The sequence below is a fragment of the Malaya genurostris genome, chromosome 2 (assembly GCF_030247185.1).
Source record: "Malaya genurostris strain Urasoe2022 chromosome 2, Malgen_1.1, whole genome shotgun sequence".
Lineage (NCBI taxonomy): Eukaryota > Metazoa > Arthropoda > Insecta > Diptera > Culicidae > Malaya > Malaya genurostris.
In genome coordinates, this window is record NC_080571.1 from 267861235 (window position 1) to 267933323 (window position 72089).

At 37.2% G+C, this 72089-nt stretch overlaps 1 protein-coding gene across 1 annotated transcript; it reads right to left on the minus strand.

Annotated features, from left to right (window-relative positions):
- Positions 1-408: 408 nt before the first annotated feature.
- LOC131429908 (uncharacterized) lies at positions 409-45492 on the minus strand. Its single transcript, XM_058594358.1, has 6 exons — positions 44970-45492; positions 3088-3457; positions 2892-3019; positions 1761-2776; positions 1181-1513; positions 409-1121 (listed from the first exon to the last, which is right to left on the minus strand). Exons 1-6 carry the CDS (start codon positions 45379-45381, stop codon positions 798-800), a joined length of 2583 nt encoding a protein of 860 aa, XP_058450341.1. The 5' UTR covers positions 45382-45492; the 3' UTR covers positions 409-797.
- Positions 45493-72089: the final 26597 nt, after the last annotated feature.

Below are 72089 nucleotides of genomic sequence, written 5' to 3' on the forward strand. Positions count from 1 at the left end.
AAAGTTCTATGAAATCAGACCCTGTCAGCTTGGAGCGAAATCAATCTTCAGTTCAACAACGCCATCGCACGGCATCACTTTCAACATATCATGTCAATTGTAAGGGTGCGCAGTGTTGCTATTTTGGCGCGCACGAAGATGACATTTTTCTCCCCTACTTCTATGTACGAGATTCAATGCGGACTCACCTGAGAGCGCCATGCTCGCAAAAAAAATGTTGTCAATGATTTTTTCGGGAAACGTAAGAGCTGGATATCTTGTTATGATGCCTTTGATGGAATATAAGCTATCATTGAGACCAACGTTAACCGGTAAGGTAAGGTAGGGTTGGTAAGGATAAATGAAAAAACCGGGCAAACGTTTATTATTTTTCCCCAAATAAGTTCAACAAATGTTTTTTTATATAGCTACTGTATTATTGAAGGCCTCAAATCACAGTAATCTGGTATAATCTATTTATTTTTAGTACTTTTGACTCTCACTGGTTTATATAATACAATCATTGGAATACTAAATAATGTTTATATGTCTAACCATAGTACTAAAACATTTGTCATAATAATAAAATTCTTCGTTGAGCATATCGTATGGCCAATTGAGTATATGGCATTCGTTTTCCTTCAGAAACAACTGATTATATGACACGATAAAAACAATTCACTACTGACGCTAGTTCTCTAAACAAAATTAGCCTCTAGCTACGAATACACTAAGCATCTGATGATTGTTCGATAATTTTCTACTCATTGATCGTAGAATCCCTGTTTTGCGCGTCTTTCTATTAAAACCTGCCAATACTAGAAGTATTTCAACTTATTCGCATTTACATCCGGGAAGAACGTACCGGTAGTTTTGACAAGTGAAATAGACTCCTTGGCCGAAGATGTCGACGTTGACGGATGATGATTTACTACCGTTGCCGACGGGTACATACGGGGGTTTGTCTCAGGCTCCGACAGGAAAGACTTTCGGAGTGGTACCGGAGTCTGCTGCATTGTGATTCCCGGTGGAAAAGCCAGCAAGGGTTTTTCTGGTGCTTTGCCGACACATTCGTGTTCCTTGATGTCTGCAAAGGTTTCGAACAGTTTGTTGCACACAACGCACTTGAGATGGTTTCGGGGCTGAAAAAAAAATGATAATTATAACTAGCAGAAGTCTTAGAAAACAAGCTTGATACTACCTTGTCCTTAACAGAAAGATCCAGTTCATGCGTTACGGTGGCAGTGGGTTCCGTTTTTACTTCTCGCATGTGCTTTTCCAAAAGTTGAGAAAAACCACCGAAATCAGGTATTCCGAATAAAGACGAATGACCTGGTTCCCAAGCGGTCATGGGTAGGAAAAGTTTCGAGGGACTTGCACCGTCCCGCTTCTTGAGGTTGCCTTCTTCTTCAAGTCGCTGGTGCGGTTCTTGTTTGAAATCCTGTAGCGGTTCTTTGAGCTGTTGGTCAGATGGCTTGGAGTCACTTTTTTCCAGCTTGAAACTGGTGAATATGGCTTGTGGTGAATCCTGGACCTGTGGTGAGCAGGTGGAGGAAGATGCTCGTAAAATTCTCTGGCTTGTGATTGGTGGTGATTCAAGTGGCGCTGATCGATGGTGGGAAACTACATGCAGGCACATTGATTTTTGTTTTGTTAGTTTAAAGAAAGGATAGGCCTCCTTTTCTGAAGAGGGAACAATGGGTTAGATCTCATAGATATGTACAGTCCGTAGCCAAAGATGGTACATAGAAAATAGTAGACTAAACGACATCAGTACTTACATTGTTGTACACTTCCATCACGTGGTTCTTCCGAGGGCGACCCCGTTTTCTGTTGAAAAGTGTTTTACTTGAGGTGAACTGTAGAAAGTTCGAACTCTCCAGCATGCTTTTCTGTCGGTCAGACTGCGAAGTAGTTGTGTCCGTAGAGGACTCTCCCAATCCAGAGTCTTCTGTTTTCAACAAACGATAATCTATCGACGGGTTGGATAGTAGCTTCGACTTGCTTAGGCTTGAATGAGTGTCTTTTGTTGAGAAGAAAGGTGATTCCCCACTTAACGATGTTGGAGGGACCGGAAATTCCTCATCGAGTTTCCGTTTCAGTGGGAAGTGTTCACCTGGGGTTTCAAACAATCTCGAAACACCTGCAATTGGATTTCCATGGGATCTGTCTCTGGCCAACCCTGGATCTGTCTCTTCCATATTCATTGTGGTACGATCATTCAAGTGCAACATTGTTTCATTAAGTCTGTAGAGTTGTCTCAAGTATTCTTCTCCGAGTCCACTTTCAGATATTCTTTTCAAACCGTCGACGTTTTCCGGTGCCAGTATCTGTTCATAGCTCATGTTTTGCAACATCTGCATTCTCATGTGAAGCATTATTTGCAGTGGAAGTGCCCTAAACGTGAGCTCCGACATGATCGCCAGCAAGTCTAGAACAGGATTTCGTGTCACCGCTTCGGCAGACTGCGGGCTGGACGATTGTTCTTCTTCGTCCTTCACCGGAGAAGTAGGATCCTCTGTTCGATAGGTGCTGTTGAACTTACTCAGTAAACTGCGTGCCATCTGAAACCTCCGATAGTCCACCTCGGTGTCCATTCTTTCGTGTTTCCGTTTGTGGCTCAACAATTGACCGCTAGAGTGCAGCACATAGTGACAGTTCTCATGCATGCAGTGAATATGGTTGCAGACTCGCGAGAAACGACAATTTTTATAGGTGCAATCTTCGGATTTAAGGAACTTTTTGTAACCATCCCGCAGCAGCATTTCATCTTTCAGGTGATAAGTTTTGTGTTTTTCTGTAATTGAAGAAAGATCCTATTAATTAAAGAAAAATGTTTAACGACTCGTTACGGAACCGAACAGTAGCTGCAGTACTGCAAGCTATATTGTTCCCGTTAATTCTATGCTTACCCATATCCGCTTTGTTCTTGAAAGTGTATTTGCAGTTTTCCCGCCTGCAGTGAAAGTGTGTCGTTTTCTGACCCTTGAAAACACAATGGTCCGTCTTGCATTCCTCCGTAGCCCGAAACCGTTGAAATCTGTGATGTTGAACAGAAAAAACAGAATGTAAAATTTTCTTCTGCTGTACTTGACCAGCTAAACTCACCCATTCTTCACAATTGCCTCGTGCTTCCGGTGGTAGTTGGCATGCATCTGCACATCGCTGGTACTGATGTATACCTTATCACAGTTTTCGTGCACACAGTGGTAGTGCGTGTGCTTGTGGTTATGCTGACAGCTCCCATACTGGATGCTGCAGTCATCCGATGAGGAAAACCGATAGAATCCATACTTGAGGGACTCCTTCCGTTTCTTGTGCCACTTCAGATGCCGGATGATTTCGTACTTTTTGTACAGGACCTTCCCCCGGCAGAACGTGTCGTAGCAGTGGAAGTGTTCGTGCAGGTTCTCGTACTGGCATTTTTCGCTGTTGCAATCGTACCCGGAAGCGTACCGCTGGATCAGGCCGTAGTTCTCTGTTGGAAGAAATAACGTAGAGGGAAAAGTGAACAAAAGATTTAAAATTTTGTTTCCATTAGGCTTCAATAGAAGGTAATATTTGATACAGCTGTACGTTTTAAATATGATTAGACCGCTTGAACAAAAATGGATTGAAATATTTCATCCACATGAACAATACGCCAAAATGTATGCAACCTTCATAACCTGTTCCCGACTGTAAGTAGATTTCAAACAAACGCGAGTAATTTCTCTTGCCCAAATCAAAGCTGCCAGCTGCCAAATCAAAGCTGTGTGATTCAATTTTTGACATTGTTCACAAATGAAAGTTTTTCTTCAACCTGATGACTTGTTGTTGAATCACACTTCCTGTGAATCTTTCAACGGGTGAGCACGTTGTATCGTTTTATTGTGGGGAAAATTCGAGTATTTCGCGAGAGCGAAAAAAATTTTTATCCGTATTTTGGCGACTCGATGTTGCCACACAGCGAGAATTTAGCTTGTAGTCCAGTGAGAAGACAGTCGTTTGGAATTAACTGGAAATATAGCCTAAGTTGCTGTGCCATTAATCGGCGTCATCTCATGTGAGTTGACGCCAACCAGAAGGAAGAAGAAGTTGCTGAATCGCTTTGCTAAAACATTTATACATTAATATATATTTTGCTTCGTAACACAGTCCGCCATTTCCGTATTCGTTTTCAGCACTGTTTCTCCTTCAAAGTAGGGTAGAAAAGAAGGCTTTGATTACACCAATATACGACATAATTCAATGTCGTTTTCGTTTGTGAAACCTGGAACTAACTCTCGGTAGTTTCTTCAAATAAACAATTTTCTCAAAACTAAGTGAAGTTCACACGTAGTAACGAGCTTTTCCTTCAAGCATGATATATGAATCAGGTATGGGACATTAAAATTAAGTTCGAAACTAGCTTCATAGGAATGGATTGACAGCCGTTAGGATGCAACAAGGCTAGGTTCAGCATCAAACGAAAACTGTTTGAATCCAACTAGTGCACAGTGGTTTGAATCGATAAAAACCTATTTTAATCCACCTAGTGGTGTAATGATGCCAATTATACTATCATATATAATACTGTGGTATTCTTCAAAATAATTTTCTTCGATTCTTAAAGGAATAACCGAAATCGGTTTGTTTGACCGTCTGTTTGACCGTTTGTTTGACTGATAAAAACTATCAATTGGAAAAGAATTGAGGTCGATTTAGAAAACTTTTTACGGTTTTTCGCTCTTTTCAGTGATGGTATAAAATTTTTAAGACACTTTACCCTATATTTCCGGATCCGGATGAAATTCAGGAATTACGTATGGGACCACAGGACCTTTTATTTGAACCTTAGTTTGTGAAAATCGTTCGCGCCATCTATGAGAAAAGTTAGAACACATATTTTGATTTTTATGCACATTTTACCCCATAACTCCGGAACCGGAAGTCGGATCCAAATAATATTCAGGAATTTTGTATGGGACCACAAGACCTTTCATTTGAATCTAAGTTTTTGAAAATCGGTTCAGCCATCTTCGAGAAAAGTTAGTGCTCTTATTTTCACAAGTTTTTGCACATTTTACCCCATAATTCCGGAACCGGAAGTCGGATTCAAATAATATTCAGGAATTTTGTATGGGACCACGAGACCTTTCATTTGAATCTAAGTTTGTCAAAAACGGTTCAGCCATCTCCGAGAAAAGTTAGTGCAAAAAAACGTTACATACACACATACGCACATACACACACAGACATTTTGCGTACTCGACGAACTGAGTCGAATGGTATATGACACTCGGCCCTCCGGCTAAACCTGAACTTAATTCACTAGCTGCTAAATCGTTGATCCGATACACATCATTACTTCGGAGAACTCATTCACAAAAATATACGACATAATTTGATCACGATAAAAAATGTTCAAAGCCTACTATGATAAAAGTTCATTTCAACAACTTTTTCCCCTTAAGAGCAAATTCAGCAGCTGCACGATTCATATGGGTGGTCTATAATATAACTGAAACTGAAACGAACGTATCTCCAGCGTTCTATTTTTTCTATATTTGAAACACGGGTGAAACACTGCTGGGGCTGCTGATTTTTCTTGTTATAATATGCAGATTTAAATTTTAAAACTGTCATAAATTATGCATCTAGAATTTGAACACTACTGAATATGCCCTTAGAGTAAGAAAACGATGTCTTCTACAAAGTTTTAGAACTTCTAACGAGGAAAAAACTAGGCCCAAGAAACTATAGGCCTAGCACAAAAAGTTTCAACTGTATGAATCATTTTCGCTTGAAACCCCTTAAAACCGATGTTTTGTACATAACTTTTTTCGCAATTGTTTTCCATTCCTACTACGATCAAAGCAATTACTAAAGGTTTAAAATTACATATTTTTGTTGAAGACTGTGTACGATTTGGACTTTTTCTTACAAAGTTATTTAACATTTTAACTTTTACATACATTAACTTCAACTACTTAAATGAGGCAGGATCGCATACCAAGATGCACGTGCATATAATTTTTGGAACGCCTTAATCAAGTAATATAAAGTTACGAAGTTCCTGGCGTGGCCCTTTTAAATTGTATGAATAAGATAACGAAATGAAGAGTATTATTTCATCCATTTTCTTAGGAAAAATGTGTACTGAAACGGTTATTTTACCTTATGATAAAAAAAAACCGAAATTTTCATTTTAAAATTCCCGCGCTTGTCCAATCGGTAAACTTTTATTCTCTCAACGTTGGCAACACTTTTATACACATTCTGTCAAATTTTGACGCATATCGTACGATTAGTTTTTGTTTGGCGTCTATACAAAAAAGTTGATAAATTTTCGTGTGGCGATTTTTATAATGGATGAAAATTTAGAACAACGGCTCGCCTTCGAAGCGCCATTCGGTCGATTGTTGTGCGGTTTCGACGTCATATTCATAGATCCACACCTCATCACCAGTTATGATGCATTCGATGAATGTGGGGTCACTATCTGCGTTGGAAATCATCTCTTTGGCCACATCAACACGACGCTGTTTTTGAATGAAATTCAGCTTTTTTGGCACCAGCTGAGAAGCGACGCGTTTCAAACCCAAAACATCAGTTAAAATGTGTTCGGCTGATCCATAAGCGATGCCCAACAACACAGCAATCTCTCTTATCGGTACAGAACGATTTTGCAACACGACTTGCTTCGCCGATTCAATGTTTTCTTCAGTAACAGATGTTGTTGGGCGGCCAGGGATCTCATCATGATCCAAGCTTGTACGACCACATTTGAAGCGTTTATACCACTCGTATGCCTGTTTTTCCTAGACACGATTCACCAAAGGCCTTTTCTAACATTTTCAAAGTTTCGGAACACTTAAATCCATTTGCAACACGAAATTTTATGCACGCACTCTGTTCTAAATTTTCATCCATTATAAAAATCGCCACACGAAAATTTTTCAACTTCTTTGTATAGACGCCAAACAAAAACTAATCGTACGATATGCGTCAAAATTTGACAGAATGTGTATAAAAGTGTCTCCAACGTTGAGAGAATAAAAGTTTACCGATTGGACAAGCGCGGGAATTTTAAAATAAAAATTCCGGTTCTTTTTTGATCATAAGGTAAGTGAACCGTCTTAAAGAAAGAAATTATAGGTTCCTTTCTTTAAGATGGTTCAGTTTTCATTTCACTAACCGCTCAAAATAAAAATTTTGGGTTATTTTGAAATTCATTAAAAGGAGTTTTGTAAGAAATGTAAAAAAATTGAATTTTCATGCGATTTTCATACAGTTTGGAAGTGAATTTTTATGTGAATTCCACCGCCACTTTTACGTTTTAATGAGCCCGGGACAAGATTGAACCCGAGTTGGCGGTTCAATGCAGTTCAATTGCCGGTCTTACAAGCCAGTTGTCATATGTTCGGGCCCCGATCTGGAAGGATTCTTTGTGTCAGTAGAATCCATAGTACTAGCCATGCCATGATGCTGTACGCTAAGAATCGGCTGCGACGTCTGTTGAAACAGAAAGACCAAATTCCACAAAAGGAATGTAATGCTAAGATTTGCTTTACAAGAACTAATTTGTGTGCCCCTAATAAACTGAATGACCTTTTTTTTTGTTCGGTGGGTTCTGTCAAGGGCCCCCTAAGACCGTGGACCCTGGGGCACGTTCCCCCACTGCCCCGCTGTAAAAGCGGCCATGGTGAATTCTCAAAGTTATGCAGTTTTTATGCGAATTTTCAAAATTCTGCGCTTTTCTATGCAAATTTTATAAGCTAGACGAACACTTTAATGCGAATTTTTTAAATGTCCTGCGATTTTTTATGCGGTATGTATTCCACTCATAAGAACATAATAATAGAAAATGTTTTCGGTAATAATGGAGCACCTCAAAAATGCTGTAACTTTTGAACTGAAAGAGCAATCAACTTCAGTGAATCTTTTTCAAAGAGCGTTGACTACATCTGTCAATTTTCATAGTTATTCATACAGTAGTTCAAATCATTTTGTTCTCTGGCGTATAATAATGGATCCAACCAAACATGTACTCAAAGTGCACTTGCGTTCGTCTTTTTACTCATAGCTTTCTCATCTGCAGAGTCTTGCCCAATTATGGTAAGCTCGCGCACTTTCTCTAACCGGTCATCCAGTCATCCGGTCTTTTTATTATTGTCGTTTATTTTGTTCCGGATTTAGCCTCCATTTCACTTAATTTTTACGCTGTTTGCTTTGTACCGAGCATTTTTTGTTTGTTTCTGATTTCGGGAGAGGCAAGGGTTTTTAATTTTTTTATTTAATTGTGACACTGTGCGCTTCGTATCAAACATTCTCTTTGTTTCTGTTTTTGCCAGAGCCCCTTGGGCCACCCTCTGGATAGTGCCTGTTGGAAGTATTAATAAGATCGTGCTGTTTCCAAAAGCAAAGTCCTGGCATTACATTCCTTTCGTGGAATTTGGCCTTTCTGTTTCAACAGACTTCGCAGTCGATTCTTAGTGTACAGAATCATTGCATGGCTAGTACTATGGATCCTACTGACACTAAGAATCCTTCCAGGTCGCGGCTCGAACATACGACAACTGGCTTGTAAGACCAGCGTCCTATGCATTGAACCGCCAACCCGGGACGCTGTTTCCAAAAGATGGCTTAATTTGATCTTAATGCCATATAAATATAAAATATGGATATATATGCATTGAAAGGTTACTTTCATACAGTTTCAGGACGTAAATAACAATACATATTTTTACTTTGAACTTTTTGCATTTGGTAGCTAATTGAGTGTTTTTGCTAGGGCTTCTTATTTTTATATGAATAAACCAAGTTACCGAAAGTCATCGTACGCGCCGTAAGTGGTTTGCATGGAATAAAAGTGACAATTTTGATTTGGATTTTGATAAGAATAAGCCGGAACGTCACCAAAGTAGAATCGTTCGATCAAGACCTGTCACAAATGCAAGAAAACATGCGAAACCAATCGAAGTTACTCAGCTAATCATTTGCCAGCGTTTAAAAGCAATGAGAATGATCCGAAAGGTAGGTAATTAGGTGTCGTATGAACTGAAGTCAAGGAACGTCAAACGCCGTTCCTTCACGTGCTAACAACTGCTCCAAAGTCACAACAGAACACGTTTTTTGCATGGAATTGTTACTGGCAATGAAACGTGGGTCCATTCCTCCGGCAATGAATCATCATTGACAAGCCTTCCAGAATATTCATGGCCTGAAGGTTATGCTCTGTATATGGTGAAACCAGCTGGGTATGGTGCAGCACCACTTTTACGTATTAATGGACCCAGGGGTAAGATTTTTTTGGGTGTCCTTGACGAACTGAATCGCCCTTATTCTGAATAACGTCGTATCGTTTTTTCCCTCGTATTTAATTTGTATTCTCCAAAACGCTAGCAAAATCAAAGGTAGCTATGATTCGATCGAACCACATCTGATCGAAAAATCAATATGTCGTTATTCAGAATAAGGGCGAATATCTTTTTTTGCTCGGTTAGTCCCCCTAAGACCGTGGGCCCGGGTAACTTGCCCCCACTACCCCTATGTAAAAGCAGCCACGGTGTGGTGTATTATTAATTGGACCACGGGAATGGTCTACCGACAATACTCCGACTCGACAAAGTAATTTTGCACTATGAAAATATGAAATGGGAGCGCACATTTCTCAGGTACGCCACTGCTAGCAATAAGGACCTGAGTATAAATCCAAAATAATTCTTGTTGAGGTTAATTTCCACTTCACAACTAAGACTACCATTAACGCCATTTTAGTATGCACAATCGTAATGAAAGCTTGAATGGGATTCGAATCAACTATTCGTAAAATCTACATAATAGTTATAAACAAATAAAACAGCAATTAATAAGTAAATAATTATGAACAATTTCATCTCTACCAGCCAAAAATGCGTACACTATCATTACTGGTTTGTGTTTTTGTGGTTGTCGATTTCTTCTGCTCTAAACGATGACCTTCAGGTCAATTTTTCAAGCGAGAACAACAACTAAACATAATGAATTAAAAACGATGATAAATATGTTTCCCTCCGAAACGCGTACAAATCTAGTTTCCCTCGTTCACCCACTCCGAGCAACGGTGTAGAAACAGAAACCAACAAATAGGTACCTCAGGCGGATTATTTTCATTCAAATGCTCTGGAATGAAACAAAAAAGACAAACTCGCGAAAAAAAAGTGTAAACACGTATAAATTAAAATCCACCTCTCCGAAGATTGAAACGATTTCTGTCCGCTCCACCACCTTCTCCACCGATGGCTGCCTGCTATGGACAACGGGGCGCTCCCGTGTGACCCAATCCCGCTTGACCGAGCCTCCACCAGCAGGCGGCGGTGTGTGCATACATGCTTTGAATAAGAGGCCACTTCAAAATCCCGCACGATTCGTATCCAACTTCACCAACCAATCATCTAGCCTAGATCGCTCAGCGCACAGCGGAGCACTTTTGGGGGGCAATGCGTGCAGATTAATATTATTTTTTTCTCGAATTCCTGTAAATGATGATTTTGTACATTTTTCTGAACTGGAAAAGACGAGCCACGAAATTAAATAACTTTACAATCGGAATGCCTACTTCGACTGGACACGATGACGAGTAGATTTCGGATTGATCACAGTTCGTTGGGTTCTAGCAGGCGGTAGCCGAACGATGGACAATAAAATATGGGGAAACGATGACAGAAGATAGAACAGGAGACAACTCGAATCTTAAGTTTTAAACATAAAGCATCAAATCCGAACGCTGAAATGGTTTTTCATGTGAAACAATTTCAAATATGCGTTCAGTGAAACGCATGCGATGATTGCTCCTTGTCGCTTCTATTTGCGAACTACCACAAACCTTTCTTGGTAAGTTTGTAATGCAAACTGGTCAAGAGAAGGGAAAGAAGAATCCATAAATGAACGCCGGCCGGGCGGCAAACAGTCGCATTACAATCAAAAAGCAACAAAATCCGCATAAAGGTGAATTGATCGCTCGCTTCAGATTCCATCCACATCTCAGAGTCGGGCACCTAGCACTTATTGTTACCGTTTCTCTATGCTTTTTACACGGTTTGAGGGTACCACACGTACAGCAGAAGTGTGCCCGGTCGTACGCGAAGGAGATTAGAAAGAGCGAATACCCATTATCAAGATAGTCTTCCTTTGGACGCCACCCCTCCCATCAGAAGCGGGGGAAACAGCAAAGGGGGCAAACAAAATAATGATGAAATGAAATGTCGAAAAAGTTGAAGATTTCCGATGATGTTGATTTGAATTCAAGGAGAAACTAGAAATATTTTCCTATCTTCTCGCTCTTGCGCACCATTTGGATTTAACACATATTATCTAGAGCTTTCAATTGGTCGAAGAAATATTTTCAACATCAATCAATTTATTGTTTTTTTTTTGAAAAAGTTGAACGCGGTGCTCTCTCTCTCTAATAGATCTGTTGGAACTTGCGGAGTTGCAAGCCGGCAATTTCGAGAAGAAAAAGGTGTGAGGAATTGAACTTGGCTGTGGTAACACTTCGGGGGCTGAGTTGTGGTGCCCTCTCGAAAAGCTCACATCAGGATTAAACGACTTGAGATGGCCAGAGAATGGATCTTTCGATTAGTACTCGCATTCAATATTTTGTATATTGCCTTCGGTTTGAGAATGATGTGAATATTTTTGAGTGACATTATGATCAAATAGTACGATAGAAGCAATTGTTTCAGTTTCGTTGATATTTCATTGACTAGAAGAGTTAAATCACAAGTGCAGTTCCAGGATTTAAGAGCAGAAAATGTAATAAATTAAAGATCGACTTGCTCCGATTTGGATGAAACTTAGTACACGTCTACAACAGGCCCGTGTACAGAGGAGGGTGGATTTAAGGGTTTAACCCCTCCTCCCTCATGAAGGGTTTTTCAATATTAAGTTCAATGAACACTTTTGCCCGTAACAACGACGACAAATGAACGGTATTTTTCAACATTGCGTCGTCTCAAAACGTACATCAGGTCGACAATGTCTGAATCAGCTTACGATACGTTAACCAAATACAACAATTTTATAATTCAAGAAATTATCCTAGTCTTTAGTATAGTCAAGAAATGCCCTCGGCATCTTAGAGCTAAATATACTATTAAATAAAAAAAATCGGAAAAAACAATGTCTGAAGACCGGCTAAATAGTCTAGCCTCGCTCAATAATCAACGCGTAATTATGGTCGATACGCAAAGAGTTTTGGAAAAGTTTTTTTCGGTTTCACACAGAGATAATTTATTGACGAATTTTAACTTAATGTATTATCCGACTTCCGGTTAGGAATTACAGTGTGATATGCACCAAAAAATGGAAAAAAAATTTATTCACTTGTCTACGAGATAGGTGATTTTCACAAGCTTAGATACAAACAACAGGTCTTATGGTTCCATAGTTTGCTATTGAATTTTAATCTTAAATTTACTATTGAATGTGCAAATCTATGAGAAAATGCGCGTTCGATTTTCTCGGAAATTCTCAACCGATTTTCACAAACTAAGATGCAAATAAAATATCTCCAAATTCTTTAATAAGGCATCTAAAAGTTGATCCAGTTGCCTTCCGGTTCCGGTACTACAGCACGATAAGTGAAAAAATTTCTGTTTCAAGATAATTTTTCTACAAGTAATGTCAAAACGAGGTGCAACTTTTTATAAAACTTAGTGGTAAATTCATCTAGTTAGCAGACCTTGTTAGTTAGTCGATATATAAATTTATTTTGGGACTACTAATCAAAGGTTTCCGCTTTCGAAAGCACCGATAATAATTAAGAAAAGCTCTAAAAACATATTCTCAATTCATGATTCGAATTAGGGCTCTCATTGTCTTAAATACTGTCCCAGAAACAATGGACACACTTTGATTTCGCTGTAAATAATTCACAAGTGTTAGATATTCAAATTTTGTTCGATATACTGATAATATTAGACTACAACAACAGAATATTATTCTCAACATTTGCTACATAGCCATTGTAGACTAGCTGGCGCTCCTTCTTGCGAACGTTCCTCATTAAATTCCGTACAGACTTCTTGGCAACAAGTTTTGACACTTTTTTCCTATCTTTTACGAACTGTTGAATGGTTTCGGCTGCCGAGACATGTTTCCTAGGATGTGCCTTCGTTAATGCCAAAAATTCCTCGATTGGTCGAAGTTGTGGGCAATTCGGTGGATTCATGTCTTTTGGGACGAAAGTGACATTTTTGGTAGTATACCATTCTACCGTTGATTTCGAGTAGTGGGAAGAAGCAAGATCTGACCAGAAGACAACATGATCCTTGTGGCTTCGAATCATGGGTAGAAGTCGTTTTTGTAAACGTTTTTGTATCACTGAACTTCCTGATTGCATTTCGCACGGCTTTTTCACTTACCCCTTCCATTTTTGCTATCTTTCTCAGTGACAGTCCGCGTTCTGTGCACCATTTGTACACAATTTTTCGACGTTGTTCTGCTGAAAGTCGTCGAATTTCGAAACAAACTAATGAAAACGAATAAACAACTGCACAAATGGTTAGAGAAGAGTGTAAAAAACAGGACGCAGCCATTAAAATTGACAGATTATGAATCATTGCGAAATGGCAGCGGTTTGCGTCCATACTTTCTGGGACAGTCTTTAATATATACTGTGCAATTTCATCCAGATACAACTTCCGATTCCGAAACTGTATGGCGATGAGTGTCTAGACTTTCAAACGCATGGCGATGAGTGTCTAGACTTCAAACGCTACGCATCGGTACGTGCTGGTACGGAAGGCGAAAACGCCACCGATAGTCGAACGAAGCACACAACGTTCTTTGTTGAATATCTATATTTTTCAGGAGAATAATTGTTGAATCTTTATCGGGTGATCGAAATTAAAGTGCAACGAAATGAAATGAGCGAATTCGAATCTGAAAATGACAGCTACTTTTTCTTTAGAGGTAGCATATTGTAATGTAGTTGACAATCATTTCTTGTTACTATCTTTCATTATGACCAAAGCTTTCATCCTTCCATCATAGCAGAAGAAATTTTATAAAACATTAAGAAATGCGCAAAAATAATTGCAAGAAAAGTTAATATAGGTAAATCGTCATTAGCAGATGGAACCATTTGTAGTTTTTACCATCCTTGATATTCTCTTTTATTCTATTTATACCCACCTGTTACTATTATCACAAAATCATGATAACGATTTTATTCTATGAAAGTATACTATGAAAGTAAGTATAGAAAGTTTATGCAATCAATTGAAAAATATACTAGCGAAAATTGGCTCCGAGGATTAATTGTCATATAAACAGATAAAAATATTTTGTAAATTTACATCTATTTTCATACACATATTCGGAGCCGGCAATTAAACATAAAATTATTTCACAATTCTGTACGTTTCAATACAATTTAATCACAAAACTAAGCGTTAATTGAAAAATACAGTTCTATTCATTTAAAATTCAATGCAATTCAATTCATTTTTTGCATCGGTGATGGGTTTCAATGAAATATTCGATTCAACCCATGTCTAATCCAAGTCAATACTGATTTACATGTCGTGAAAATTTTATTATTTCTTTCTGTGTACCATTCGACACATTTAATCGAGCTGAGCAATGTCTGTGTCAAAAAATGTCACTCATTTTCCTCGGGGATGGCTCGGGGATTTTGAAAAAAACTTAGGCTCAAAAAAAATTTTCTCATAGTCCCATAGATCGCTATTGCATTTCATCATGCTCAAATATTTCTGAAATTTCTTGGAGAATATCGATGTTTTTCAGATTTTGTAGCAAATATAAGATTATTTACCTGCTGCTAATATAATCGATCGATGAAAAAAAGGTTAACTTTAAGTTTCGTCTTTGACTCATCAGTGCAGTTTATGTTGAATTTTTATGACACTTAGCAGTCCCCCATAAAGCGCTAATCAGACGTACAGTTTATTTTATTTATAGAATACTTTTCGTTTTGCACCTAAGCCAAACGAAAACGTGTTTTCGTCTATAAGTCCAAAATTTCTGAGAAAGATATTTTGAGAAAACTCGAAACATAAATCTTCATTTCTTGTAGCAGATATCAAATTCAGCAACATAAAACACGATTTTTTATACTGTTACATACATTTGTTTCCAAGTACCCAAATAACTGTATACAGCATGCTATTTTGCCTCGGACCGATTTTAGCACGGTTCGTTTTTGGCAACATAATCGTTCGAATATGCCATATGTAAACCAGATGATGGCAGAATTTTCGAGTTGAAAGCAATTCCATAATTATATTGATTTAAACTACTTACAGCAATAAATGCTAGAAGAACATAACAGCCATATACCATTCGAATCAGTTCGTCGAGATTAGTAAATGATGTGTGACAAATAATTTCACTCAATTTTTTTCGGAGATGACTCAACCGTTTTCTAAAAACTCAGATTCATATGAAAAATCGTATACTCCCAAACAAGGTTCCTGAATTATGTTTGGTTCCGACCTCTGGTTTCGGAACTACAGGATGATATTCTGGTTTAAAAGTTACAGGGTGATTAGTATAAATATGTCTATTTCACATAAATTAATCAGGTTTATAGGGTTAGCAGATTTGGATAGTCGATAACCAAATAAACTTCATTTTCGATTTTCGATTCTGATTTAATTCGCACTACGATTTCTAAAAGATGTCTACACTGATTTTCAAACATTTTGAAACAAATGTAAACTATATAGTTACTCAGGTGAATTTGTCTGACTTCGACTACACCGAATTTCGAATTCCGGTTCTAGTATGGAATCGTTTCTCAATGCTCAATCGTTTTCTCAAAAATGCCAACTCGAATTTCAGAAACAAAAGTTCAAATTTAAATAAATTCAATTTTATCCATTTCCGACTTCCGATTCTGGAATTGTAGGATGATGAATTTTTAAAATTCAAGGCGTAATAGAAGATGACAATCCCGAAAAGCTTTAAAGCTGGACTCAAAATATTGCAATTTATTCGTCATATGGCCATAAGAATCGGTTTGGGTTATGCTGGTTCCTGAATACCGGCTCTGGAAGTACCTTAAATTACCGTAAACTCTAAAGTCTAACTTATTTCGACATCTCATGGAACATTCAATCGATTGTCACACTTTTAGATTCAAATTCGATCCGATTTTCAGTTTCGACATTACAGAGTAATGAGTGATTAAAATATCAAATTGCTGCTTAAAACGACGCTCATTAAAATAATGTCATGAAAACTGAAACACCGAAGAATATTCATGCAAAAAACACATGCGAATTGATAAAAAAAAGGGTATCATTCCACTGCTAGGTGGATTAAGCACGTTTTTTCAACAGACTTTGGTTTGCCCTTTTTCTGATAATGTTGGGTAGACTCTTTGTAATGGAGATACAAATTTTGAAATCGGTCAAAAACTATCCGAGATAAAGCTAGTCAAAATTAGTATCTTTCTATGGTACCCCTGGTAGTCCGCGTAACTTTTCACCCCCTTGGTATTCGGAGTGTTATTACGGAATCAGACTTAAGCCATGTAGAAAACTATATAACTGAATTGCAACATCATCCAAAACTCGTGAACTACTTTTCTCAGTTCATATAGTTATTGCTATTGCATTGAAAACTCTGTTAATGAATTTTAATCATGAACTAAAGCCATTTCGGCCTCTATTAAAAGCAGCACAAGACAATTCGTTTATCCTAAAATAAACCAAATAGTGAATCTGAATGCCTTTGAATCTAGTATATAAAGGCTAATTTGTCAATAAATTAAACCGTATTCCAGGACTGTTTTGTTCCTGAAGTGATTAAGAGTACCAATAAGCTTGTACTGAAAAAATAGTAGACTAAGTTATAATCTTACGCGCTCGTAATTATGTTCCTACAAATATCGACTGACCAACATCCGATTTTCGTGACTAACTTAAACTTGATTACTCACATTTCCAATCACCAGGCCAAAAAACGTCCAGCTCATGAGCAAGCAATAATCTCATCGCCATCATCAGAAGCTCAGTAAAATATATATAATTTACATACTGGACTGCCAGATTTCAAGGCGCAATTTTAGTTCGCCTTCATAAATGGTTTTTATTCGGCCCGGTGAACTCGATAATAATAGAAATATTAGCTTTTTTTCTACAAATCATTCCACCCCGGCTATGCACCCAACAGTCAGAGGAGAAATAAAAAATTGCCGCTCATGTCCATACGAGAGCAGATCGAAGACAGATGATAGAAACAGGGAGAAACACAAACCGCTCCGAAATCCAATCAAATAATATCGACACACATCGGACGTCATCGGAACGTAGAACGAACGGCCAGTTTGTAGGTAGAAATAGGTGCTCTCGAATTATAAGCGCACAGCTTCCAGCAGTCCGTTCATCCATCGGCCGAAGGGGGAGGGGGGACAAGAAGTGAAATAATATCAAAAACTCGACTTAGCCACATTTTTAACATTTATTCACCTTCTTCGCGCGGTTTCTTGTTCAATAATTCAACTTTTTCAAACCTTTTTTGTTGAACGATATACTTGTTTTGTCGAGAAAAAAAAATCCGCCGTCATCTAAGCTCGAGTAGGCAAAAAACCAGTATTTGATGAATATGTGATGGAAATCAATGTTATGTTAATGGCACGTCAAAAATTCCCAAATTCTCCTAAGCATACATCGGTTTTAGTCCGCAAAGCTGGATATTTTTCTTCCTTTTCGTGAGCGCGGTTACAGTTTTTTTTTTGCGCGAGGAATCCATTTATCGGCACACAAAATAAGTCAGATTTTGAGACGAATCAAACCAAGGATTACGACTTGAATCGAACCGGGTGGTGAGCGGTGTTCCCTTGACCTTGTGGTGATAGGCAAAGTCATTTGGGATTTTGAATAATCAATGTTGCGGATTTGCCAAAACTGGATCGGACAAAATGGTTAGTTCATCCAGTATGTGACATTTCAAGAGCAACACCGTACCGAACGCCATAGCCCAGATTTCGGATTGACATCTGAAACCCGTGGTAACGATTGGTAAGCTCCGTTGTGGTCAGTCAAGATATCCAGTGTAATGGTAACTCATTTGTCATATCCAATTGTTTACAAAGAACCTCAAACACTGAGATCAGATGGCACCCACCGGCTGAGACCTCCTGTGATTTATGATCTGATTTCCGACTAATTGAGAAGCGAGAAGCGCTTGACTGGTTCATATTTCAAAACTGAGAGTCAAGCTCTGCAAATTAGCAATGTTGGCAGTAAGGCAGTAAGATACCAGGAAGCTGGGAGGATCGGGTAGCACGTGCCACCTGTATTGTCAAATTGCAATTGCAGCGGAAACTGGTTTGCATTTCTGTTTTTTCTTTCAATGTTTCATTTATCTGAAGATTGTTTTTTCGTCGTTGAATAATGATCATTTGGACAATAATTTAATTGAATAAAAACAGTTTTTCTGTACTAATAGTAATGTAAATAAGCATTTTCGTCGAAACACGTTTAACCAAAAGCCATATTTCCTAAAACAATTCCCCCTTTTTTGCCTTTCTCTATAGGAAGGTAGTAGAATTGCTGGAAAATCAACTTTCGAACGAAATCTCGGAGACCCATAGTGTTCTATACAGCTCGACGAGATCGGAAGATGTCTGAGTGTGTATGTATGTGCACTTTTTAACGATTTTTTTAATGCGCAATTTTCTCAGAGATGACTAAACCGATTTTTACAAACTTAGACTCGTTTGAAAGCTACTGTTAGGCCACTGATCAAATTTGAAGATCAAATGGCTGTGACTTTTGGCTCCGGAGATATGATGATATAAGTGACGTAGTCGACAAAACACGTTGTTTTTTACCGCTCTAATATATATAAGGGTGCCAATATTCTGGGATCACCTCTTATTTCGTAAAGCGGTAGTGCTCAAAAGTTTAAGCACCTCGAAAAGAGTCCCCATGCAAAATTTGGGTGAAACGTTGAGATTTAGTGTCACCTAAAAAAATTTATCTATATCGACTTTCTGGGACTTTTTTTGAGAGTCCAAATAGGTCGATTTTTTCAAAGAAAATTTTTTTCGTGATGGCACTAAATCTTGACGTTTCGTGCAATTCTAAGCTTTTTGGCATCAGAAAAAATTTTTAATTTCGAAAACTTCATGTATCAAAACCAAACCCCCAAATGACTACTATCTGTTGACGGCCGGCATTGGCGTTAATTGGTTTCGTTACTTTCAGCACGTCAGAATAGACATTGCACTTTTAGTGTAAAACAAGTGCGTTGCAAAGAGCAATGACTTTACGTCTGCTTAGCGGATTATGTTGATCCGCGAGGTGGCAGTGGTAGATCATCATAATCTGCTAATGCACTGATGAGCTAAATGCGAAACGTAAATAATTCGAATTAGTCATGTACACTTTAGCACAAACCGGAACCCAAGAGACCCCCAAATGAATGCTTTTGCGAACTACTCGAATCAATCTCGATAAATTGGTATCAGAAATTATAGTAATAAAAAAGCAAAAAAAGTTTTTTATAGCTCTGTTTCGATGAAAGAGAAAGGCATTATCACACCACTAGGTGGATTAAGAATAGGTTTTTATATTAGTGTTGAAACTATTTTGCACAACATTGAATTTTTATTTTCCGGCACTTCATCCTCGTCGACCCCGTAGAAATCACTTCTTTCTAGATTAGTTCGCTTTGCCCGGTTCACTCGAATTCTGCGGCTTAGTTAAATCCTAACGAGTGACAGCAAACTAGTAATAAAACGATACAAATTTAAGATTAACGGATAATATCGGCGTAATGGTTCACGCCGAAATTATCCATTCAGTGAAATTGTTTTCGAAAAAATTACCCAATAGCAATACAATATATTGAAATATTCGACGTTGTTAGGAGCATGTCAAATACTTTGCAATAATGAAACAATATCAACTCTTATGGAACCAATAACAATCAATGGGAAATTCTGTTTACTGAAAAGATCTAAACATTAAGCAATCGAAAAGTAATACATTCGAAGCCTATCATACTAAAAGCTGATTCTAAAACACGATACACGCAGAATGTATCATTTTTAAGTATGTAACCTAGCATCGGGTAAACCAAGTAACACAAATAAATCTTAACAGATGGATTCGCCATATTTTTTCAATTTTTCTTCAAAACATCATGTTTTGTAATACAGATTTTAAATTGGTAGCTCTGAATAACAGGTGTGCTCGCCCGGACAAAAACAACATCTATGGTAACCAAGAGATACTTGTCTTATGGCTTGTTTGTCTCAATGAAATTTAGGTACATAATTGTTTTAGTATGATGACATTTGTTTGCATTTTTTACTCTCAATTAATATATATTCAATAGTCAATTATCTTTATATTATGTACAGATACAGGAAAAAACAAAAAATATCCATTTCAACTATCGGCAGATATATGTTTGAGAGAAATAAAAGAGGAAAGTCGATTGGTTCAGTAGTTTTTATCATGGAAACTGGTAGTTTCGATAAAACACGCTTCAAAGGAATGACTGAGCTCGAACTCAAAGAACTGTTTTTTTGAAAATGTTCGGCAATTCTGTAATTTGTTCCTAGATAATACATCGATAGACTAAAGTAATAAAATTGATTAATAACCTGAGGGTGCCAATGATTTGTTCGGAAAATGTGAGAGCCGGATATCTCGTTAACCCCTTAACGCTCAAGGGAAATATGTTTCAATTCTATAAAAATCGTTATATATTCTTCAATTACAATTAAATCAATGTTTTTTTTACTGAATGTTGAAGAAAAATTATTTCCAAGGCGACAAATGTGTACATGAAATCGTTTCGTAGAATGCCATAATTAACTATTTATTTTACTATTCTGATAATCAAAGCAATAAATTAAATTATGATATAATAAACCCAACTCTTCTTTTATTTATTTCTAAGAATCATAGGGAAAAATATTTCCCATGAAATTATTAGAAGTCTTTGCCAATAAAGAATGTTTGGTCCTTCCCGTGAATAACTCGATTCTTCTAATGCACTGTCCACGAACGATCGTGCTCAAACGTTGAGAGCTTAACCGGAAGTGTCTTAATCAATCTTGAATAGTAATCCCAAATTATTTAAATGTTTTCATGTTTACAGATGTTCATTTGAAGAAACATTATTGCCTATGTCAACTATTGTCGTTTTCGTTTGAGAAACCTGAAACTGACCCAGAGTAGTTTCATCAAACAGACACTTTTCACGAAACAGTGTTGGATTTGGACTTAACAACGGGAGTGTGAGCAAACCTGGTATAAGAATCAGGTTCGAAACTGACTTGAATTTCAGTTCAATGATGTTGAAGCCAGGTTTGAAACTAGGCAGTTAGGGCAGAAACAAGGGATAGGTTTGGCATCAAACGAGAATGTGCATATGACTGCCAATTGACGTTCAATAATACTATTCGTGTCCTTCAATAGATATCCGATGTTTTTCCTAAACAAATCATAGTAAGCAGGATTGACGGCCACAAAAACAATTTACAAGTTTGCCTACATGCAATTTTTATTTATTTATTTGAAATTTTGATTTTTTTGCTGCTATTTTTCGATGGATAAGTTGAAATTCGCAAAATTTAGAGGAAGACATGGAAATATAATTGCTTATTCTGACTTGATTCTAGTGCGACGACTTTGCTACTACGCTTGCAATCGAACGACAGTACACTGAACTTGGAATGTCATTGTCCAGGATGTGGCAAATGGCTTTCAATCCACAACTGAAAATCGCTTGCCAAATCATGGCCTTTTTGACGAACTTTTCGGCAAAAACGAGCTTGAATTTTCCCGACATATCGCCACTTCGCAGTCCACAGCCACGGTGTAAAACTTATGATCGGGAAGCTTCTTAACGTTTGACGTGAGTTTCGTCATTGGTCATAGTGATCAAACCTTTGCGTTTCGTCTGAACACTCTCATACTAGAGTCTGTCATTCCGCACCGGTTGAAAGTTAGCGTTATACTTTCTGGCCACATCTCGGATCGAAAGACCTCTCCCGGGTTTCAACGTGTAAGCGAAAAATTTTTTTCTTATCTTGAGTTCAATTAGATGATAGTTGTGAACGCGATCTAGTACACTGAGGTCTCTTTTACACGTTTTTTTACGCGGATTTCCGAAGCTACGCGATTTTCTTTTACCCGAATTTTCAAAGTTATCCGGTTTTCTTGTTTTGTCTTAGAAATGCATGAAAAGTCGAAATCTGGTGTTATTCCGATTTTTTATAATTCACGCTTTTAAACTTTTTTTAGATTACACCAGATCTCGACGTTCATGCTTTTCTAAGACATTTGGCATCACAAAAAAATTCGATTTCGGAAATCTCAGTCCCATCGATTTTTTCAACACATTTTTTTATAGATTACGTCAGATCTGGACGTTCCATACATTTCTAAGACATTTGGCATCAAATTAAAATTCCTTCATATTTGTCATTTTTATTAACCGCGGATTTCCGAAGTTACGGTTTCTCAAGTTCTCCTCCCAAAGATTTTTTTTATCCATTTTTGCCTTTCTTATTTAGAAAGGTTATGCAATCACTGTGAAAACCGACTTTTGAACTGAGGCCCCGAGGGCCGAGTGTCATATACCATTCGACTCAGTTTGTCTAGTACGCAAAATGCCTGTGCAAAATGTACGTGTGTGTGTATGTGCGTATGTGTGTATGTAACGTTTTTTTGCACTAACTTTTCTCGGAGATGGCTGAACCGATTTTCACAAACTTAGATTCAAATGAAAGGTCTTATGGTCCCATAAAAAATCCTGAATATTATTTTGATCCGACCTCCGGTTCCGAAGTTATGGGGTAAAATGTTCAAAAAATGAAAATATGTGTTCTAACTTTTTTCATAGAATTCACAAACTTAGGTTCAACCGATTTTCACAAACTTAGGTTCAAATGAAAGGTCCCATACATAATTCCTGAATGTCATTCGGATCTGACTTCCGGATCCAGAAATATAGGTAAAGTGTGTTCAAAATTTTATACCATCACTGAAAAACCGGCGAAAAACCGTTAAAAGTTTTCTAAATCGACCTAGAATCTTCTCCAATTGATAGTTTTATCAGTAGACGGTCAAACAAACCGATTTCGGTTATTCTTTTAAGAATCGAAGAAAATTATTTTGAAGAATACCACAGTATTATATATGATAGTATGATTGATATGAGGAAGGCACCATCACACCACTAGGTGGATTGAAAAAGGTTTTAAGCAGTTCTTTTACGCGGATTTCCGAAGCCACGAAAATTTTCGAAGTTATCCGATTTTCTTATTTTGTCTTAGAAATGCATGTAACGTCAAGATCTGGCATTATGGTGTTATTTATTTTAAGTCAACTGTTTGACACTAAGAAAATTTTCGTTAAAAAGACCACTGCCTTATGCATTGAACCGCCAACCCGGGAAATGCTTTTCTAGAATATTTAACATAAAAAAAATGTTCAATTTCGGAAATCGTAAAATTTTTCTCAGAATCTCAGAGTCAATTCAATTTTTCAAAAAAAAATTCTGAAATTACATTTTTTTTCGTTTCGCATTCAGCTCATCAGTGCGTCAGCAGTTTATGTTAAACTGCTAACGCCACCTAACGGTTCAACATAAACCGCTGAGCAGACGTAAAGTATTTGCTACTTACAAATCACTTATTGGCACCGAAGTGCCATGTCCATCCTGACGTGCCGAAAGAACAAAACAAATTGACGACATACTGGCCGTCAACAGATTGTAGTCATTTAGGGGTTTGGTACCTCATGTGTACCGTTTTGTGCTAAAGTGCACATGACTAGTTTTCATTTTTTACGTTTCGCATTCAGCGGTTTATGTTGAACCGTTAGGTGGCGTTAGCAGTTCAACATAAACTGCTGACGCACTGATGAGCTGAATGCGAAACGTAAAAAATGAAAACTAGTCATGTGCACTTTAGCACAAAACGGTACACATGAGGTACTAAACCCCTAAATGTCTGAAATTACACCAAATCTGGACGTTTCATGCATTTAGAAGACATGTGGCATCAACATAAAATTTCTTCAATTTTTCTGTTTGTTTTCCAAACTGATTTCCGAAGTTACGCGGTCTCGAATTTTCTGAATCCCAAAGACTGTTTGTTTCAATATTTTTAAGATTACACCATATCACAATGGTTCATGCATTTCTAAGATATTTGGCATCAAACAAAAATTTTTTTTTCGGAAATCTCAAATTTTTTCCCAAAGTTGATCTTTTTGAAAATTTTTATTTGATATTACACAAGATCTGGACGTTTCATGCATTACTAAGATATTTGGCATAGACACATTTTTTTTGTTTAGTTTTGCGGTTTTCTTCCGAAGTTACGCGGTATTTTTTTAAGCGAATTTCCGAAATTACGCCATTTTTTTGAGGATTTTTACGCGATACGTAAAAAGAGACCTCAGCGTAATTTGATCAAACTTGCACCAGTTAATCTCTGTAAAAGTGTTAACAAACCACTGTGAAAGATTATCGATTCCCAACATTAGAAGCGTGCTAGTGATGTCCGAGAGGTGTACCAATTTACCTTTAGTCATCCTTTATAATTTTTTGATGATCTTATACATTCCGTTGGTCAGGGTTGTGTTGGTTTATGGACGCTCGTGTGCTTCCATGCATTCTACAAAATAGTGATATTAGCGATTGTGCCATGCAAAATTTGGAACTAGTTTAAAATATGTGGTTGAATCAAAACCTGAGCAAGAAATTTTATATTCGAAGACTTGAGACTGACGAGAGAAAATTCAAAATTGTATATGGAGGAAGATTGTAATGTCGAAAGGGAATCAATTCAAAACGATCCGGAGAAGTATTCTCTAAGAGTCCGTTCCTGCTATCTTTTGTCTTGAAGTGGGATGATTCTGGTCCATAACAGATTGTTTCCTAATTGGACTCTGCGGTTGAATCGATTATCTAGAACGAATATCCGACCTTATTCTCGTTCGAAAACACCAACTCCGTGATTCCTATGCAAGATTCGTTCTTCCGTTAGGCAGGTAATTAGAAATATTTCCTTTCAATCGGATAGGAGTGACCATTTCCATTTCCGTTGCTGTTTTAATGATCAATGTGAATGTAATCAATTCCAGTGTTATCAATTTCAAAATTTATTAAATTACTTATCAAAGTATTTACTAGACAATTTTAGGAGAACATCAGCCAAGACCTTTGTTACAACATAATCCACTTAGATCTCTTGGAAAAGTGTTCAAATGTATCCATGGTACTCTCCAAGTATTTCAGCTTAAGCGATCTACAACAAACTTCTGTCGTCGTTAATTCAGCATCATCTCAATTTTTCATTAGCAGTCGACGTATTTTGCGATCTCAAGAGATTTATGAGGTTCCAAAAGTGTCTAGCGCAGTTATTTGAACTCACTAATTTTCGGGACCAAAAGGAGCTACTGGACAACAGCAATCATATGAGAAAGAAGTCTTAGTTTGCGACTGGCTTATAAGAGCAAAACACTTCGAAGTCCAACGTTTAAACGGAAATTAAAACCAAATACTTGCAAAAAAACAGAAGCAGCCAAAAAGTTCAAGGAAAAAAAGCATAGAATAAAAATAAAAAAGCACATGTTTTTCAACAAACTGGAATATATTGAAAATGTTTTCAACAAACTGATATACCTAGAATGTATGGGTTTCTGTATCAGTATATATCTATCGTTCAGCGATGTTCATTCTGTAATTCAATGAATTATGTTTGATCATATTCAATCCCGTGTGATTTTTTTTTAATATCCAGTTAAACTAAAACTCATTTTTCTTCCAAGACAATGCCAAATGCAATGATATATGCTCGTCCTTCCCCAGTGCTAATACTGATTGATAATTTCTCGGAGTTGTAAATGAAAGACGGTTTACCAATGCCAGGCTCAATAAACTAGCAACTATCTGTAAAATTTTAGCTGATCCAGATCTGTATCAGAGTAGCAACCAGAGGTGGATGCTCAAGCTCAAGAAATTGCTATGAGTTAAATTCGAAAGTTTTCACGGTGTGCGAGCAGATCAATTATTTCCGCTGGCATTTTTTCAAACCAGTTACACCGCAGCTAGTGCGAAGATGTTATTTCAATATCAAATTCAAATAGGTTCAATAACAACAATACAAGATGCAAAAAAGTGCGATTGAAAGTCTTCGGCGTACGCCACATCTACTCGTCTATTTGAAGAAAGGAAACAAAGTGCGAAGGAAAGCTTCTGGTGGCTCTATTGATGAAAAGCCTACACAGGAAAACGGGCACAAAAAGTGGATTGCCAATGTACGCAGAAGCTTTTTGCGCTAAATTTGGCGTTAGGATAGAGTGGTGCTTCGGATACCGGCGGTAACGAACCAAACGGCTGTCGTGAACCGGTTTGCTTCGAAACACTATCATTACCACAATAGATTTTCGGTGAAGTGTGCCCGATGTGATGAGGCGGAGACTCCGACCGATTGGCAGAAGGAACAGCGACCGGCCAGGGACAATCTGCTGTCGAGCTGATGAAAAAATAGCAAACTCATGTGATATTCGATCGAGGAAAAGTAGGCGCAGAAACAAATGGGAGAATGAATTACTCCTAATAGGGTTGTATTTTGGTGATATGAAATTCTTGTAGTCGATTACGATTATTTTCTAACATTTAAACAGAAAAATAGATTACCTCTATAAAATAAAATTTTCCAGAAATAAACTCTAACATCATTAAATAATAAAAGACACTGACCCTATTGCTGCTACCCAGTCCTTTTCGGTTCAAGTCCCGTTCATTTCAAATCAATTTAAACTAGTTGAATGTGTTCGATAAATCAATCAGACTGAAGAAATATAATAATTTTTTAATAAAATTTCGTATATAATTTGTTCACGTCAAGGTAAGTGCACCTTTGCTGCTTCGAGTCCGATCGGGTGACCGAGAATACGAATTCGCACGAAGCGGGTAAACTGTTTCGAACTCAGGACAGGCAAGGAATTGAATGCGCAAAAGAACAACTACATTTTTGCCCATGGCCTTAGATTACAATCGCTCTATTAGGAGCTAGTTGAAATGTTGCTTTTTGGGCTATGCTTTTTGGTCCCATTCCTTGTTGATTGCTTTGGCACCTTATTTCTGTTTGGTTTGATTGCTGAGAATTGAATCTATGGTACAGAGCAGATGTCTTCAATGTCACGGGTTTTATTGGAGTGCCATCAAAACAAATAGTTGCGGAAAACCGTTATAATCTAACACTTGGTAAATTTTACATGGAAATTAAAATAATACTTGCTGGATTTAGGTACAGAGAAAATAAACCTAGAGACCCGAGTGTAAGAGTAATGCAATAGAGCTATCAGTGACATCAAAAATGAGTTCGTAAATGCTCCTAAAACGGGGAATATTTAAAAATATTATCGCACTCGTCTTTCTCTGCAGACCTCGCCCTGTCCGACTGTTTCCGGCAAGTGGTTTGCTGAGGCTAAGGTCAGTAGGTCGCACAAAACCACGTGCCTCGCTCTGCGTATTACATTTCTCTCCACGCTCTCTCGCATATGTGCAAACTGATTCTCGATAGGCCGGGTTGCCAAGAAAGTTTTGATATTTTCGGTTACAAGTTTGACTACATCACATAAAATCCAATAAAGCTACCGCTTGTTTGGCAGCTTTTCTGAGCCGATTTTATTTCTCTCTCATTTTTCGTAACGTTACCAGGAAACTGGAGCAGAAAACATGGCGGGTGCATCGAAATCGACTTACTTTCACATAAATAACATTTACTTCATTTTTATCGCGACAACACCTATGTTTTTCTGCACCAATCACTTCGAAATTAGATTATCTAGACATTGTCAGTGTAGATTTTTAATACATATTTTTGGTGGCGAGATATTCAACGAACAAGTTGAAATACGGTGTTTTCAGCTATGCAATGTTTCCTTCAGAAAAATTCAATGAATCATTCTGAAATTTTCACAGAATCATCTAAACTAATTTTCTAAGAGATTATCAGTTGGGTTTTTTGGTATTCATCACTGTTTTTGGGAAAATCAGTTTTGAAGCGTGAAAATAGCCCTCTAAAATACCCTAAAACACACTGGCCTCAGACCTTAAAACCAATTCTCGAGCTCGGTAAAGTAAAATGCCGAGGTAGATCAACAACACACAATTTTGCTGATTGTTCAGTAATCAATATTATGTTTTCTGAGATTCGTTTAAAATATTTACTAATTGTTTAGCAAAGTGCATCTGTCATTGTCGAAATTTGGCATACCTTTTAGCTGAACTCATCAGTGAATAACGATTATGCCAGAATCAACAAATACTTTTGCCGAAATTTCGAAATATGTGTTAGCTTTTGCCGAAAATCGGCAAGACATCTGTCATTTACTCTTTACATTTTCGCTTGAAAAGAAGCAGTTATTTTCGGACGCAATATTAAGCAGAAGATTTCCGATGATCACTCGAAAAAATGGAGTATATTTTGTAAATAGTCCAGAAGGAAGATGTAAAAATCTTCTATCTTTTCAGTGAGTACAATAACTATAAATTGTTATTTATAGGAATCGCCTTCTATAGCCTACTTTTACTGTCAAGAAGTTATTACGAGACGCCACGACTGATGGTAATATCAGACGAATTTGATGAAGGAGATTGCTCTCTGGTCTGGAGGAATATCTAAATCCCTATTGAATCGGATATGTTTACTGTCTTTTGCATGGCCTTCACTATGTTTTGTGTGTAATGCAAGCCAACGGATGAACTATGTTTAGTTATTTTTAATGCTGTTTCTATTTTATGCTTCTTTTGTTTATTTATACGTTTTTACGAGAATAAAACGCAACTTAGTTAAATTATTAAAACCTATAGATTGATGGTTATCCCATCCGTGCCATTAAAAAAAATGAAGAAGTTACAGCTAAAACAATTACAGATATATAAGACAGACATAAATATTGTTTCTTAATTTGAATTTTGTCTTTCAAAAATGACATTAAGTGTGAAATAAACACTTGAACCGCGATGGTATCGTGTTTAAGCACTTCTGAAATCACAATGAAACTTGAATGTTTAAGCTATTCTGATTCTCTATAGTAAATTTCAAACGGATTAATGGTTGCTTGATCATTGCTCCAATAGTGGCTTTGAACAGCATGCTGAAGCACAAATGAAAAATTTTCTGAAAAATCACAAATAATTACAATTTCTCCTGTCTTTAAATTAGATGTTGGTTTTTCAAGAAAATCATATTGCTGATTTTTAATAAAATCATGAGTCACAAGTTTTTCTAATTTTTCGCAATAAATATGCTCCAAATTCTTCTACTGGTTGGACAAATTTCTCTAGATCACATCTGTCAGTAGAAATCCATTGTTCAAATCTTATCTCAGCCAAATCACGTTCCTCGAAATTGTCTAAAACGCTTCTCTCCAGATCTTGTGTCGTTGGACAACTTTTGCATGCACGGAGGTAGCAGGATCTTTTTGATGAGTCACAATAATTCTTATCATCATACTTGAAATATTTTTCAACAGCATGAATTATTAATGAAACATTCTCATGGATTGTGCAAACACATATGTTATTTGAACCAGAACTTCCAAGCAACTTGCAGTGTTTTGGTCGATCTGGAAATTCCTTCTTATAACCCAAATAAATTTCTTTCAATGATGAATAAAGCATCGTTTTTGTTTGCATTCACACTTACCATTCATTTTGACTGTGACACAATCTCTTGATCCCGGCATTACTCTGCTGACGTCATCGCTGTTGAAATATTTAAGCACCTTGTTTTCTATCGTTTCGTTCCTGCTGCGTCCCGTTTGTTTCGTGGCTTTTTTTCGTCCGTTGATTCTCTTGCCTCCGACACAATGTATTTGTTCGCCTTGAATTGGGTGGCTATTTTCTCCTTTGACCACGAGTTTGGCAAGACTGACAACAAACGCACTTTTTCATTCCTAGTGCAATCAGACTTAGCAAACTACTCTATCATTTTAGTAATCACTTAATCCAACTCTGCTGCTTTCGTTTTGAGTAATTCTGGATCTTCTTCATCCGCCGGGAACGCGAATATTTTTTTTATATCTCTTGAAATATCCAAATATTTTTCTCGAGGATAATTAACATTAACAATGTTGTGTGCTCTGTAATACTCCGCCGCGACTGATGCTTCAGAAGATGCTGAGTTGATTGAAGCTGCTGAAGGTACTTCCTCTAAATCGTATTGCGATGTGGTTCTGCCCTTCTGTTTCCCACGTATGACTTTCCTTATAATCCCGCCTACGACAGCGATCACAAATGCCTAACGTGGTATTCAATTTAAGCTTGCACTTTTGAGCTTCTAATTTTCCAATTATGGTTTCTGTTAATTGGAAAAATTTTCCAGAACACACAAAACCAGGAAAAGGTTTACAACGCTTTGGGAAAACCATATTGTAGTATTGTAACTGTTTCGAAAAAGTTTTTTTATAAACTGAGATCTGTTCTACGATGCATAGTTATTTATATGTGAAACAGGTAGAATTTAGGTAAGCAATTCGCCGGTACGTTCGTTGGTTGTAAACAGTAGATAGTCAACTGACAAACCTCTTTGATTCAACATGTGTTTATTCGTTTTGACGTAGTTACGTTAGTTCTACTGTTTAAATGATTATCTTTCAACGAGAACTTGAAATTTCGAATATATCTGTAAATTGTTTTAGCTGTAACTTCTTCATTTTTCAAAAGGCACGGATGGGATAGCCACCAATCTGCAGGTTTTAATAAAAGCTTTAAAATAAAAATTATCAAAAAAAATCGAAACCCTGATTTTTTTAAATTTAATTTTGAAATTATTGAGAAAAAAAATCAAATTCTTTTTTCAGTGTATATTTTTTTAGAGTGCTCTATTTGTTCCCTACAACTTCTTCCTGGACGCCATTTTTGCACGAACCATTTCCGAATTACAACGAGCAGAACTTGATCATTTGCATGCACCCGTAAACTGTTTTAGCTGTAACTTCTTTATTTTTCAAAAGGCACGAATGGGATAGCCATCAATCTGTAGGTTTTAATAACAGCTTTAAAACCCAGATTTTTTTTAATTTAACTTTTTCTTTTTTTTTGTAGTTATTGAGAAAAAATTCAAAATTTTTTTTCAGTGTATATTTTTTTATAATGCCCAATCGATTCCCTACAACTTCTTCCTGAACGCCATTTTCGTTCAATCAACGGTTTCCGAGTTAAAGCTTGCGTCAGATAGAATTGGAACAAGAACAATTGCCTGTATTTCAGTTATTTATTATTGAATTCAAGATCTATTTTTATACAAATGTAGCGTTTTCTTCATACTTAAAAAAAAGGATAAAATTATTCGTCACGGTTTCGAAGGAATTCTCGAATTTTTCCTGTAACACGGCTGATTAGGCGGTGCACACCTTCTTCGTCCATCGTTTTAGCTATCTTATTCCACCAGGTCGTCATCTGGTTGATGTCTTTGACAACCTTTCCCTTTGCCTTGAGTCTCCTCTTCATGATTGCCCAGTATTTCTCAATAGGGCGAAACTGGGGGCAGTTGGGTGAGTTAAGGTTTTTCGGAACAAACTGGTCCCCTTTATCTGTATACCATTCTTGAACGACTTTGCTGTAATGACAGCTTGCCAAACCTGACCATTCTGGGATTTGCTCGAAGTCAGCCTTGACATAGGTTTCATCGTCCATCAGAAGACGCCCGTCGAACTTGGTCAGCACCTGGTCAAATAGTTTCCGAGCACGAATGTTGACCACACTATTCTCTTTTATGGTCCGATTTGGCTGTTTGCTAGCTCGATACGACTTAATTCCTTCCCGAAGTCGAGTTCTCTTCTCGGTACTATGGGCAGCACCGAGTTTTCTGGCCAAATCACGGTCCGACAGATTAGGATTCCTCTTAATAGTCTTCAAAATCTTACCACGAAGTTTTCGGTCGACAGTTCCACTCCGACGATTGGCTTGAGGCTTCCGAATCGTCGTCAATGTTTCCTTATACCGTTTGATAACGCGCCATACGGTATTTCTGGGCAATTTCAGATGTTTAGCTAGCCTAGATGCAGACCACAATGGATTGCCCAAATAACTGTGCACAATTTTTTCCCTCCTTTCGGCTTCCATGTTGTTTGTTTACAAAGTAAGGTCGATTTGCGGAAAGTGTAGGACTGAAACGTTAGCTATAATTTTGCTTATATTTATAGATTAGCGTGCATCCAACAACTTCGCTTTAGCATCGATTGACCAATCAGAGCGATGCTTTTCCTTTGATATATAGCTTACTCCTTCAAAACCGTCGACTATGGCAGGGAAATCCGGTATGCCGGAGATTTTTTGCAGACAAAATAGGACACTACTAGCTATTAATCAACATTTCAATGATATACAATTAAAAATACATGGCTATGAACATTCAAATCAATACGTAGAAATATTTCCAATCAAATGGTGACATAATATTAATAATTGATACAAAATTGACTGAGCTGTAATTGTTCAAAACCTGACCACATTTCCACGTATATTTTTCTTGAGTTTCTAATTTGCACCCCCTATATAGAAAACAAAAATGAGTTCCACATTAAAAACTGTTTCGATGATTGGATCAAGTGTGTTGCATTCGATGGGGAGTACTTTGAAGGGGACAATATGGATTTTGATTAATAATATTGTATTTTGATTTTTCTGAATGAATTCCGGGACCTTTTTTACCAAGGTAGTATTTCTTTAGTTCTCCACGTCTAGAAATCACTTTATCGATAGCTGGATCAAGATAGAAGGAAGACTCATTACCGTTCACTACACCGTCGGCGCTCATAAAGACTTCAGAGAGCCCTCTTATTCCAAAATCGCTAACTCTTCCTTGAACGAATTCCGAATATCTAGTTCTGTAGCATTATTGCATAGCACGATAAGGGATACTGTGTTGGAAGAAGGGGCTACGAATGGCCGAATGTTCTTAGAGGCCGGCAAAATCGATGAGTTGTAGAGACCTATTTGAAAATCTATTGGCATCTGAATACTAGCACATAATTCCAGTGAAAAAACATTGAAACGCCCTTGCATTGAAGAACGCTCCCGTATTGTATGAGCCCGCGCAAAAGGTATCTTTGAAAACAATACAAATCGATCTTCAAACAAGTGCCCTTCGTCGGAATTTGAGCTGCCAACGTGAAAAATTCCTCAAGTGATATAACAAATTTGCTTGTATCACTATTTTTATCATCGTGATGCTTGCGATTCAGTGTTAGATAGCAGCGAAGCGAAAGCCAAAAAACCGTTAAATTAAATCAAATGGACACGATCGACAAGTATTTCATGATATTTTTTTTGTTCGACTCTCTCATCTCGAAACGAAAAAGCGGAACCCACTTGGGTTGAAATGTACTGGCCCCGAAAAAAAAGTGGGCGGTGCAGATCTTGAACGAAACTAGAAATAAATTGATCGCAAAAATCCCAAAATATCACACCGAAGGGAACAAGTTTGTCTGCCATCACGAGGAGGATGCAAAACTAGTAAAACTAGCAAACAATTGCCAATTTATAGAAATCGACGCGAATGTCTTCGCTTGTTTGACTGATAAAATAAAACAATCTCGGCACAGTCGAGAGTGCCTTTCTCTTTTCAGCACACACTTTACACGTAGTGCTCCGGCTCACTTGTGTCAATCTTTGTCCGATACTCAACGGCACCATACACTTGAAGTCAATTAATAGATCGAATAAACAACGTAAAAATAATTTTCCCATCGAACTCAAACCCCCCTATTTCGCCTGAAGCTATGGCGACTTTTGACTTGAACTGAGGCTCTGCAAGAGAACACTCGGACGGGGACTGGTTCGAACTCAGACGTACGATCGGGAAGCGAAAAATAAAACTAGTCAAATCAACAAAAAAAAGCATTATCAGAATGTAGCATTTCTTCAAATATTCATCCCGCTTTATATGGAGTCATTCCCGCGCTTTGTGCGGCATTCTGTTAGTCCCGCCACCCGGGCCATCACTTTTTCCTAATTTGGCGTTAGATGTAGATCTATCATCTCTTAACATCTCACAGTGGAAAAGATTCAGCCTCTTTAGCATTAAGCATCTATCGATGGGCTGCGCCACTTTACAGAGCTCCGGCTCGCTCTGTCTATCGTTGGAAAGCCCACGAAATAATATATTCAGCACTATTCGGTACCCGCAGTCGAAATCATGTACATATAAATTTCGATGAAACGTTGCTCTCAATCATGTTTTTTTTTTCTTTATTTCTGTGTCGTTTCATCTCGATGCTTGATTGAACCGACACGGCACTAGTCCCGATGACGGTACCCCCGTTCTGCGCCCCTTTTCCGGACTATTTGTCTGTCTCTATGAAAATCAATTAGAAATTAATTTGAAGAAGATTTAATCTCCCGAAATGGTTGGATGCTGAATTCGATAAGTTTGTTACTTTTGAAATCCACTCTTGTGTTTCTTTTGTTTAAGTACTTGATAATCGGAAGCGAACGACGAAGAAAGTAAAAATGATTATGTGCACTTAGCGCAAATGATTAGTTTTCACAGAACTAAAAGATAACCACAATCTGTAGACGGTTGCCCTCTGACATCAGGTAAGAAATATCGGTACAGCACATTTGATTCTCCATTATATCGGATTTAGGAAAATTGAAGTCAATCCATCTAAAAGTGAGCTAGAACCTCCCTAAAAATTGTTCAATTATATCAATTTTAACTATTTGTTTGTTATAATCCAGAGTCTAGCTTTTGCATATTTCACCGCAACTTTTCTCTTTTCTAACGGTATTTTGAATGTATTTGAATTTTTTTTAAGAAATGTCACCAATGTTAGATTTTCCTATAACCTTTTGTCATATTGTAGTAGAATTAACCAGAAATGTGTGTGCTTTTCTAACCTTACATAAGCCCCACTGTCTGGTAGAGGTTTATTTTTAAAAAGAGATGTTTCCATGTCAATAACTGTAGTCCAAAACTCAGGAAAGGTTTAACTCAATCGAATTCCGATGACCCAAGCAAATCGTGTTCCGAGGCCATTGTTTCATCGAATAGCCCCGCCCCAATTCAATTTTCACATCAAATGGATTCAAAAGTTATCGGAAGACGTTCGGTCATGTTCTTCAGTTTTGTCTGAACAATTAACATTTTCCGATTCGGAATATTGGTTTGCATGCAATGTCTTATTTCTCTCCAATCTTTAGTCTTCGGAACCAGTCGATTACACTCTTGGGACATAGTATCAAGTGCACATAGAATAGAACTGTTATAGTAGAAATGGCAAGATTATTTCGCTACTTCTATTCACTTCTACTACTGTTTTGTTTTATATATAGAATTCTTTAAGGATGAAAAATGCTAATCTATGAATGTTGCAAGCAATGTTACAGACGGTTTTTATGAGAGCAAGTTGAAAAGAAGACTGAATAAATTACCGTCAATCTAAAACTATATTAAAGAGTTTAAATACACATCAGCAATAAGACGTCAAGGACGTTTGAAGAATTTTCGATATTTTTACCTATTTTGCGTTTCAAATTAGATATTATGTACAAACCAATTCGTACCCTCTCATCATGTTACTAATGCAGAAGGCTATAGAGCCATTCCATTCCGTGATTTGGCCAGAAAACTCGGTGCTGCCCATAGTACCGTGAAGAGAACTCGACTTCGGGAAGGAATCGAGTCGTATCGAGCTAGCAAACAGCCAAATCGGCCCATAAATTAGAATAGTGTGGTCAAAATTCGTGCTCGGAAACTATATGACCAGGTGCTGACCAAGTTCGACGGGTGTCTTCTGATGGACGATGAAACCTATGTCAAGGCTGACTTCGGGCAAATCCCAGGTCAAACATTTTACTTGGCAACGGCTCGGGGGGATGTTTCAGCCAAATTTAAATTTGTTTTTGCCGACAAATTTGCAAGAAAATTTATGATTTGGCGGGGCATTTGCAGCTGTAAAAAAAACGAAAGTTTTCTTTACAAATAAAACAATGACATCGGAACTATACCAAAGAGTGTCTCCGAAAACGAATATTGCCGTCAATTCGATCCCAAGATCATCCCGTAATGTTTTGGCTAGATTTGGCAAGATGCCATTACAGCAAAGTCGTTCAAGAATGGTATGCAGAGAAAAGGGTCCAGTTTGTTCCGAAAAACCTTAACCCACCCAACTGCCCCCAGTTCTGCCCTATTGAGAAATACTGGGCAATCATGAAGAGGAGACTCAAAGCAAAGGAAAAGGTTATCAAAGACATCAATCAGACGACGACCTGGTGGAATAAGATAGCTAAACCGATGGACGAAGATTTTACCCGTACTTTTTCTTAAAAATATGAAGAAAACGCTACATTTGTATAAAAAAAGATCTTGAATTCAATAATAAATTACTGAAATACAGGCAACTGTCTTTGTTTCAACTCTATCTGAAGCAAGCTTTAATTGAGATTTTGGTTCTTTCAGAACGTTGTAACGATAGTCTTACAACGTTCTAAGAGAACCAAAATCTCAATTTTTGTTTCTTCTATGTCGATAACAGAGGTTTTAAGCTCATGATCATTCACCTTTCGGGTCAGATAAATCTTTTGTTACAACAGGGATAACTGGTTAATTAGTTGTTCTAACCATTTAGTATTTGTATATCTTGTACTATTATGTACTATCACCGATGTGGTTTAAGGTAATTGAATTGTTCAGATGACACGAGTCGAACTCTTAGGTCCAAAGAAAAGTCACATCATAAACTACACGTTCCCATCAGACCCGGGAATTTTACACACGGAGTTTTAAAAGTAAGATCACCCCAAGCTACGGTCTTCTGCCATCAGGCACACTTTATTCCATCCAAGTAGAAGTGATTTTGATATAAAAATTTATTTATTAACAGTTTCTTCTCCCATTCAGTCGAATCAACCAATTCGGTGTTTACACTCGTCGCTTTTGTCCCCTGTCCACGTCGAACAGGTCCCGCTGGATGGGGTGCATGAGGAGGACTCATAAATGCGTACATACGTACGTTTTTCTCGGTCGAACCACTTCTTCGCGGAACGTCTCTTTCTAGCATTTCTTTTCGACCACAACTGACTTTATTCTTGCAGCCCCCCGCCGCCGCTTGGTTTCCCACCCCTCCAGTTTCGAACCATAACCCCGACCCAACCAAGATTGCATAAACACAAGCTTCAGTCACACGCATTCCATATGCTGATATTGTCCCCGCATGCGTCGTTCGCGACAACAACGTTTTCTTTTCCCGATCGCGCCTCGTTGGGTTTGGTTTTAAGTGGAAACTTTATATTTTTTTATTCAATTTATTGGTTTTTATTAAGTCTAACTGCGATTGTGCGGTGGCTTTCGTCGCCTGCTTCGGTTGCGTTTTGTGTTGCCGAACCCCACAAACACTACCCAGGGAGGGGAACAGAATATTTTCATTGTTTTGCGCAAAACGCTGCTTATGGTAATGGTGGTGCTTCAAACCGCGGGAAACGGCACGACCGATTCGAAATGATTTGTCACCAGAACGGCTCCGGCCAATGTGATTGGATAAATGAGTAATGCTTCGAGCGTTCCGGGAATTGGATGCCTTCAATCAGTTGCGTCGAAAATGATTGAATCAAATGTTTGGTCCGAGAGCAAAGTGTGGGAAGTATCGGAAATTGAGAAAAAGTTTTTTTTAATGTATATAAATAATAGATTGTAAAACGGACAAAGAATCTGAAAATGAAAATCACAATTATCAAACTTTAGCCGAAATTTGAAAAAGTTTCCAGTGAATTTAATAAACTTTTCACCGTTTTCTGTATTGCCTTCACGCTTTTGTGTCATATTATGGTGATGTGCGAAATACACAGTGGGTTTGGTGACACTATATCGTAAGCAAAAATTACATATCACATTGACACAAAGAAAAAATATAATATAATCACCCTCTACTTATTCGAAGATGACACTAAAGTCCATTGAATGGAATGAAACATATTGACAGTGGATGTCAGGATAACGAAATTAGACCACGTTCGCTCATGCGTTCAAAAATCCATAACGAATCAATAACAGTCTGTTTTGCAAGCCAATAAAGCGTACGGTAAACCCACTGCGCTCAATCACTGAAAATATTCCTGGTTTCGATGTGTCGGTTTTCCTTGTTATGTTTTTTGTGACAATTTGCTTAACTCAAGAAGTAAAAAATTTTACACCTTATTTTTGAAACTACATTTCATCTTATTCGGCAGAACTTATTCGTAAATATCTCTTTTTGTATTGAACATAGCAACAGATTTTTTTTCTTTATATCATCGGAAATATATTCAGCAAATGATGATAAAATTTTCAGTAGTATGAGATTTATTTATTTATTTATTTATTATCATTGTTATGTCCATCGGATATAAAAATCTAAATGGACGAGGATGGGAAAAAGCCTATTTGAGTAGCCAATCAAATGGGCGCAAAAACCATCATCTTTTGAAAAAAAATAAGAATAACAATAATTACAATACGAGAATAAAAATAATCACAAATTAACATAGATATGACAAATAACTTCAAAACAAAGATTGTAAAATATATAGTCAAAGCTCAACAGATCTTTTATTTTTTCTTACAAAGCTACTAGATGATTCTCCAAACTCGAAATGATTTTTCACAGAAGTAAACGTTCGAATACATGCAGCTATCGGTTCATTATATCCAAATAGAGTTTTGTGAAAACTGTTCTGAAGCAGAGTTGAATTTCGCAGCGTTCTGCTTGGAATCCGAAAATTGACTTTGGAACGTAGCTCGGGAGCATCAATTTCTCCGTTTATCAATTTTGCAATGATCAATGCCTGTTGAATTTTTCGTCGGCGTAGCAACGTATCAATCCCTAAAAGCTGACATCTTTCCGTATATGGTGGTAGATTTTCAGGGTCTCGCCATGGTAAGTGTCGCAGCGCCAAACGAACAAAGCGTTTTTGAACTCTTTCAATTCGTAAATTCCACGAAATTTGATAAGGCAACCAAACCACTGATGCATTTTCAAGAATTGGTCGGACAAGTGAACAATACAACGCCTTCAGACAATGAGGATCCTTGAAATCCTTAGCAATTTTCGAAATGAAACCCAATTGACGTAATGCCTTAGTGATTATAAGTGATCGATGCAAATCAAACGATAGTTTTTCATCAAGCTGTACTCCTAAGTCGCTCACCTGATTAACTCTAGTCAGAACTGAGCCATCAATATTGTAGTCGAATGTTACAGGACTCATTGTTCGATGAAACGTAATCACCAGACATTTTGAAACATTAATGAGTAGTTTGTTTTTACGACACCAATCAACGAAAAGCTGAAGTTGATGTTGTAGTCGACGACAATCCTCCAGAGTTCGAACAACTAAATACAATTTCAAGTCGTCCGCATAAATTAGTTTCAAACCATCTCCAAGAGCAAATGAAACATCGTTGAAAAATAAAGTAAACAGCAAGGGTCCCAAATTACTACCTTGTGGAACTCCTGAATGGTTCGTGAATTTCGATGATGTGTTACTATCTAGTTTCACTCGTAAACTCTGCTAGAAAGGTATGAACTAAACCAAGACATAAGCTGTGCAGAGAAGCCAAGACGAGATAATTTACTCAGAAGTATTTTGTGATCAATTTTGTCAAATGCAGCCTTCAAATCCATGTAGATGACATCCATTTGTGCCTTATTTTCCATGCAAGCGATACATTTAGATGTAAACGTTAATAAATTTGTTGTAACGGATCTTCCTGGTATGAATCCATGTTGAGATAATCACGCATAACTCAAAATTAAAGTTTTTTCAAAATGTTTGGTATGAACGATCATTCAAGAGATATTCAGTGTCATCATATCCGCCATAATTTAGAATTGAACGAATCACCGCACAAAACGTATCGTGCAAAACCGACCCGAAAAAATATTTTCAATAATTGAGTGCAGTGGGCCTACGACACGCTTTATTCGCTAGTTAAACAGACACTAACTATGTATGGTTATGAACCATGAGTATTTTTAATTGACTTATAATAATGGAGATACATTTGTGCGTGTTGTCGTGTCAATTGTGTGTAAAAAACTCTTGGTTAACTTGGTGTAAAATATTTTAACATTTATCATAAATATCTGATAGACCCCCTGCACGCCCAAGTGCATTAGATCTATCTCTTTGCTCAACATCAATTCGACTAGATTGCACCTGGAAAATATTGCCTGATTTACACGGTGGCGATCATTTACCAATCATCATCTCAATTAGCAGTAACAAAGGCATTGCTACTTCAGCTAGTATTCCATATGATTTGACAAAAAATATCGGCTGGATTTAATACCAAAGTAGAATCTCTAGTATTTTGAATTCAATGGAAGAGCTCGCTCCACTTGAAGAATATGACTTCCTCGTTTGTTCGATTTTGGAGGCCGCAGAACAATCCCAAACTAAACGCTTTCCTGGGCCAACGACTAACAGAAGGCGTGGTTTCAGTTACTGGACCCAAAGCTATTGATCTGCAAAAACCATTGCAAGATACCTTAGATAACTTGTCCGTTTGGGCTGTTCATCTGGGTATCGAATTCTCTGCGGAGAAAACAGAGATGGTTATCTTTTCAAGAAAGCATGATCCCGCGCAGCTTCAGCTTCATATGATGGGAAGAATGATCGCGCAGGTTTCAACTTTTAAATACCTCGGGTGTGGTTCGGTTCCAAATGCACGTGGGGAGGACACATTAGGTATTTGATAATGAAATACCAACAAAGAGTAGATTTTCTTCGAACAATAACAGGATCTTGGTGGGGTGCTCATCCGCAAGATCTAATAAAATTGTATCAGACAACGATACTTTCAGTGATGGAATATGGATGCGTTTGTTTTTGTTCCGCTGCAAACTCTCATATTATCAAACTGGAGCGAATTCAGTACCGTTGTTTGCAAATTGCCTTAGGCTGCATGCATTCGACACATACAATGAGTCTTGAAGTTCTGGGGGAAGTTCTTCCATTAAAAGATCGATTTTGGGAGCTTTCATCACGCCTGCTAATAAGATGTGAGGTGCTGAATCCCATGGTAATTAATTATTTCGAACGACTAGTCGAGCTTCAATCTCAAACAAGATTCATGACTGTATATTTTAACCACATGTCAGAGGAAATCAACCCATCAAGATATATTCCTATTCGTGTCAACATCCTGAATGCCCCTGACTCAACTTTATTTTTCGATACATCAATGCAGCGCAAAGTGCGTGGAATCCCGAGTCATCTACGCTCGACGGAAATCCAAAAAATATTTTCAAGTAAGTTTAGGCATATTGACGCTGAGAAAATATTTTACACGGACGGATCGCGAATTGAAGAAGCGACAGGGTTTGGTACGTTCAACAATAATGTTTCGGCCTCATTCAGGTTTCAAGAACCTGCATCTGTTTATATAGCAGAGTTAGCAGCAGTTCATTATAGCTTTAGTGTAATCGTCACATTATCTCCAAACCATTATTTCTTCTTTACAGATAGTCTGAGTGTAATTGAAACCATTCGCTCAATGGCATGACTGGCAAGAATGAACCATTTTTCTTGGGCAAAATAAAACAGTGCCTGAACGTCATATTGAATAATAATTATCAAATCACAATAGTTTGGGTCCCAGCTCATTGCTCCATTCCAGACTATGAAAGAGCCGATAGTTTAGCCAAACGTGGTGCTATTGAGGGTGAAATTTATGAGAGACCGATTGCTTTCAATGAATTCTATAGCGCGTCTCGCCAAAGAACACTTGCCAGTTGGCAAGCTTCTTGGGATAAAGATGATCTGGGTCGGTGGATGCACTCAATTATTCCGAAAATATCGACAAAGGCAGGGTTCAAGGGACTGGATGTGGGTAGGGATTTCATTCGTGTGATGTCCAGACTCATGTCCAATCACTACACGTTAGACGCACATCTCCTTCGAATTGAGCTCTCCGAGACTAATCATTGTGCTTGTGGAGAAGGTTATCGAGATATTGATCATGTCGTTTGGACATGCGTGGAGAATCGCGATGTCAGATCTCAACTAATAAATTCTTTGCGTACCCAAGGTAGACTATCCAATGTCCCAGTTCGAGACATTATTGCTTGTCGTGACCTTCCATACATGAAACTTATTTATCATTTCATAAAGAAAATTTCAATTTCAATTATAAGACTTAGTTCTGATTCCAGCTGCGTCCATGAGTTCAACCAATAGCTAAATTAGAATAGAAATTATGTAATGATACAAACAAACTCGAAATAGTTTATGAAATTATCAACAAAATGTCTGAAAATAACAGCTTATTTTATAATTTATAGAAGTTAATCGTTTGGTTCAAATAATATTTCCGAGTAGATTTCATAATTAATGACGAATTACCTAAGATGATATTTAAGTAATAAGAGGAATATGTTTTAATAAATTCAAATAGTTGTGACTATTTTAGAATTAAATTAGGATAAGAATTTTATGTATGAGTGATTCTACGGCGAAGAAAAATTTATGTAAACTACCTTAAGAAATAAACGTATTCATGAAAAAAAAATATCTGGTGGAATTACAGACACTTTTTGTCCACGCTTGGCGAGTGGATATCGATAAATTATAGTATGAGAAATCTTTAAATACAAAATGGCGACTTTCGGTTTGTGAATATTTTTTCAATCGCTATATAATTTGTATGTTTCAGACGGGTTTGACAAGTCAGTTATTGAAATTGATGTCAAATTAAATCCCAACTTGAATTTAGAAATCCTAGATGGCCACAAACGAATTGTTGTGGATTTTTCAAATTTCAATAAATTATGAATAAAATTTGCATTTTTAATGTCATCGTAATCGGTCTTGTCCCCCACACAACCCTTGCTTTTTCATGTTCCGCCTTATATATGCACCGTTTTAATTCTGTAAGTGCAAAATTCACCCAATCAATCAACTAGTAATTTGTTCGTATTCATGACATCCAGTTATGTCCCTTACATTACCCACCAGCGTTTTTAGAGCTGAATTATAAAACCTGTTTTAATCCACCTAGTGGTGTAACGATGCCTTTCTCATATCAATACTGTGGTATTTTTCGAAATAATTTTCTTCGATTCTTAAAAGAATAACCGAAATCGGTTTCTTCGACCGTCTACTGATAAAAACTATCAATTGGAGAAAATTTGAGGTCGATTTGGAAAACTTTTTATGGTTTTTCGTCCTTTTCAGTGATGGTATAAAATTTTATATATACTTTACCCTATATTTCCAAATCCGGAAGTCGGATCCGGATGAAATTCAGAAATTACGTATAGGACCACAGGAGCTTTCATTTGAAGTTTGTGAAAATCGGTCGCGCCATCTATGAGAAAAGTTAGAAAACATATTTTCATTTTTTTGCACATTTTACCCTATAACTCCGGAACCGAAAGTCGGATCCATATAATATTCAGGAATTTTGTATGGGACCACAAGACCTGTCATTTGAATTTAAGTTTGTGAAAATCGGTTCAGCCATCTCCGAGAAAAGTTAGTGCACTTATTGTCACAAATTTTTGCACATTTTACCCCATAATACCGGAACCGGAAGTCGGATCCAAATCTTATTCAGGAATATAGTATGGAACCACAAGACCTTTCATTTGAATTTAAGTTTGTGAAAATCGGTTCAGCCATCTCCGAGAAAAGTTAATGCAAAAAAACGTTACATACACACATACGCACATACACACACACACATACACACACAGACATTTTGCGTACTCGACGAACTGAGTCAAATGGTATATGACACTCGGCCCTCCGGGTCTCTGTTCAAAAGTCGGTTTTCACAGTGATTGCATAACCTTTCTATATGAGAAAGGCAAAACATGATTTTGGACCTGTATTTTGAAAACTGGACCAAGACCGACTGAAATTATTTGCTGCCAAAAAGGTCATAGTTCTACTCTGTAGGCTAGAGATAATGAAAAGTATAAAATTTTCAATAATTTATCAGTTTAAGTTGGTTAGACGTGAAGTCGTCATAAGTAAGTTAAGTTTGGCAATTACGGAGTGGTAAACAGATTAAAAAGGTGATTGTTTTGGAAAAAAGGGTGTGTCTCTTTAAAAATAAATACATCATTTCTGTGAAGGTTCCTACCACATAGTAAAGTGAGACCGATTTATGTTAAAATAAAAACAAACTTTACCTTTTTTTTCTAGCGTTTTATAGAGTGTCCCCTTCATATATCAATGTGCCAACTTCAATGTAAGCAAACTGGTCGACTGCAGTTTTAAAGCGCATCGCTACTAAGAATGTTTCATAGTTGCGTACAGCCAGCTAGTAGCGACAATCGCTGATCAAATAGCCGATGACGATGAAGAGTGATGTCAATCAATTAGTTCCAATCTTGCCCCATCGGACGGTCATCATCGACGATTGACTGCTGCTCGGCTGCGGGGCAAAACTGTCACCATCCCGAGCTGACGCAGTTTTGCGCGTGTTGCAATGAATCGCGCCCGGCTTAATTCGAAATGGGAAAGTCATAATTCGACAAAACTCTGAAACGTCATCAACGAAAGAGAAAGAGACAAAAGGGAACAGAGAGCTGCCCATTGAGCAAGAACGCATGGTAAAGTGGAAAAGAATCCAGAATTTGTCGATTGAATGAGCGGGTATGGGGCGATGTTTATGCTTTATATGCGGAGTTTTTGATGGATGAGACGCGCGGTACTTTATGCTGGATATGGTTTATTGTTCGCTTCGTCCGTGGGCCCATAATCATCAAGAGGCACGATGAATGGAAACTGTTTTTTTTTCGTCCCATCATTTGAAGTTTTGTTGCATTTGACGGAAAAAATACAAGCAATTTATCGAGAGCAGCAAAAACCGTGACCATGCTTGATGATCTTAATTTTACTTGATTGAGGCATCCGCACAAATCTGGGTGTATTTTTTGTTTCTTCATCGTCTCATCTCAGCATTAATAAATCACCAGTTAAACAGTCGACCGCCTCCCAAGCTCAATCTATATTAAAATTAAAACCATCTTAAGACTTACCATGCAGTAGCTCCAACACCGTCGCCATATTCTCGTCCTTCTCGTTATCGGCCAGAAATTTACTGAACTCTCCAAACTTCACCTCATCAACGTCGCCAAGTTTCTTTTTGATGGAATTGTTATTGTTCAAGGCATCGCTATTGTTATTATTCAGACCACTGCCACTGCATCCGTAGATTCCACCCACCAACCCACTTCCACTCGGAACAGTGGTGGAATTTCCTAGATCACCCTCGCCGTCACTCCGAATGCGCATGTCCAATTCACTTTTGATGCTACTCAGCAGATCGCCAAGACTTCCGTTCTGACTCTCGACGTCACTTTCCAACTTGATCCTTTTGAGCGATGCCATCGGTTCGGCTTCCCCGATACTGGACCCGTACTCCTCGTCCATACTGTTATCCAACGACATTTTCAAGGAATTCTTTCTGCTCTGTTTTCTTGCGAAACAAAAAAAAATTCGCTTACGGTAACTGGCTGGATGCGTTTTGGTCTCTTAGCGGGATGGATGCTGCCTGTTCCCGTGTCGTGTATCACAAATTCAAAACGTATAATTTCGATGAAATATTTCTGCTCATTTTCGAGGCTGAAATGGTAAAAAATTGAATAATTCGTTATTGCCATAAGCTGACGTTTCAGGGGAGGAAAATGTGTAAATTCATGATTGAATGAAAAGCTAATGATAGTAGTAGAAGAAGCATATTAAGCTGAGTGGTTTAAGGACGGTGGGAAAGATTGTGAGAATTAATACGCTACACTTAGTCCTTCTGTATTTTCAATTATCACGAAAAATAAGTTTTATAAAATGTATTAATAACGTGTTAAGAAAACTAGAAAGCCCACAATAAATAGTGTCCTTCAGTTCTGTGTTTTATCTTAGAAAAATGGTCAACTACAGATACAACGTGTATTGATAAAATGAATTCATTTACTGTAGATCTTTAATACATCTTAAGAGTTGTGAAATAATTCTGTGCTACATCCGAGTATGTCCGGGAATGCTCTAGTATCCCTTCGATTTCTTTCATTCTTCGTTACAAACTGGAAACTTCAACAAATTAAAACAGCAGTTGGGAGAGTGATGAACTTCAATTTCCATTGTTTAGAGTTACTTTAATTGGTGTAACCAGAGAAGCCAAGCATGATCTATGATTGGTATGATCTTGCTTAAGGCGACAATCTAGCTTGGTGTAGTTCTTATGGTTCTCGAATTGTGAGATCTGATTTAAATGAAATGAAGATATTTAAACTTAAATGAAATGAGATGAAGTTACTTTTAAAATACAATTGCTATTTAATCACTTTTTCCGCCTGATAATTTCAAATCTTTCCGGACTTGACCACAACAATAAAACCATGGATTTATGTTATGCCACTCGGTAGCGTTTTTGTCTTCTGCTTTTTCATTTTTAACAGCTGTTAGAGTTCTAGCAAAAAAGAAACCATTCAACAAAACTCTTCGCACAATTTATTACTGACTCATAACAGTTCAAAATGAACTCCGGCGTAATAACACACAATAGTGGCATGGCATACTACCACATCGAATTTACAGGGCATCTTCATGGTAGAAAGGCAGACGTAATAATCATATATATGTAAACAGAAATCAGGAAAAAACGGCTGTCCCGGTCTTATAATACAAACGAATGTTGTACTTGGGTTTTCCCATTTTGAGTTCAAAAAAATGGAATACTTTCTGTTTATAGGTTATGTTTGATTTCGACGGGGGTGGTAATTGTGAGAAATCAAGAAAAACGGCTGTCTTAGTCTTATAATACAAACGATTGTTGTTTACTATCCGACGTTTCGGCCTTTAGTGTAGACCTTTTTCAAGGAAAACTGAATAATTTATTGTGTGACATTGTGATCATTGTGACCAAACAACGTAGCGTTAGACATCAACATTTTGACTATAAACGATAAAGACTGTCCCAGAAAGTATGGACGCAACCAAAAACCGCTGCCATTTCGCAATGGTTCTGAATCTGTCAATTTTTATGGCTGCAACCTGTGGTTTACACTCTTCTCTAACCACTTGTGCAGTTGTTTATTCGTTTTCATTAGTTTGATTCGGATTGCGTGGACTTTCAGCAGAACAAAGTCGAAAAATTGTGTACAAATGGTGCACAGAACGTGGACTGACAATGAGAAAGATAGCAAAAGTGAAAGAAGTAAGTGAAAAATCCGTGCGAAATGCAATCAGGAAGTTCGGTGAGCATAACACCTTTGAGGATAAACCGAAAACGGGTCGAAAAAAGGTCCTGCTAACCCTCAGTTGGATGAACGTATACTGAATGGGTTCGAGCAAAAGAAGGAGGTTTCAGTTCGAGATGTGGCCAAAAAAGTGGGCACTTCGAAGCCAAATGTTCTTCGTGCTAAAGAACGTTTGAATTTGAACTACATAATCAGGGACAACGAAACCTACGTGAAACTCGATTACAAATCCTTGCTGGGACCACAATATTATACGGTGCGAGAAGGGCAAGTGTTAAACCAGTCCGAGACATCGATTGAAGTCGAAAAATTTGGCAAGAAAGCTATGGTCTGGCAAGCAATTTGTAGCTGCAGTAAGATTTCGAAACCCTTCATCACCTTTAATGAACAGCGAAATATACATCAAGGAATGTTTACAAAAACGATTTCTACCCATGATTCGAAGCCACAAGGATCCTGTTGTCTTCTGGCCAGATCTTGCTACTTGCCACTCGAAATCAACGGTAGAATTGTATACTACCAAAATTGTCACTTTCGTCCCAAAAGACATGAATCCACCAAATTGCCCACAACTTCGACCAACTGAGGAATTTTGGGCATTAACGAAGGCACATCTTAGGAAACATGTCTCGGCAGCCGAAACCATTCAACAATTCGAAAAAGATTGGAAAAAAGTGTCAAAACTTGTCGCCAAGAAGTCTGTATGGAATTTAATGAGGAACGTTCGCAAGAAGGTGCGCCAGCTAGTCTACAATGGCTAAGTAGCAAATGTTGAAAATAATATTCTGTCGTTGTAGTCTAATATTATCAGTATATCGAATAAAATTTGAATATCTAACACTTGTGAATTATTTACAGCGAAATCAAAGTGCGTCCATACATTCTGGGACAGTCTTTAGACTTTAGTAAGTTTACAGTTTTACATAACTTGTTCAACGCTTTATGTTTTGTGTCAGTCAATGTAACACAATAAATACAATAAACAGAAAGTATTCCAAGTATTATGAAATTCTAAATTTTGAAATAAAATTTGGCTAACCCCTAATTGATCGTTGAGTTTTATCTACTTTCCTTGTTTGTGATTCCGTCTTTTTCAATATTAAACTAGACTTACAAGAGAATGTCCATTGCTATGTTGTCAAACCCTAGTAGAATGGCTACCAAAACAAACAGAGAGAGCAATGTTCTTTTTTTTATTCTACCATAAATTTGCATAGGAGAACAAATATGTTTTCTATCATCGAACTCAAACGAAGTCTTCCAAGGTAATTCTAATTGTTTATTTTAAATACACCAATGGTTTCATTGCTAGGTCTAACTGTCTGTCGATTGGCTTGCAGAAAATTGACTTCTATAATTGAAAAGAGATTATTGTTTAACTTTTCGGCATATCACAACACATAATTATAATATTTCAGTATCGAATACTGAGGAAGTACTTGAGTACAGACCATACCACATTATTTTCAGTTTGCTTCTACTGTATGATAGAAATAAGATCATAAATCGTCATATTAAATGCTAAAGCTTTCTTGAATGGGCTCTGCATATCATCGTCTTTTTGTGTTTTCGGAGTGATGTAATAAGACGTATATTTTATTTTTCATAACGCCATTCTCAAACTGTTAACCAGTCGCATTTATGTACAACATAGAAATCTTGCTTTTGTTGTTATAGTGATTATGGAAAAGGAATGCTTCACAATATAATTTATCAGAAGGAAACATTGGCAATCGCATATTCTCAAATGCTCAGTATTATGGCTTACTGACAAACACCTCATCATCAATATATTTCCAAATCCCTTAGAATTTAACTAAGATCGTTTAGCGTACCATTGCTATGTTTGACACTTTCATTTCAGAATTGACCGAGCTTTAAAAGCTCATAAACGAAAGCTTACGAGAATAACCTATCTTTGCATTCTATTAGCCTGTCACGCATTCTCAGTGAAAAAATCTAATCTCGATGTTCGTTTTTGCCTTTCTCATATAGAAAGTTTATGCAATCACTGTGAAAACCGACTTTTGAACCGAGCACCGGAGGGCCGAGTGTCATATACCATTCGACTCGAGTCGTCGAGTACGCAAAATGTCTGTGTGTGTATGTGTGTGTGTGTGTATGTGCGTATGTGTGCATGTAAAGTTTTTTTGCACTAACTTTTCTCGGAGATGGCTGAACCGATTATCACAAACTTAGATTCATATGGAAGAACTTGTTGTCCCATACAAAATTCCTGAATATACTTTGGATCCGACTTCCGGTTCCAGAATTATGGGGTAAAATGTGCAAAAAATTGTGAAAATAATTAAAAATAAGGTCTTGTGGTCCCATACAAAATTCCTGAATATTATTTGGATCCGACTTACGGTTCCTGAGTTGTGAGGTAAAATGTGCAAAGGTCTTGCAGCCCCATACTTAATTCCTGAATTTCATCCGGATCCGACTTCCGGGTCCGGAAATATAGGGTAAAGTGTGCTGAAAATTTTATACCATCACTGAAAAGGGGGAAAACCCGTAAAAAGTTTTCTAAATCGACCTCGAATATTCTCCAATTGATAGTTTTTATTAGTAGACGGTCAAACAAACCGATTTCGTTTATTGTTTTAAGAATCGAAGAAAATTATTTTGAAGAATTCCACAGTATTATACATGATAGCATAAATCAAATAAACATAGATTTCCCAGTGTAATAGTAATGTAGTTGAGAAACCCGTGACACCAAAAGCACCGTCTGATGGAGAATGGGTGCGTAAATGCTTCTAAAATGCATGCAAAAAGTTGCCTGCGCATTTAACACAACCACAGTAGCTAATGGAAAAAGTACACCCGTTTGTCACTAGAGGTGCTGTTAGTGTCACCGTACAGTGAGAAATCTATGTTTATTTGATTTATGATGATAGTATGATTGATATGAGAAAGGCATCATCACACTATTAGGTGGATTAAAACAGGTTTTTTACTGCCTCATTTGTAAGTGATAGCACCCTAAACAAACGAGATAAGGCGGAACGTTTTCGTCTCTCGTTGCAAGAAAGAGAGTATCAATGCCGACGTCACTCATTCCCCTACGACAAGACGAAACCAAAATAATGTCTGCAGGAAGAATCGGTCAATTCACATTCGTTCAACTCACATTCTTTCAACGAAGTTATGAATATCTGTTACGTTTGGCTATAAAGATTGTCCAAAATATGATAAATCGAAACAATTACACCCCAGAAACTCTATGAAAACCAAATATTCTATAGATATGAGCACAAACAGGTAAAAAGGTTGTGCATTTGTAGACGGAGCTGAGAGCTTCATTTTCGTCTTTTCTGAGTCAATGAAAATGACTTTTTTTTTTTTTTTTTTTTTTTTTTTTTAATAACTATTTATTGGAATATGAGTTAAAATTAAATTATTAAGATTTAAATTGGGTGTTCAGCCACAAGTGGTGACTTTTCAGCCCTGTTATATATATATATATATATATATATATATATATATATATATATATATATATATATATATATATATATATATATATATATATATATATATATATATATATATATATATATATATATATATATATATATATATATATATATATATATATATATATATATATATATATATATATATATATGATTTGGTTATTACCATGAAGACATCATTTGCTTCCGCAATTCTGAGATTTTTGTGTAGGGAAAATTCTAAACCTACTTGTATTGTGTAATGGGGAAAAGGAACTTATATACTAACTTACTAACTAATACAGAGAGCGAATCGATTCAATTGAAGATTGCATCGATTTTTGTCGGAATTTGCTTATAATATTATGTGACATTACATCTAATGGTTCTATATTTGTGAGTCTGTGTAACTCATTTGTACTAAACCAGGGAGGACGCTTCAGAATCATTTTCAGAATTTTATTCTGAATCCTTTGAAGCGTTTTCTTCCTGGTGGAACAACAGCTTGACCAAATTGGTACCGCATAAAGCATGGCTGGTCTGAAAATTTGTTTATAAATTAACAATTTGTTTTTTAGACAGAGCTTAGAATTTCTGTTTCTAAGAGGATATAAACATTTAATATATTTATTACACTTTGCCTGGATTCCTTCAATGTGATCCTTGAAAGTGAGTTTTTTGTCATACGTTTTAGCTTGATCAGACCATGTCAATTCCAAGCCATTCAATTTGAGAATGTGATTATTGTTTGTTTTCCTCTTGGCTTGTGAGGAAAGATAATTAATTGCGTTTTTGCTGCATTTGGTTTAATTTTCCATTTTGACAGATAATCACTGAAAATATTTAAACTTATTTGTAGGCGACTGCAGATCACTCTTAGATTTCTACCTGTGGCTAACAGACTTGTGTCGTCACAGAATAGCGATTTCTGACAACCAACGGGTAGATTTGGAAGATCAGAAGTGAAAATATTATACAAGATTGGAGCTACACTCGAACCCTGCGGAACACCGGCTCGTACGGGTAGCAATTCAGATTTACAATTCTGATAGCTAACCTGAAGAGTACGATCAGTTAAATAATTTTGAATCATTTTGATCAAATAAATAGGAAACTGGAAATCAGACATTTTTGCTATTAAACCTTTGTGCCAAACACTGTCGAATGCTTTTTCTATGTCTAGAAGAGCAACTCCAGTGGATAACCCAGAAGATTTATTTGATTTTATCATGTTCGTTACTCTGACAAGTTGATGAGTAGTTGAATGTTCATGACGAAATCCAAACTGCTCTGGTAAAAAAATTGAATTCTCATTTATATGAGTCATCATTCTTAACAAGATAAATTTTTCAAAAAGTTTACTGATAGAAGAAAGTAAGCTAATTGGGCGATAACTTGATGTTTCTGCTGGGTTTTTATCAGGTTTTAGGATAGGAATTACTTTAGCGTTTTTCCATCTTTTTGGGAAGTAAGCTAATGAAAAACACTTGTTGAAAATTTTAACCAGGAGTCTCAAGGCAACATCGGGAAGATTTTTAATAAGAATATTAAAAATTCCATCATTACCAGGAGCCTTCATGTTTTTAAGTTTTCTAATAATTGATTTAATTTCATCAAAATTCGTCTCAATAATGTCATCGTGTGATAACACTTGGGTTGAAATATGATCATATTTCAGTGAGACTTCATTTTCAATAGGACTCACAACGTTCAAATTAAAATTGTGGACACTCTCGAACTGCTGAGCAAGTTTTTGAGCTTTTTCGCCATTTGTAAGAAGTATTTGATTTCCTTCCTTGAGAGCAGGAATAGGTTTCTGAGGTTTCTTAAGAACCTTAGAAAGTTTCCAGAAAGGTTTAGAATATGGTTTAATTTGTTCAACTTCTTTAGCGAAATTTTCATTTCGCAAAAGAGTAAATCTATGTTTAATTTCTTTTTGTAAATCCTTAACTATGTTTTTCATAGCAGGATCACGAGAACGTTGATATTGTCGTCGACGAACATTCTTCAACCGAATGAGCAGTTGAAGATTGTCATCGATGATAGGAGAATTTAATTTAGTTTGAGCTTTGGGAACTGAAAGATTTCTAGCTTCGATAATATAATGATTCAAATTATCAATTGCTGTGTCGATATCCGCAGAATTTTCTAAAATAGTTTCATGATCCACATGATTTTCAATGTGAGATCTGTAATCCAACCAATTTGCTCTATGATAGTTGAAAATAGAACTAATTGGATTAATTATAGCTTCGTTGGAAAGTCTGAATGTTACAGGAAGATGATCTGAGTCAAAATCAGCATGAGTAATCGGTTCACTACAAATGTGACTTTGATCTGTTAGAACCAGATCAATTGTAGACGGGTTTTTCACGGAAGAGAAACAAGTAGGATTACTGGGATGAAGAACTGTAAAGTAACCAGCTGAGAGTTGATTATGAAGTATTTTACCATTACTGTTATTTTGCCTACAATTCCACTGGACATGCTTAGCATTTAAGTCCCCTATTACGAAAAATTTCGATCGATATCTTGTGAGTTTTTGCAAATCGCCTTTAAAGAAATTTAATTGTTCGCCGGTGCATTGGAATGGCAAATATGCTCCAGCGATGAAATAAATTCCATGAATGGTTTCAACTTCGATTCCCAAGCTTTCAATAACTTTAGTATTGAAAGAAGGTAAAATTCGATGTTTAATTTGCCGTTGGACAAAAATGGCAACTCCACCACCAATTCCAGTAAACCTGTCAAATCGATGAACCACATAATGTGGATTACTTTTCAATTTTACATTTGGTTTAAGAAAAGTTTCTGTCACAATGGCAATATGAATTTTGTGAACTTTGAGAAAATTATAAAATTCATCTTCACTCGATTTCAAAGATCGAGCATTCCAATTTAAAATATTCAAATAATTATTTAACATCACTGTTAAATTTTAAATTCATTATAATATTATTTGCAAATTTCCATCCGATTTGAAATGCTTCAAAAAGTGATGAAGTCGAATTCATTTGGATGATCATTTGAAAAAGTTGATCTTGTAGGTAGATCATTTTATTTTCAGTTATATCGCCTAAATCGACTTCATTTAAAGAAGCGAATGGCATTGAAGGAATATTTGTAGGTAGACTGCCATTAGAAGAAGATGATTTGGCCGGTCTACCTATTAATAAATTGTTTTCGTTAGAAGAAGAACTGCAAGGCGGTCCTGTGTTTTGATTATTTACATTAGAAGAAATAGGAGATAGATTTCTACCTAATATACCAGCATAACTGACATTAGAAGAAGATGATGACGAGGTCGATCTACCTGTCAATAAATTGTTTTCGTTAGAAGACGAATTGGCAGGTGCCTTAGAAGAATTTTCAGGTATGTTCTGTAAATTTAAGGTCGTTGATTTGACTTGTTGTCTAAGCGAACGAGCGTTTAAAATTTTTTCCCTGACAGGACATTTCAAATAATTGGATTTATGATTTCCATTGCAATTTGAACATGAAAATTTATCAGTGGTTTCATTCATTGGACAAGCGTCTTTCGAATGCGATTTACCACAATTCAAACACCGTATATCCATATGACAATTTTTGGTTCCATGACCGAAGCCTTGGCAACGACGACATTGCGTTAAGTTTGCAATACGATTATGCCGTTTATAATGTTCCCAATGAATTTTAATGTGGGAAATGAAACGTACTTTTTCTAAAGTTTTCAAATTGTTTACATCACTTCGATTGAAGTGTATTAGGTAAAGTTCATGGGAAATTCCAGAGCGTGGTTTAGAAGTACCATTCGCTCTTTTTTTCATAAGTATTACTTGGGAAGGGGCAAAACCAAGCAATTCTTTTAGTTCATTTTTAATTTCATCAATACTTTGATCATTTGATAATCCTTTCAAAACAGCCTTGAAGGGTCTGTCTGATTTTATATCATATGAATAAAATTTATGAAGTTTTTCGGACAAATATCGAATAAGACTTTCGTAATCTTCCAATCCATCCACCAAGACTCGACATTCTCCTCTTCGTCCGATTTGAAATGAGACTTTTACTTCCGGGAGAAAAGTAGAAAGCTCAGTACGGAATGCTTTGAAGTCGGAAATCATCACCGTCACTGGTGGCATAGATTGATGTTTCTTCCCAGAACGACAAGCGTCCATTTTGGGAATTTTTGAAGAATTTTCTTCTATGTCGCTACAATCGGATTCAGGAAGAATCTCGTAAATATTGTTAGACGGCATAGGATCAACGGAAGGGAAATCCGTCCGTTGTCTTTTATTTTTACATTCAGATTCTATAAGATCGTGAATGTTATTAGAAAAATGTTGAATAACGGATTGTGATTTATTCCGTATTGAATTATTTTTAGCCTTAGGCTTGTTGCCTTTCCGGTTGGACGCAGTCATTTTTGAAATTAATGAAATTTTAAATTAAATTAACTAGGCTAAATTAGTCTTCGATTAGACTCCTAGCTAGCCTTAAAAAAGGCTGATTAATTTCTTAGTCACTCTAATATCACTCTTTGTATCACTTAGTCACTCTAATATCACTCTTTGTATCACTTAGTTAGTGATTCAGGTAGCCTTGAAAAAGACTGAAGCCTTGAATCAATGAAACTCTAGGTAGCCAGAAAAAAATTCCAGGAGCCAAGAGCTATACGCGTGCGGTGCGAACGACTGTTCAACACCGACTGAATGAATGAAAATGACTTTAATCAGCTCTGCTACCAGCTATAGTAATTATCACAATTTGGGCGTCATCCATAACTGCGCAAGAAGAGCTTCGGCGTAACAACACACCATTTTCATTGAATTTATATTGAATGCCATACGTATGTTGAATAAAATATTTTAAAATTGATTGTGTTGTTTTATATTTGAAAAAAAAAATTTTTTTGTTCTGTGTCCCAATAAAATTAAGTGAGTAAAAACATGTTCGAAAGAAGCTTATTTCGAAAATAATTCTTTTGTTCCTTTCGCATAACGAAAGGTATATGCAATCCCTTGAAAAATTGTGTAGGAAACCAAATGTCGTTTTCGTTTGAGAAAACTGAAACTGACCCGGGGTAGTTTCATCAAACCAAGATATAAAAACCAGGTTCGAAACTGACTCAATTTTTAATTCAATTGCGCCGAAACTAGGATCGAGACTAGCTTCAAACAAACAGTTTGACAGCAGTTAGGGTGGAAATTCGGTTTGGTTTGGCATCAAGCGAAAACGACATAAGTAAGTGTCATGCGCTATTTCACTCAGTTTGTCGAACAGAGCATTTTCATTCTATTTCACTCAGTTTTTCTAACAGTCTCTCTCTCTCTCTCTCTCTCTATCTCTGTCTGTATATGTGTCAAATAATCTCACTAGGTTTTCTCGGAGATGACCAAACCGATTTCGACAATCTTAGATTCAAATGAAAGGTTTTGTGGCGGAGTACGGATGGAAGACGGTTCGTGAAGAAGGCGAATGAACCATCGATTGCACCAGTTACTGGGAGGACCAACCCTCGTCCAAACGGCCAATGTCAGGCGGTTACGGGCATGTTTTTAAAATGTCGACGAACAACCCGGTTTAAATGATCCTCGATAATGATCCGACCGGTATAAGAAGAAGAGACGCGCAGCGGGCAAGATGAATTGATCAAGTTGATGACCAATTAAACGAAATCTAACAAATGAAACGAACCTGCATTTCTGTTACTTCTGCATATGTAAGTCAAGCTAAACAGCGTGAATCAGCAGCATAAAACATGTAGTAAGGTTATTAACAACACTACATAACGTGTACGGAATAGAACAAAGCACGTCTTGTTCGTTTTGTGTTTTCTTCTTCTTTCGGTGTTGTACATATTGTCACTCTATATGGCGATTTGAAAACTTTGCCACTCATCGCCCTGCAACTGCGGAACCGGAAGTCGGATCCGGATGAAATTTCACAGTAGGTTTAAAGACAGTATGAACTTTAATTCAAATCAAGATTTGTGAAAATCGGTTCAAGCATCGCAGAGAAATCGAAGTGAATTTAATTTTAGGAGTTTTTCTTCTCCACTTTCGGTGCTCTCGGAACAGGAAAAGAGGGTACCAGTAGTGCCGAATTAAGTTTTCATGCCCACAAACTAACAAGCTTTGTAAACTAGAATAATTTATCAGACAGTTTTATGGGATTTGTACCTGTTTTTAACCATCGTTCGTGGAAAAATACTAAAAAAATTGGTAATTTTCCACTTATGACGCTTTAGTTCCGGAACCGGAAGTCGGATCCTGATAAAATGTTCCACAAATTTTTAGGATATTATAAGACCATTCATTTGAATCTTAGTTTGCAAAAATCGGTTAAGTTGTTCCAGAGATAATTGAGTGTAAACTTTTTCTCAAATTTTCACATATTACCATATAACTCCGGAACCGGAAGCCACATTCAAATGAAATTCAACAGCAAGCTATGGGACCATAATACCTTCTATTTGAATCTTAGTTTGTAAAAATCGGTTCAGCCATTTCTGAAAAAAGTGAGTGCATATTTTCATCACTTTTTTGGTACATATCATCCTATATCTCCGGAACCGGAAGTCGGATCGGAATGAAATTCAATAGCAGGCTATGGGACTAAGAGACCTTTCATCTGAATCTTTGTATGTGAAAATCGGTTTAGCCATCTCTGAGAAAAGTGAGTGCATATTTTTGTTACATACACACACACGCACACACACACCCACACCCACACCACACACACACACACACACACACACACACACACACACACACACACACACACACACACACACACACACACACACACACACACACACACACACACACACACACACACACACACACACACACACACACACACACACACACGAACACACACACACACACGAACACACACACACACACGAACACACACACACACGAACACATACACACACACAGACATTTACTCAGTTCGTCGAGCTGAGTCGAATGGTACATGACATTCGGCCCTCGGTTAAAAAGTCGATTTTCACAATGATTGCATAGCATAGAAAGGCAAAAACGTTAATTTTTTTCTAAAATCAACTCTAAACTACTCCAATTTGTAGTCATTATCAGTAGACGGCCAAACGAACCGATTTCGACTACCCTGGTTCTCAGTTTTCGATTAACGACCTTGGGACTCATATATTCAAAAATGGATCTCACTCACATTTCTCCGAAATGGGAAAACCGATATTCCCCATCTTGGGTTCAAATTAAAGGTCAATGCTATATAACAGCACTGATTTTTTTTTATTTTTAAGGCCGTACGAACTGGCTCCGATTGTACCGGTTCCCTGGTTTCATTCTCAGAAGTACCTGTAATAGCGGAACTAACTTTGCTTTCTCATGAGGCCATCAGCCAATCTGAGAACTGTTTCATTCCGAAGGTTGTACTAGTTGATGCACAATCTTTTTGGTTTCTTACAAGAATCGATGAAAATTATGAGAATATGATTGATGTAGGAAATGTATCATTACACCACTATGTAGATTAAAACAGGTTTTATAGTTGGCAAGCAGTTTGCATTGAAGGATAAATTCTCGTTCTCTCAGCAAACGGTGTCCTCAAAGATAATTGTTCGTACCGGTTAAAACTGTTCGAGAAATATGAGCAATTCAATTGTGCTTAGTTAGTACATCGGTTTGCTGAAATAACCCCACAGAAAAAAAGCTGGTACCGTTATATCCGGAGAACGAGAGTACCGAGAATCATTTCTTTTTTGAGACAATGCTTGCTGGGAATTTACTCTGCGAGAACATGTTCATAGCCGCGTTCTTTTGGTGCATACCGACTCATTGTTGAAATGGTACTGAATGACGTTTCAGAATTGAGTTTATCTATCAAAATCGGTTGAAAAATTGAGGAGTTTTTCAACGCTGAAATAAGATACGTTCTTATGGTCCACCCTGTAGAAAGCATTATTTGGAAAAACTAACAACGCAATTAAGACATATTCGTAGTTATTAGATTTAGGTGTTTTCGAATGAAATCTGGTAAATCCAGTTTCCTCATAAGTGATTTTGCAAATACAACTTTTAATTTAAGTAAAATTTCTTTGAACTGTCATTATTGTAACGCCCAAGTTTGAAATTGAAGCTCAAGTGGGAAGGTGTAACTGTGCACCAACTTGTAGCAGATGACGACTTAATGCGAGATTAGTTGGAGTTACGCGCCTGTGCACCCAGAAAATTTTGCGACGGATTTAGAACATGTTAATTAATTTCCATACGTATGGAAATATGCATAGAATAACTTGAAAAATGTTTAGTTATAAAGTCGTTTGTTGGAAATTATTTATTTTATAATTGACTTAAATATATAAAGGCAATAGTTTTGATAATATAGTGGAGATCGGGGCAAAAGCGGACACTTTTTGGAAATTGGAAAAAACATCCATTGCAGTTAGGGTTTTGCCCAAGTTATCTCTACCGTTGTTTAGACTCAACCTGCAGCAACAATTTCCAATTTATGATTTGAAAAAATATGCATTAGTTTTTATACCAAGTTGCGCAGAAGCGACCAACCCAAAATCCGATATTTTGGAACCGCGGGGTTAAGCCGGACTCGTTATGGGGCAAAACCAGACTAAAAAGCTTCACACAAAAATTAAGAATGAATACAATGGGGTGCCAAAACTCGAGATACGTTAATTTCAACCTTGTGTGAGACTGACATCTCCGCCCCCCCTGAATCCCTAAACAACCCCGCCCCACGTATGCGCGTCTGAGAGATCATGTAAAAAAGAAGAGTCAGTAACAAAGATCCACGTACTGGGAACCGGTATAGCCGAAGTAGGTTCGTGTGGTCAACATAACCTACAAACTGAAACAGTTTTGAGCCATATTTAGAAAAAAATTACTTTTTATGCATCGTCGTTTTAAATGAAAGTTTGAGATTTTCAACACATTTCACCCTGTAACTCCGGAACAGGAAGTCGGAACGAAATAAAATTCAATAGCGTTCTACGGGAAAGTCTAATCTTCACCTGAGCTTAAGTTTGAGAAATTCGGTTCAACCATATCTGAGAAAACAAAGAACATATTTTTGTCTGTTTCGAATGATACATGTCCTTCGGCTCTCTGGTTGTGATGTGTACAGTGAATCCATATCCTAACTTATGTATGAATGAGAACGGTTCTAACGAAAATGTAAAAAAATCAGAATAAACTCACCAATTATTAAAAGTTCACCGGTCGAGTTTTCCGGAAATGATTTACACAAGAGAATATATCTTCAGAAATTATACATTTCGTAACCGGTTTCAAAGCGATCCTTAACAAAACGCTATATAAACTACTATTAGTATGACATAGACATGATTTGAACACGATAAACAAGGGTATTACAAACATGTTCAGATCAATCAACAATCAACAGCAACAACAATAAAACTGTTTCGTTCGTAATGTCTAGCAGTTCTCTGTTCGCTAGTAGTGACACTAATCCAACAAAATTGCTGTATCAATTACTTTTGGAAGGCTGAACCGATCGGCACAATTCACAGTTTCGTTCAAACGGTGATTCATATCTATTAACCTCTCTAGAATATTCGACAGCCGACTTCACTCCTCCATCGCTCAGTCATGTTGTATTATTATTCAATGTTCGCTGTCAAAAGAGTTCCATTGCCATTTTGTCGCGATATGAATGGCAGTTGTGTCAATCGGATCTTCTTGGAGCATTGAAAATTGCATATTACGAATAGTAGAAGAGTACATTTAATTAGCATTTCTGTTTAGAATCGATTTGCGATGATCAATCCAGCAAACTAGGTTTTGTAGAATTCAGCCAGCTTCCGATCTTTAGAGATCACTCTAAAGCTCAGCAGTTGAGCAAGTGTGTTATAGTGTTTCGATTGTTACTACGTTTTTAAATTTGACTTCACACGACAGCCAGACAAATCAATTTGAGTTTGTATTGAACGCTCTGTTAATAATCGAAACTGTTTCAAAAGATTCTTTCGAACTCATGAAAAGAGAATTCTCCTCTACTAACCTAATTAAAAATCCTGCTCATATCGGTGACTGGCATTGCCTTGCATTCCTTCCGCGATGCTTCTGCCGTCGATTCACAAGAAGATAAAAACAATTCACGCACAACCAAAAGAAACAATATTCCGCACTGTCATTCCACTTGAAATTTCAATTTTCACATCCCGCCCGATGATGCATTTGTCTCGGTGAAGTGCTGCACCGACTGATCCGATCCCCCTTCAGGAGCATAACATTTTCGAAACAATAAATAATAACACAGATATTTCCTCCGCCGTTCACTTCAATGAACGGTTGTGCAGTTGCGGGAGACAAACGAAATTCCACAAACATTCACACGCTTCCTTAGAACGTCTCTGCCGGGTCGTTGAGTTTATGCCCAACTTCGCCAACGGTTCGGTAAGTCACACGTTCGAACTGATCCTGGACTACACTTCTCCGAATATCAGTAGCAGGTTGTCAAATTGCCGCAAGTCCACTTCAATCAATTCGTCACCAAGTTTGTGTTGTTTTGCCGCAATCGATTTTGCGATCGCGATAAATCTGCCGAAGCATGCGCGCGCGTTCACACACAGAGTCGGTTCGATTCGCCACGGTTACCGACGGTCAAGTCAGTCCTGCCTGCCTCTGGGCCCACCACAATACCTAGCCGTGATATTTACTGATGGCTGTCTGATTGTCTACTGACACGGACTCGTTATGTTTTCATTATTCATGCAGTCGAAAACTTTGTACGGGTGGCGGCGTACGAATCACGTCTCGGGCTGATAGAGCGATCGGCGCGATGGTGGCCTGAAGGCGCGCGCTGCCGTTGGACCGAACAGTGCCGGTACTCTCCCGGATTCGCTCTCTATCTCTCTCTCTCTCTGATTTCTCGTATCCAACGGGATGAGAGCGAAATAGGCACAATCCTTTCGATCAGTCCGCTTTACTATGGTAATGGTATAACCGAAGGAATCCCCTGATGGGTGGATGGTAGCATAAACGATATGATGGGCGCGAGCCACTGGTCCCATGCGCGAGAGATGATTTCTTAATTCGGAGAGAAGAAGCATAATTCGGAGTGTGGAAATTGTGCAGGTTCACCGAGGCATGTGTAATGAAAGTGGGAGGAGATGCTACCAAAAAATGTTATTTTCCTCGTTAGGATTCTGATCAGCTCAAACCATTTAGAAGCAGTTAGATATTTGTTGTTCCATTATTGGGTTCGTTTATTAACATCACAAACAACTTAAAATCTAAGTTGTATATGTATCTGAAATCAAACCCATTCAAAATCCGTTTTGAAACATCAATTCAATTTGGTTATTCAATTACTTTTTTATGTCCCTTATTTATTTATTCCACGCAAAGATCCATCATAATCGTGTCGTATGATGAGTGTTTTCATAAGTTCGTACCGTTTTCAGATGGCGTAACTTAATTTTTATTCCAGTGATTTTCCGTTGGAAAGCTACAGTCATACAGTTTCGGAATCAGTATGTTTCATTTAGCTGAAACGTAAACAACAATACTTTTATCATTATGAAAATTTTAAGTTTCAATTTTCAACCGAAGTTTGAAGATGGTGAATTGGAAGAATTGCTCGATTTGTCAACATTTGAAAGCAAGGGAAATTGTCAACATTTGAAAGCAAGGGAAATGTATTATGAGCTGTTGCAACCGAGTGAAAGGATTACGGGGGACGTCTGCCGACGACAACTGATGCGTTGAATCGGATCTTTGCCACAATACATCGATAGACACGACAAAGTAATTTTACAACATGACAATACTCGCTCGCATGTTGCACAGTCGGTAGGAATATATTTTGGAACGCTCATATGGGAAGTCCTGCCCCACTAGCTGTATAGCTCAGACATTGCTCTTTCCGATTACTATTTGCTCTGATCGATGAAGAATGGCTTGGCCTGGTAAACTCATAACGCAGTGAATCAGTTTTTTTAACTTCTAATAAAGGGTGATTTGTTAAGAGGTATAGGAAATGATTTTCAAAAACAACAGTTCCCTTATCCCTGTAGACATGAGTCTTAACATAGCCCCAAAAGAAATAGTCCAAAAGCGTTAAATCACACGATCTGGATCGCCAATCGATGGGCACAGAACGCGAGATAAACTGTTCACCGAAGGCGGCTCTCAATTTGGTCATTGCTTCGCGTGCCGTGTGGGATGTGGCACCGTCTTGTTGGAACCACATGCTAGGCATGTCCAATATTTCCATTTTGGGCAAATGAATTGTTAATCACCACACGGAATATCGTCGCCTTTGAAGAAGTACGGCCCGATGATGGCACCGGCCCATAATCCACACCAAACAGTGATATTTCAGTGCAATACTTCAGTGCAATTGCATCAGAGTCACCTTTGATTGGGGGCTGTCCATAAAAGACGTCACGCCGCAAGGGGGAGGGGAGTGTTTCATAAAACGTGACCTTTTGTGACAGGGGGGAGAGGGGGAGGTTTTTGGAATGTGATGTCCAATATTTTCAATAAGCACATTTTTGAAATACCTAATTATATTACTGTTTTGCCTATTTCCTGAAAAAATCTCCACAATAAACGTTTGCATTCTATAGGAAAACGTGTATTTGTTGATGTAAAAGCTTCTTCTTGTAAAATCGGAAATGAGTGATGCAGGAAATCATTTCTGTTGTGATAGGAGAAGGAGGAGGAGCGAGTAAATTAGCGACATTAATAAATTTTGCCTAATATGAGTAAAAAAAAGCTTTCAAACGGTTTAACTTAAGTTATGCACTGACAATTTTTTCAGTAATTTGATTTTCTAGCATTGATAATAGTATATCATAAGAATTTCTCTTATCTGATTCTGATGCAGTTTATTCAATTGTACTCCGTTTGAAAAAGGGCGGGAGATCAACGATTTCAGACGTAGATCATGTCATGTCTTATCTTGATCATATGTGATTTTCCTCCACCAACATCAAAGCTTATCGAATCATCCAATGATTGAACTTACATAAATCAAGAATCATTTTAGCTCAAAATCACTACCCATTGTGTGACGGAAGATCAGTACCGATATTGATCGATGTGATTTAAAATTCACTGATCAACTTATCATGAAAAGAATCTCCGGCAGTAATCTCGTTTTGATGAGGTTTTGGTCGTTATTTTCTCAGCCCGGTATGCTACACTAAGGGAACATTATTCTTTACCTAAAACAATAATATATCTGTGTACCCCTAGGAGGAATAAAACAGATGGTTTAAATGTTTCATCAATTGCAACCAAATACTTAATTTATATAGTTGATATTAATAAAATAATTTCGATGATTTTGTAGTTTTAGGGATATTTTTTAATCTAATGACAGCATGTAATAAATCGATTTTTCCCTCATATTTGTATGGTTTGTCATACATATTGAGAATGTATTGAGATGAATTTTATTTATTTTGATTTCGTGACATGTGACATAGGGGGGGTGGGGGGGGCTTTGCTTCTGTGACAATTTGTGACAAAGGGGGGATGGGGAGTCAAAAATCGTCAAAAAAAGCGTGACGTCTTTTATGGACAGCCCCTTGATCCTTATTAGCAACCAACATCGAATACGCGAGCTCAAAACATGGACTTTGTTTGCCTTGATATTTATTTATCTTGTATCCGACGAAATTATATCAACGGCCCAAATATATGTAATTATATACATGTTCTTACTAGTGTTACAGATTTCGATGTATAAACCTACAGGGTCTTTTCTGTCGGTATTGCAACATTGAATAATTTTGAAAAAAACAATCGATCTCTATAAGTGATGTATTTTTATTTAGTTTGGTTCTTTACATTTTTTTGGACTAGTTTTTGAAAACAATATGAATTAAGTGGCTACCGTTTTTAGCAATTCAAAATGACTTTTCGATCATCTCGGGTGTTATAGCGTCGATTTTAGTACGAATGTTTACCTTGAGCTCGTCAATAGTTTGAGGCTGGTTGGCGTAAACCTTGCTTTCAGATAACTCCACAAAAAGAAGTCCGGGGGGGATTAAATCAATAGTATTGTCAGATGGTGCCTTTTTGTTATGGTATCTATTCTTTAGCGTATAATAATGAATTCAGCCAAACATGTAATCGAAGTGCGTTTGCATTCGTCTTTTTATTTCTAAATAAGTAAGTGCGGGATCCAGCGGTAGGATAACTTTCTCATCTGCTGAATCTTGTCCAACTATGATAAGCTCGCGCACTTTCTATTCCCGGTTATCCAGTATAATTTAGTGTCCTTTTATTATTTTCGTTAATTTTGCCCCGGATTTAACCTTCATTGACATAGTTTTGACACTGTTCGCTTCGTATCAAACTTTTTTTTTCTGCTTGTGATTTTTATCTGATTGCCTGACCGCAAGTACAGGAAAGGATTTTTCTTTCATTTAATAATATAATTTTTGGAACACACTGCTTAAACTCTAAGATGCCGAGGGCATTTTCTTTTTTTTGCCTTTCTCATATAGATTGCATACTGTGAAAACCGACTTTTGAACCGAGGCCCGGAGGACCGAGTGTCATATACCATTCGACTCAGTTCGTCGAGTACGCAAAATGTCTGTGTGTGTGTGTGGGTATGAGTGTGTATGTGCGTATGTGTGCATGTAATGTTTTTTTGCACTAACTTTTCTCGGAGATGGCTGATCCGATTTTCACAATATTAGATTGAATTGAAAGGGCTCATGGTCCCATACAAAATTCCTGAATATTATTTGGATCCGACTTCCGGTTCCGGAATTATGGGGTAAAATGTGCAAAAAATTGTTAAAATAAGTGCACTAACTTTTCTCGGAGATGGCTGAACCGATTTTCCCAAACTTAGATTCAAATGAAAGGTCTTGTGGTCCCATACGAAATTCCTGAATATTATTTGGATCCGACTTCCGGATCCGGCAATATAGGATAAAGTGTGTTAAAAATTTTATACCATCACTGAAAAGAGCGAAAAACCGTAAAAAGTTTTCTAAATCGACCTCAATTCTTTTCCAATCGATAGTTTTTATCAGTAGACGGTCAAATAAACCGATTTCGGTTATTTTTTTAAGAATCGAAGAAAATTATTTTGAAGAATACCACAGTATTATATATGATAGTATGATTGATATGAGAAAGGCATCATTACACCACTAGGTGGATTAAAACTGTTTTTTTTTTTGTATGTAGTCACAGTGGCAGCAATCCCTTGCTTCAGTTCTACACTGAACCCTTGATGAGATTTGCTTCTATGAGCTTCTATTTTAAATCAACACACAGACGTTCCTAGGCTATGGTGCCCACTTGGTCACTGTTTTGCTGATTCAAATAGTTTGTATAAAATTGTCCTTATAATGTGTGGTTGTGTTTTATAGTTTAGTTGTTGTTTTTGTAATGACAATGGTCGTAGATCTGGTTTTGTAAAAATTGTAAAACTTTCTTGTAATGGTCTGTATGGAATGTAATGGTAATAATTGTAATAGTAATGTAATAATGTAATAATGGTAATAGTAATAACAAGAATAATAATCTTTTAAGTGAACTTGACGTTTATTTTGTCGTTAATACGACTTACTTTACTATGGGGCACCTTTTCAAAATTATGCATATGGAAGAATAGGCAGAACTTAATCGTGAATATCTCGACTTGTATTAATGGCAGCAACATAATTCTTTCACTATTTCATCAAAAATAGGATCAGGAATTTAGATTAATATATTGAACAAAGTGAGATAACCACAAACAACTCAAAAATTAGGTTTTCTCAAAATTTGAAAACAACGCGGAAAAGTTTACTTTCGCTTGGGTTTTTCGCGCATAAACGACGATTTTGAGGTAGTCAGGCACATATCTTCAACTGAACGTTATAAAAGGAAAGCCGTGATCGAAAATCATCATTTTTTTTGCGTTGGATGGAAGCAGACGTCGGGGCGAGAAGACGCATTCAAACAGCGGCATCGGAGAGCGCACCTTCTGCGTGATTAAAAACCTCAAACGCTCAGGTCGTAGTTCTCATTTTCCTTTCGGTCGTCAAGGCGAAAAGACGCATTAAACCCGTTTCTCATCATTCGCCACTGCGAGCGGATGTGTCGGTTTGTACGCCAAGCTAGTTACAATTCAAGCAAGAACGATTGCATCAGATAACAGAGCTGCTGGTCGTTTGCATTGGAGAGAAACGAAAAGTGGACATTATATAAAATCAGTCGTTCTAATGGCTCTAAATGTCATCTAAAGAGCTATTAAGATTACTTCTTTACAAATCGAAGGTATTGAAAATCCAAAATAATTAGATTTGCTTCGTGCACTTTTTGCTGTGCGGAAATCGTTCGAGAAAAATGATCCGAACTGTGCTAAATATCGTAGAGAATTCCACAATTTGATCCTTCTAAAAGGCAGAAATGAATCCTGTACAGCATCTTGATAGTGAAATATGCAAATCGGAAATGAGATAAAGGACGCAAAAAATCGTTTAAAATTCTAGTAGTGAAAAGGGGGAAAGTTTCACAATTCACACAATCGATCAACTATCAATTCGAATTCGAAAGTATAAAGAAATCGTGTCAGTTTTATTTGTATTCACGACATCCAGTTATGTCTCTGACATTACACACCCGTACTTTTTTACATACTTATCCTATTTACTAAACTCCTGCGTTATTTATTCGTTATTTTTTTTAAAGATTTCTCGTATTCTGCATCATTCTTCTTTTCCAAGTTTAAGAGCTTCTCTTAGTTCGATATTCCAGTTTTCTCAGTGTGAGTTAATTTCATGTGGAATAGAAATGTTGAGTTAGTAATTATTTACACATGCAATTTACACATACATATACATATACATACACACAAACATACTCACACACATACATACATACATGTACTCCACTAGCAAACATCGTAACATTGAGCTACTGTTTGTATTCTAATAGATTCTGACTAGGGTTAATGTACCAATAATCATCTCATTTGTAGAGTCATCGTGTTATTTTAGCGATTACTCGACTTTCAATTAATGCATTGTGATAAAATCGAATACAATATCTTTGCTTCGGATTTGTGAAGCACTACCGCAGAAAAAGTAGTTCGAAAATTGTTTAATACTGTACTAATACTGTTATAGCGACGCGAAAACTTCTAATTTCATTTTACTTTTGAAGTCAATCTTTTGAACAGAGACAACAGATCTCACTCTGACTAATGGTTTCCGTATATGAGATGACTAATAGAGCTGAGATAAATGAGGGTTCCGTTACCCTACTTTGATCTCTACTATTGGTCGATCGTTAGTCCTGAGCTGAAACGGTGGCCTTTATTACCGTTCTTGCATACACTTCCTCTTGCACTTCACTCACAGATCATCTCACCCATCAGGTCTCACATGACAACGACACAACCTAACAAAATGAACTGGATGAACATCGTTGGACAGCTATCAGTGGTTTGCTCATTTGTTCAGTCTGTATTATTTTATTCTATTCTACAATATTCTATCTCGTTCCACAGTATTCTATGGTACACAAACCATCAATAAACGTCAAAAATGGACTCGATTTACCGTTCGTTTGTTGTCATCGTGCGAAACCCAATTGGGATACGTTCACTCCACTTAATTTCTACTTCACACTGATAATAAGGGCCGGTAGTATGAAAATGAAACATGAAAAAGAGCTCAGTCAAGCCCTACCGGCCTCTCCAACCCCGGATGTTGGAGCGTAATGCAATCAACATCTTATTCAAGTCGTTCCATATCTAAATCATTTGATTCAATAATGAAGCTAAATGTTGTTACATATATCTTTATCAAATTGTAACGCTAATTGATTGTATCTGATGATCTTTTGCAATACCGTCCAGCCTACCAACCATGGGAGGGAATTTTTGGGACACACTGCTTAAACTCTACGATGTCGAGGGCAATTTTTAATTTTAAATAACCAATTACATAAAACTACACTCTTAGAAAAAAAGAAATTCACGCCTGTCGTAAATTCAAGCATGTCGCATTGGGGTCACAGTGATCAACTCTGACAGATCCAGTAGCGAAAATAGTGGTCAAAAACTTCAAAAATGGAGCCCACTTAATTTTCTCAGAGACACCTAAGCCGATTTTCGCAAACGTATGTAGGCTCAAATTCCAGGGTGAGGTGCATTTAAAATGTCCAACCATCATTTAGAGCGGAAATTCAGAACACGGAAAAAATATTCTAAATTTACCTCAAAACGGTTTCGAATTGTAATTTATGTTAGTTGCTGACCAAACGAACCGATTTCTGCAAAATCGATTACCAGTTACCGGTTTCAGAATCTCCAAAAACGGAATTGACTTCATTTTTGTTTTCATTCAAAATGAAATGGAAAGGTTTACGAGAAACTGAGTAATATATATGAAAATATAAGCCAAATTAGAAAGGCACCGTCATTCCACTAGGTGAATTAAAACAGGTTTATTAATTCAATTCTAACTAGTTTCTTTGAATGAATAGGTATTTTGTTTGAGCACCTTAATAGAACACATTGCAAAATAATAATCCTTGCCTTCAATTCTACTATTATCCCTCGTATTCTGGAAGATGCGGTTTCCACCTAGTACTAATAGTCTTCTTTAGTATCTAAATCTTATTGTTTGGTTATTGTTTTGATTCTTATATTTTGACAGTCGAAGGCCTGGATCACTATTCTTGTTCCTTCAGCCCAGCTTATTGTTTTGAAAAAGCAGATCGTTTATACGAATTTGTCGATTTTGATAAGGATTAATCATAGAACAATTTACACCAAAAATAACATTCATGATAAACATCAACACTTGCCTGTTTCTCTTGTTCCACTTCTAATGGCGTTTTCGTTTTTAATTTGCACTACACCGGTGCAGTGCTACACTGAGGCATGAATAAACGAACAAAAATTACGAAAACATAAACAGTAACCATTGACTACAATAACCGATTCCATTGCACAAAGCTACACCAAACTTTTGATGAGTGCTACACCAGTGGTATCGGTGCAGAAAAAGTGTAGCACTGGTGTAGTGCAATTGGCAAAAACGAACGGTTTCAGTGCAGCTTTCGCTACACCGGTGTAGTGCAATTTAAAAACGAAAACGACATAAAATGTTTGTTTTTGTTACACCACAATACTGAATCACATATACAGTTCTAAAAACAATTGAAATAATTTTCGCAGTCCACTTCGCTTCCAACAAACCGCCTACTGCAATCTTTTGGCACCAGTAAATAGTCACCTTTTGCAAGCACCGATAGGACACGAAATTTCCAAACCGCCCGCCCAGCATTCAAATGATGCCAGCCAAACTCGAACTGATCACAGTGCGCATCCAGCAAATCGCACCAACCGAAACCTCTTCCGAGTTCTGACTCGCGCATTCAGATTCAAGCAAAGAAATCATATTTAAAATCTCCCTACTTGCAAACGCAACCGGCCGAACTCAAATCCCACCGATTCTACCCCTTTTTTTCCATCTGCACGGCTGTTAACGAATATATGCAAATTAAAAAGATATTTTTTGGCTGAAAATAATAGAAATTTTTTCCTAGCAAAAACCATTTCTCGTACAGTTATTTAAATTTTTCCACCCTTCTTTTTACCCACTCTCGCTTTCGTACAGCAATGCGATTTATGCTCAGTTCATCTCCCTCCCGGCTTCTCTTACGGCATGTACAATTAATTTATTTGATCCTTTTCCTTTCGATGCGTCGCCGTCGCCGGGTTTTTTCTGCGGGCCAATGCAGCTGTGAATTACGGTTACATACAATGAAAATATATGAACAATCAACCCGAAAAAAAACGCAAGTGCCGAACAAAATTGAGTCGCCTCGTAAGCAGAAGCAATCAGCTTCTCTCGAGACTCCGAGAACCGATGGACTCCGCGCACGCAGCAGCAAGAAGTGAGGAGATCGGAAGAAATATGTGTAATAATAAAATGATGCTGATTGTGCACAATTCGAAGAGAGCAACAATCTTAATAACTGCTATACGACTTTGCCCAACATTCACTCCCAGCATTGGAACGTTGTTGCTTCACATACAAACGGTGTGACTGCGGAAAGACGGATGACAGAGAGAGAAACAGAGAGCGTGAACCGAAGAAGACGGCAGGCAGCATAAAAATGATTCGTTGTAATGTTTTTATGCTTTCGAGCCGTGCGGGCGCGATGATTTTGGGTTCGATGTGTGTGAGCTGCTTTTATGGATGTAAATATGTCTCAAGATTGAGAACGAGAACCGATCGAGACTCCTTTAAATTGAATTTAACTCTTTTCTTCCTGTTTTCGGGGTGCTGTTTGCTTCTGGTAGCGGAACAGCATAAATCGCCACATACTTACGGTGATTGGGAGTGGGAAACGAGCTTCACGGGTTTCGTTGGGCGGTAAATTTTGCTTCGGGAAAGTAAACATTTTTATGAAGTTTCATTCGTTTTGTTTGAGTGGAAGAAAAGTAAAAACACACTTGGTAATAAATAAATGCGGAGAACAATAAACACGGCAAACCTACAAAATTTATTTCATTAAAAAGATTTTTTTGCACAAATTCGAGAAAAAGATTAAGCATATAAAGAAGAATAGCTTCTGAGTAGAAAACATTAACAGCAAACTTACGAAGAAATGACGAAAAATGAAAGGGATATGTAAATTTTTAAGAGAAAAGAGTTTAAATATAGCGTTATTGTACCAGAAATTCTCTTATAATTGTGATAAAATCGTATACTATATCGTTGCTTCGGTTCTAGGAAGCAATACCGCAGAAACAATAGCTCGACAATTTTGTAAAAGTACTAATATAGCGACACGAAAGCTCGTAGCGAATGCACTTACTTTTGTCTTACTTTTTGAGACAATGAATCGAACGGAGACAGTTGGCTTTCGAAGATAAATGATGAAGCTGAGATGAACGAGGAACCGTTACCCTGGATCCCATTCAGTGAAGAAAAATGATACTTCAAATTCCGGATCTTGAACCCTAAAAACGATTTCCTCAAATGGAGGTTTCGGTCACAAAACTTTAGGCGATTTTATAATTCTAAGGGAGCCTCATATAGCCTTTCTTATATTTTGTCTTCGACTCATATATGCCTAGCAGTTCATCACTGCAGTTTAACTTGAACTGCTCGGCAGAGGTAAGGTTATACTTCTTGTAATAGGTAAATGTTACTCATTTCGGTAGTTTTCAAAGTGCAAAAATTGTGCATGAAATATTTTTTTTAGATTTTAATAATGCCCTTTACTCTGTTGTGTTGCGTTGCATTGATATGTGTCATACTAGACTGCATGGATTTTTTATGATTCCAGCGAATTATCTAATATGAATTACTTGATGCTGTAGAATTAAGAATTTACATGATTCATACTCAAACAGCACGATAGTGACGAATAAAATAAGAAATGGAAGTAAGAAATAATAGTGCTTCACTTACTTAACGTAAGTCTGACGACTTATCGGATTTGTCTGTATG

Coding starts and splice junctions, on each gene's coding strand:
- LOC131429908 (XM_058594358.1), bottom strand. CDS start 45,381: ATGTCGTTGGATAACAGTATGGACGAGGAGTACGGGTCCAGTATCGGG. Junction 3,458..44,969: donor GGTGTTGGAGCTACTGCATG/GTAAGTCTTAAG, acceptor TTCTTCCAACAG/AGAACTACGGCCTGATCCAG. Junction 1,122..1,180: donor ATCTTTCTGTTAAGGACAAG/GTAGTATCAAGC, acceptor TTTTTTTTTCAG/CCCCGAAACCATCTCAAGTG.